Source organism: Triticum aestivum, chromosome 3A (assembly GCF_018294505.1).
Source record: "Triticum aestivum cultivar Chinese Spring chromosome 3A, IWGSC CS RefSeq v2.1, whole genome shotgun sequence".
In the NCBI taxonomy this organism is placed as follows: Eukaryota; Viridiplantae; Streptophyta; class Magnoliopsida; order Poales; family Poaceae; genus Triticum; species Triticum aestivum.
The window spans coordinates 714,382,294-714,453,516 of NC_057800.1; the positions used below are offsets into that span (position 1 = coordinate 714,382,294).

Genomic DNA, 71,223 nt, shown 5'->3' on the forward strand with positions numbered 1-71,223 from the left:
ACCCACACTCTGTCCGCGGGATTTTTTTATCGTGTATAGATCGGCCACAGGCTGTCGTGTGTGGAGCAATTCCGTTTAACGATTAGAATGCAATTGCCCACCGTCATTTTAACGATTTTGAATGCAAATGCCCACTTCAATATTAACTTTCCCAACCATTTCTTGTATATTAAGTATAGTGGCTCATTGATTTGTGTAGATGGCATATGATTCGCATTATCTGTAGATGGATCAGATGGTGGAGCTAATGTTGTTTGATGACTCGTTGTTTGATTCGAGCTTTGAGTCCAAGAGTGTGATGGATGTCGATAAAGAAAGGTAATCTCGATGGTTGTTGAACGGATATAGCAACAACCGGAAGAGAAACGAAGTGTCCGGGATCACAAGTTGGTTCGTGGATATTTCGCCGGAGCAGAATCAGAGGCCATGGCCAACTCATGCAAGATTATTTTGTGCCGGATTGCACCTTACATGTTTAGGTGTTCCGGCGACACTTGGCATGACCGAACGGCTGTCCATCAAATTGCAGACACGCAACCCCTTCGTTGGCGCTCCGAGGTGGAGGTGAACGAAGCATGGACGTCGGCTAACGCAAATATGGTGTGGCGTGCCCACCGTGCGAGGCAGCGGACACACGAGGCGGCGGCAACCCTCGTGGGGGTGGACGTTGGCGAGGTGGATCGGGTTCTCTAGCGCCCGTATGGTGCACCAATCCGGGCGCTGCAACTGCGTTGTGGTGGATGTCGCCGGCTCGTCCCAAGATGGATCCGTCATCGATCTGACATCCATCGGCACCGTCAGGGTTCTGGGCTCTGACGAGGAAGACTAGGGTATAGGGGATGTCGATGCCTTAAGTCCCGTGAGGCCATTTGTGTCACATGTTCTACTCTACCTCACAAGCGATCGGACCAATAGTCTGAGGGGCGTAGCCGACCGCCGGACATGGCACGGCGGAGCTGGACGAGCTCCACTTAAAGATTGGTCATGTAATAGTATAGATTTGAGGTTTTCAATTCAAGGTATCTAGTTATGGAATCGATTATTGTGGGCATTGTTCGACGTATTCTTATGATTACTATTTTCAGAAGATATAAGTATAAATATATTTTTTCTTTCTTCTTTTAATTGCAAGTTATGCACATCTATGTTTTATATTGAGTGTATACGTACACACACGCATTAGGCAATTCTCGATGCAATGGTACGTGCATGCATTTTGAGTTTGCTCACGTACTAACCAATGTATACTTGCACTTGATGCTCCGTGGCATAGACTTATACACACATGCAGGTTACAATCAGAAGGCTGAGTCCATATCTACGGCGCGCCCACAAGATTACATACAGTATGCGTATTTCTTTAAGTGCCGTATATACCGGCCGGCAAGCGCGCGTATACGTACTTGAATACTTGTGATTATTTCAACTAGCAAACACCGGAGATAAGCATGAAGGTGGCGATCGAAGGAACCAGGCCCACCGTCAGTCAGGTAGCTAAGTACGCATGAGACGGTTTTCATTTTCTGTGTGCAGGCGTACGCGTCAAGAAGAAGAAAGATAAACATCAGCGAGATGATAAGATTCGGGGAGATTGCATCCATATCTAGTCCAAGAAAATCGGGACGTTTGGCCCGTCTCCATCCGCCGGGCCGCCCATCTCCTGCCTATAAATACACACACCAAGCTACGCAGAGGGGACTCGCGTACACACCCATTCTGAAGGCAATCGCATAACACCTTCAGCACGCATCCATCGCACAACACCTCAAGCACCCGTTCATCCACCACGCAGCACTCCATTCATTCATCACGCAAGCCTGCAGAGGAACTCCCTCACGCACCGGCTCGCATCTACCCGGCAGGAGGAAGGACGCAGGCACCCGAGCCGGTGTACACGGAGAGAGGAGGCCGGCGTACAGGGAGCTCGGCGGCTGTGACATGGACGTGAAGCTCACCTTCCCGAGGGTAAAACTTTGATCTAACCCACTCCTTTCCTTGCTCCTTCTTTGCATATAGCATGCACGCGCACAGGTCGGGAGCGTTGCCAAAAGCAATGTTCGCATGATCGGACCCCCGTCGGAGATGGAGCCGACGGACCGGAAGATGAAGTCGACATTGCCCGAGATGGTTTTCACCAAGCCAGCGCCACAAAGAACGACGAGGAGGTCGTCATCACCACCTACGGTTCGTCTCGTCACGACGGTTCGGCCAGGACGACACGGAGCACGCCACGACGCCGCCCACCGTCAAGGTCGCCAGGTCGATGCCCCGGAGATTGACGCCACGGTGGCCACCCCACTCATCACCGCACGATGAGGACAACGCGTCGCCGGAGCTCATCTTCACCAAGCCCGCGCTATGGACGCTGACGCCACCGAGGTCGGTGTCATGCAGGTCGACGCCACGGTGGCCACCCCCACTCATCACCACTCGATGAGGACGACGCGTCGCCGGAGCTCATCTTCACCAAGCCCGCACTATGGACGTTGATGCCACCGAGGTCGGTGTCACGGAGGTCGACGCCACGGTGGCCACCCCCACTCATCATCGCTCGATGAGGACGATGAGTCGCCGGAGCTCATCTTCACCAAGCCCGCGCTATGGACGCTGACGCCACCAAGGTCGGTGTCACGGAGGTCGACGCCACGGTGGCCACCCCACTCATCACCGCTCGATGAGGACGATGAGTCGCCGGAGCTCATCTTCACCAAGCCCGCGCTATGGACGCTGACGCCACCAAGGTCGGTGTCACGGAGGTCGACGCCACGGTGGCCATCCCCACTCATCACCGCTCAATGAGGACGACGCGTCGCGGGAGCTCGTCTTCACCAAGCCCGCGCTATGGACGCTGACGCCATCGAGGTCGATGTCCCGGAGGTCAACGCCACGGTGGCTGCCCTCCACTCATCGCCGCTAGACCATGATGCCGTTTAGCCAACCATGGTGCTCCCCACCGGATTCTTCACCAAGCTAGCTCTATGGAGGCCAACGGCACACAAGTCACCATCACCACTCACGCCCACTTCGCCACGAGGCGCCGCGGAAGGACAACGGCACAGAGCATGCCACGATGCCGCCCACCGTTCGATGTCGCCAAGCCGGCGCCATGGAGGCCGATGCCACGGAGACCACCCCCACTCCTCGCGCCCACTTCGTCACACGGTGCCGCGGAACACAATGACACAGGGCACGCCACGGCGCCGCCCACCGTCAATATCGTCAAGATGGTGCCTTGGAGGTCGATGACACGTACGTCAACCTCACCGCTCTATGGAGCCCGTCGTCCGCTTCGTCGCGCTGGAGGGACGCCGCTGAAGACGGTGATCTGGAGTTCACCGTCGGGCCATTCGTTCACTTCATCAAGATGGTGCCGTAGAAGTCGACGACGCAGAACTCGCCATCACACTGCTCACCTCCATTTCATCACGCCGAGGACCACGACATGGTGCTCGCCACGATGCCTCCCGGCGTTCAAATCACCCGTCACACCCTTCGCCCACCTCGACGAGCCGGTACCATGAAGGACGAAGCCGCGGACCATGTCGACATCACCGACTCCTTCACGTGGCATGACGGTGCTGCTCGCGTCTCCTTCAAGGGAAACGAGATCCCATTTGGCATCGGGTTAGTGCCTATCCTTCATCTCGCCCGGACTCGATGGTGCCTTGGCGATGGTGTCACGTTAGTCCAGCCAAACATCATGAAGTGGTCTACACAAGAATAAGAAGGCATGCTCCTGATACGTACTCGTGTGCGTCTAAGGCGTGAAGATGGCCGTTTGGCTCACCACCGCATGAAGCAATGGACGTGGTACTCGGGATGTCGCCACACATGCCGTCCATTTCCAGCCGGAGGATTTCGTCTACATCAAATGCTATAGAAGAATGAAGCTGAACATTAAGTACGTCTGAATGTGTGGCAGTGCACTACATAAGTGGCCTTTGCACATGCATGGGCCATGCACGTAGCCAATGGCGAGGTGGCATGCTCACCGCTGGTCGTCGTTCGCTTCAGCGCGTCTTACATCATTCAAGAAGAAGAGGTGGAGCTCGTCACAGCGTCGTACATTCGTGGCGCCGCACGCTCAAGGAAGAGTCCCTGTAAGTGACGCCACATCATGAAGATGACACCTTACAACGGTGCCTGTATCCTGCTTGTGAAGATGGTGCCTTGCCACAGTGCCGCTGCTACACGCGTCACGCTCATTCATAGGCCGGAGCCAAGCAGGTTGGCACCGCCCGAGGACAAGGCGCGGCTGCAGGGCGACGCGACTTCAACAACAACACCGCTCCTCTACGATCTCGTGAGACGATGCCTTGACTACGCCGACTGCCGTGGACTCAGCGTCTGGCCGGGACGAGGTGTCGACCACTCAGGCCACGCTGGCGCGAGCAACACGACGGTCATCACCGATGATGGTCTCCACCGACAATTACTCCCGCAAGGCGTAGCCCCTTGCACACCCTAAGAAGCTACTGGTCGTCGAGAAGTCCGAGCCGAGCGCGATCCATGCTACCCCAACAACAACTCCTCCAACGCCGTCAAGACCGACGAGGCACGACGGCGAGGGCAAGCGCGGCCACCGCAAAGGCCATGCTACTTGCGGCGCGTGTACCGACGAGGACACGGGCTCTGCCGCCGCCCACACACACACATCGCCATCATCATGCATAGAGAACGCGGAGCGAAGACGACGAAAACGACCACACAGCTCAATCGGAGGTATCCCGCGGAGCAACCCGCGGGAGTAATTAACCGGGAGCCTTCCGAGGCCCCGGGAACCAGGAGATCACACAATCGCCACAGCCAGCTTGGCCGTGCTAGTAGGCCACGGAGCGCACCTTTTTTTTATGAGATATTGTAATTTTATTTCTCCAATGAGATTAATGAAATACATGTTCCCATATCTCTTTTTCTATGTGTACTACGGTACACTGGCACGCCCACATACTCAGTTTTCTTTTCCCGGCGTCTGAGAGAAACACACTCCCTTCTCCCTTCTCCCGGGAGTTTTAGATGTTTTTCTCGTGTCAAACAGGCATGACCGGTCACTATTAACAGACGCGTCCGCGGGTGTTTGTGGGGTCAGATTTGCCAAGTCCTGACTATAGATGCTCTAAACATTTAGACAAAAAAAGTCATATATTTCAAGACAGATGAAGTAGCTTTTAGTGTGTGCGGGCTTGCTCTACACGTACAACCCAAAGTCGGTTTGCACAAGTCTTATGCTCCCACAATTTGTAGGAGGACGGATGCTTATTTATGCCCATCACTGTTAATCCTTGCAAATTTTGAAAACATTGGGCGAGGGTCACTCGAATATAGCTTTGGCGGGCGCTTTTCACTCCCCACCATTGTTTGGCCAGGCACCAGTGGCGGCCAGTGTTTCGCCCACGAAGAAATTCAGAAGAGTGTAAGAGTGGCTGGTGCTTATTTGCGCCCTCCACTATGGTGTAAGAACCAGTGGCGGTCAAGTAACAATACCCGCCACTGATACTTTCCTAAACTAGTTGTGACGAGTGCTAGGCAGAGCCCACCACTCATTAGAGGTCATCTAGCTATAAGCTTTTTCGTAGTAGTGTGAAGCAACCTACAATTCAGGAGAAATGGTGTTCTCCCAGAGCAAGCATGCTAATAACCTTCTTCATCGCGCACATATGGAGAATTGAAAGGAGGTTTCTACTCCCATGTCAGCAACTAACAAGTTGGCAGCATATCTTGGTACTCCAATCCTGCGTTTTGGGTACCGAGCGAAATTCCAAGATCTCGCGCGGTTACCGTCCCCGCTCGAGAAACACGCATACCGAGCAAAAAATCTTGAATAATTTGAAAATTTTGAATTCAAACGCTCACAGTATAGTTAAATATAGGCCATCTCTTGTTCAGCCACAGCGCTGTTTGTGGCCTAGTGGTAAGGCCAACCTTTTGTCAGCAAGTAGACGCGGGTTCGAATCTTGGCTTACGATTTTTTATTCCTTTTTGAGGATGCAAAAGTTTACAAATGCTGCTAAATTATGGGGGCGAACTCTCGACGTTTGTGCAAGTGGTAGCTGCGGTTGAATAGCCACTAGGCCAGGGAAACGTCTGTGATATTGTAGACTGATAAACCGAGCTATATCTACTTCAAAAAAAAAAAATTGCATTCAAAATTTGATTTTAAATTTCGTCCGATTTTTTTCTGAAATTTCGTGGTTACCGTGGTAACCGCAAATTCTGGTGCCCCACGAGAAAAAAGGTCTGCTTGGGATCCAAAACCTTGCTCCAATCACTATTGGTGATGCCTTCAGCTATCAGAGTATGGTTAGAGGGTTGCAGTATCCCGCGCTCACTCATCTTGATATTTCGTTTCCTGTAAGCTAGTTGTGTCAATATTTGTCCAAACCTACTGATGTGCATTGGGAGGCTGTCATGCGCATACTAAGGTATATCAGGGGTACTGTGACGACTGGATTTAACATTCACCGATAAAGCTCCACACTTCTGAGTGTCTTCATGGATGCTGACTCGGTGGGATGTGCCAACGACATACGCTCCACGGGCAGTTTTCTGGTCTTCTTTGGGCCTAACTTGGTTTCATTAAGTGCACGAAAACAACCCACAGTTTCATGATCTAGTACCGATGCAGAATACAAGGCTCTTGCAAATGGTGCAGCTGAAGCTACGTAGGTGCAATCTTGGCTTAGGGAACTGGGAGTATCCCTACCACGTCCACCAGTTTTATGGTTTAATAATTTGGGCCCCATCCACTTAACTGCAAACCCAGTATTTCATGCAAGGATGAAGCATATTGAGGTGGACTTCCACTTCGGCAGAGAAAAGGTGGCACACGTAGCATTGGATGTTAGGCTAGTCATAGTGGGAGTAACTTAGCTAGTAACATAGCATACTCCAAGAAATTTTAGCTTACGTGGCATGTGGTTAATGAGAAGTGGTAACATAATATGTTACTGTAACATAGCGCTTTTCAAGACAAAATGAGTCTACAAACTAATAAATGAGGTCCTCTATGACACTACTATTATGTTACTTTGCACTATGAAGTAGTAACTTATACTAGTGTCATATGCATGACACTAGTATAAGTTACTCCCCACTACGACCAGCCTTAGTTTTGTGTCTTCTAGTGATCAAGTGGCATAACTAAACCTACTACAAAAGTCATGCTGGAGAAATTACGAGGCAGACGGTTGAGATTGTGTGGAACATTAACGTAAATATCTCCATAATTAGGAATATGATCATTAGCATATCATATCTGATTGATTCTTTGTCATCTCATCTTGTTGTATAGTACAACTTGTAATTCTGTCTATGAAGAGAAGGCAATGCCCAAGAGTGCCTTTTTTTTTTTACCTTTTCTGTCTGAACAGTACATTAAGTGTGCCTCAAATTCTTTCTGTGCACTTCTATATACACACACACCGCAGCAGTATCCCGTATTCTCAAAACAAATCCTCTCGATGCTGCAGAGAATCCACATGCAAAAACAGTGCCTCCGAACATCAGCAGTCAGCAACACATCACAGATTGGTCAAACTGAGCCATCCAAAGCACTCTCAATTAACATAGTTCTCACAGAACCAAGAAACCACCAAGATAATCGTCTAATGATAAACACGTAAGTTTCCTGATCAATGACTGCCTCCTTTGGAGAAAGGCCACATACCTTTCGCTCTGAGAGTTCAAGATCAACGTACCAGCAGAATGCAAGGCGAACATTTCTCATAGTGAATCCCGTAAAAAGTAAAAGTTCAATCAAATCAACCTTTTTTTGGCGGGCAAGTCTAATCAACCTTTTTGTTTGGCGGGCAAGTCAAATCAACCTTAGCAACACATAATAATTTGTTCAAACTTGAAACATCCAAATTACATTCCAATAAAAGAAAGAAAGTTCTGGCAGAAGTAAGAAAACACTAAGATTATGTCTAATGATATAGATAAGCAGAGAAGTTTCTTGTTGTACGTACGAGCCCGTCATTTGGATATAAGCCACACATAGTTTTCCACTCCCAGAGTTCAAGATCATTGCAGCAGCAGCATGCAAGACATGCTTAACATTTCTAGCGGCGTACGATGTAGACCATCATCCTCAGCTGCTCCTCATTATCCATCAGCTTGAAGAGACAGATATCTCCCTCCCGCAGGTGGTTGTCGCGGGCAAAAGACGGCCATCCATTGAGATAGGTCATCTTATTGCTCGTGCCTCGCGTGCGATACTTACATTGCAGCTTGGTAGGCCATGATCTGCTCTTACCCTCCCGCTGAAGCACCAAACTGATTGAACTATTCTCTCCATGATGAAGGCTAGCAGCAAACTTCTGAACTAGATATGTGGCCGCATACTGAGAGCCAAAGTGCTGTTTAGAACACAGGGCAAATGTTAGACTGACACAGGTGCAGAGATACTTGGGAGATTTGTTGCTATTTATCTTATCAGAGGACACCTATGCAATTGAGGAACTGACAGAAAGCAAGAGAAAATGTTTTCCCTGAACTTACTAGCTTCGCAGAACATCGGCTGCCACGCTGACACACACTGCTTTTGCTCATGATAGCAACATAAAAGGGCGGTTTGAACTTAATCTCCTCAACTTTCTCCAGACATTTCATGTTCTGTTCTGGTGATAGAGAAGCTCTGTCAGCCAGGATGAAGAGAGGCTCAGAAGCTCCCTCGGAATCCCCAGAGACTTCATGCTCTTCTTGTTCTGAAGAGTACTCTTCACCTATACAAAATTTCACATAGATCAGACAGATATAATGGGAACTGAAGTGTGGCACATGCATCCTAGCAGTGGTAACAGTTTAGTACCATCGGTGGGTGGTTCCTCCTTCACACCGCCCATCTTCTTGGCACTTGTACTTCCACGATTTGAGCCAACGTCGGCTCTTCCACAAGCAGAATGATCAAGGGTCGCATTGTGAAGTAGATGTACTGTCACTAGGAATCTTCTCTGCTTCACATTTGTCATTGGTTGAAAGAGGAAGATATCACCCTCCCTCACATCATTGTCACGGGCAAAGGGGCCCCAATTAAGGCTGCGCCGACCTGGATTAGACATGCCGGATGGCCTGATATGCAATCTGCATTTCCAAGCCTTGTTTTTCCTAGGCAACTGGAGAATGATATTTGTATCTTCACATGGAAAGTATTTGAGAGCATAATCCTTAGATATCCCCTAATTGAAAAAGGAACAGAATGTAATTATGATACTGTCAAGCTTGTTATATCTGAGAGCTAAAGCACCAAGGAGCAAGAAGTTAACACAGTAACAAAGGCTAAATTCTTCCATACACATTCCTTCAACTGATAACGTTGATTTAGTAATGCATATGCATCTTGTTGCAAACGTATCCTTCAGAAGTTTTGAGTTAAAACCAAAATACTAACTTCCGTAAACTGTATGATAAAAGAAAATGCACGTATCTACAGACAATGAGCAATTCATTTTTATGTTTATTTTGACGAAATGCTGACAACGCAGCTTTTTATTTCATTAGGTGTGAATGAATTACAAAGTGTAGAGAAATTAAAAGGTGGGGGATAGAGAATGCGGATGGTGAAACTAACGTACCAGAGTACCCCGCTGGTCTACATTGCTCTTCTTTATCAGTACAATGAACACTGGAATTTTAGGTTGAATTTCATTGACTAATTCATGTATTTTTGCCTTCTGTGATACTGCAAGATCACATTTCCCTGATAAGAAATAGTCCTTCGAGGGCATCTGAAGATCATTCAACTGCACAGACTCATCTGCAGATGGATTCTCTTCAAGAGTAAGAGAACAAAGGGTAAGTGGGCAAGTGATTTAATTTAAGAACAAATTTAAGCTGAAAATTCCTCATCAGTATAAGATACAGCAGGCGACTTTTGCTGATTTACAGTAACATGATTTAAACAGGCACGTACTGGCAACATCGCCATGTTGGTAGTGCCTGCGACACATGCTTCCATCGAACACCTTCACGGTGAGCATGGCGTGGCGGCGGTCGTCATAGCTTAAGACGAGGAAGTGCCCGAGCCGTAGATCATGAGCCCGGGCGAACTGCTCCCAGCCGCGCTTCAGGTACATGTGGCGGTCGGCGTCGAACACTACTTCGACGTCCCACGAGCGATGCCGGCAACTGGCCTCCCGTAGCTTCACTTCCCGGGGCTCACAGCCGTCGAGCACCGCCACGAACTTGTCAGGAAGCCTCTGCAAAGAGGATTAAACAGCTGTTGAAAAAAACAAAGTGTTGAACCAACCAAACAGACTAGTGACCGAATATCGAAATGTAGAAATGGAAAACGAAGATGAAACAGGAAGTGAGAGATTGTGCGATCTGTACCAGTTTTTTCAAGAAATTAGGAAGTATGATCACGAAGAACTCAAAACATCCAAGACCTGACAGTTCGTCCATCCTATCAAAACCGCTGCCTAGCACGAATGCAGAATGTCCTTCCAAAGCTTCTTTTATGAAGGGAGCTCCATCAGACTAAAAGGCAAACAAACAGGCCAAGACTAGTCATTTTTGAAGTGAGTAACTCTTACAGTCTTACCTACTTGGTGATGTTTTCCAATCATAACTTTTTGGACTTCACTATACAAATCGAATGTCAGACTTTTTTAGCATGGCAAATCGAACGTTTTTTATGGCAAATTATGTTGTCACGAGGGTGGCAATTTCCTTTAGCAAGCATGGCAAATCTTGGCTGCAAATCATGGCATCCTCATGACAATATAAAGAAGGTCCTTGCGTCATGTAGACCCCTCTTTTGCATTTTCAGTGACATTGGGAATATAAGATGGGTTTACTCCCTGGGCATTGTGAATACAAGAGCGGTCCATGTGAACCCCTCTAGACTTACTTTGTATATTATTCCAATGTCCTTGGGAATACCACGGAAATTCAGAGTGTGCACAGGGACCCCTCTGTATTCCTAATTAGTTTTAACAGTATGTACTAGACCTTACCGAAGAAAAAAATCTTTACAGGATGGGGATATAGATCACGCCTAGCTAAAGCTTAAAGGAAATATCTTGCCACTCTCCTACATACTGCAGTATACGGTGGACCAGGAACTTATCTGCACTTGGCATTCTATGTTAACTAACCTGGTCAGGGCAGACGTTGCAAGTAATAATCAGCTCAAGAATCCTCCTAAAAGAAATTCTAGAACCAGCCTCCAATAATCCGGAAACCAATATAGCATAACCTGCAGCAATAAAAGAAAACAATATTAAAACAGATATAGGACGACTCAAACTGAACATATTGAGAAGGTAATGAGGAGGAAAATATGCAGATAGGTTAAAGATGACGAGAAACCTAGTGGAGAAGCGTATGGCCGGTGAACATGGTATTGCGGGAGGAAGAAGGGGAAAGGAGATAGAGGGACGCCTTCTTGACTCTTCGCCTGAAAACCAAGCGACCACCACGCAGCATCACTGACTCTCCGCTTTCCAACATCGGACGACGAGGGCCCGCGTCGCCTGGCCCCCCAGTGCCCACTGTGTTTGCCTCGCGTCGCCTCCAGCCCCTTCCGTCTCCGGTACACGATCGAGGCTCACCTTTATTTTCTCTCTTGATTGATTTGATGAGAAGACTGACGTTTTGTTTAGGGGTGGGAAGACCGACGTGGATTAGGATGTGATGGAAGAGGGGTTGATCTAGCTGGGTGGGCCTTGTGCAGAACGATGACCCAAATTATCCACATTTCACTGATCTGCCCAGCAGAAAATGTGGTCCAACCGGCCCCCTCAAGCAGGCGATACACGTCCGGCTGTCAGTCACACCTCAAACCCAGCCCATATCTAGTGGTGAATATGGAAGACTTGGGGGCGCCCAGACGTGTCCACCACGCCAGGGCCGACAAACCGAACCCATCCCAAATCCATCCAAATTAACCTAGTTCCATTTCTTGCGTCCAAGCCTTCACCGTTCTTCACCATTGTTCCCCGACCGCACCGCTGCCCGCGTCTAGCTTCATATATGTCATCGCCAAGTACCCCGTCCTCTACCGCCAGCATGGATGATGCCTCGGCGCAGTCTGTGGTGGTCGGTTTCAAGGCAGAGAATGTCATTCGGAGGGAGCGGGGAGGGAAGTAGCACGAGCAGGAGGCTACAGATAAGGAGGTGGTCCACATCAACATGGACGCATCCAGTCCGATGCGGCCGATCGCACCGTCCGTACATGTCCGCCCTGCTGCCGAGAACACGACATCCGCCCCGCTTGCGACCGAGTTTGTTCGTCGTCCAAATGGCCGAGGATTCCGGATGACTCGACGCAACATGATATGCTTGACATTTTGTATGATTCCTCGTAACTCCACCGGACACGGATAACCCCGTGAATAGCCGGGTCTACCCACGTCCTATTCGACGAAATGGCAGAGCATGACACAATAGATCTTTTGCCCATTTTTATTGATTTGTATGTCCGTTCATACTCCATTGGATCAAATTAAGGATGCATATACCATTCAATCAACTTATTGCATATGCCATTGAATGTTTTTGTTGCATATGTTAATAGTTTATTTGTAATCATAGGAGGCTATCATGACAGAGATGATCAATGACGGTCAAAAGCCTATGCATTATGACTTGGGAATACCAAATCTTCTATGTATGATGTTGGGAAAACATCAGCCACTATTAACAGAAAAAAGAAGTTACCAAGGCAAGCGGTCTGACATTCACAAGCCATGAGGATGTTTTGTTGTGTCAAGCTTGGTTTGACACAAACATGGACCCTATATGTGGAACCAAGAAAAAGGGCAACAAGTATTGGAAAACGATCAACAAGCATTAACATGAACACAAGGAATGTGTGAAGTCGACCCTATCCATTCCACCTGTAGTGAGGCCTCCATCCAACATAGATGGTAAATCCTCCAAGAGAGCGTTAACAAGTTCTGTGGCCACTATTCTTTGGTGGTTGGCGGGAACCAATTTGGCATTGGAGTCAATAGTCTCGCCAGTTGATTTGCCTCGTTTTGTCATCATTAGCATTGCTAGCTTTGTTTGTTGCATTGCCATGAGTGATTCTTGTTTGCTAGATAGGGGTGACGGCCACTTTTTTACCAACAAACTGAGGGGAACCCGTTAACTATGTGTCATTATTGGTTGAAATTGAACGGGGAACCAAAGTGGTAACAACTCATCAATGACCTCAAGAACGAGAAGAAGAAGTTGAAGAAAAACGATGACATAAGCTCCGAATAATCCATTTGATTGGATGAAGAAGACTGGGAAGGTCGAGGGAAGGAGGGACAACCATTGTGCCAAAGAGAAACCGCCAAGTGGCTTGAGGATAAGAAGAAGGAGATCAACACGCACAAAGCAAGCGCCGAATGCTTCATTTTTGTATCGCCTATCTATGAAATGTCGTATTTTCTTTTGGCATGTGATGAATTATTGAATTGTGGTTTATCTTGCTTTGTTGAATTGGTAATGAATTTGTGATATATGATGGATCATGCATGGGTTTAAAGATTTGTATATACCAGGAGTGTGGTTGTCCCGAGGACAAATGAGGAGCCGTCCAACGATGTCTGGGGGTGCGTCCATGGATGTTTAGGTAGCGGATTTTGTCCGACTATAGATGCTCTAACTCTAGTAGATCCCCCAAAAGCACACAATATTTTAGAACTGCCATTTTAAAGTCTGCTTGCTAAACAAACCTCTCTAGCAGAACTCGGAAAAGGCACACAGCCTTCAAAACATTTGGAATGCCCTTTAGAAACAACCCTTCAGCCTTAACTTTAAAAAAGAATCTTCATCCCTTGTACATAGATATTAGATGCAATAATTTAAAATGTGTTGTATATTTATGTTAGTCTGACGGGATCACCCTGAATCGAGTTCTGTCATCGGGAAATCCACCTCCGACGCTCCGAATGGAGCTCCATCGTGGCATCGCCTGGAGAGGGATCTCGCGTCAAGAGAGGTGAGCTTGTCGATTGTGGTTGTGATAGCCTTGATGATTCACTCGACAACCTTGTTGGCTTCATCGTAGAGAAGGTGGTCCTGTAGGACATAGAGCTAGATAGATGGCAGTAGCAACGGATAGGCACAAATGCCGAAATGCGATAGTCACAAATGCCGAAATGCGATAGTCGCGGATAGGCAGAAATGTAGAGTTGGATGTGGCCAGCTTCCTTCCCACCAGACTCTTGTGAGATACCATAGATCCGCGGCGAGGGTACTATTGTCGTGGCGACCATAGTACCGATGAGCCTCTTAGCCTCCTCGTGCCCCTCGTCCTGCTCCTTGAGGCAGCCTTGCTTGCGTTCGACGGGTCACAATTCCAGTTGCAAGTCATGAGATATGCCCGGAGTAGCACGTCTGAACCAGCAAGGGCTCAATCCTCTTGGCGTCGGAATTCTCATGAGCCCTGTGAATGGGTCATGTTGCCTCGATGGTGGGCATGCTAGAAGCCACATGGGCTCTATTCTTCATCCTTGTCATGGGTGCTCGTTCCACCCCCGTGCTCTGCAAAATCGAATTGTGTGGTCTCGGCCATCGGCCGACTCTAGCACTCCGAGTGGTGGTGGTGGTGGTGGTGGTGTTTGTCCCCTTCGGTCTTCAGGCGGCTTATAGAGATGGCATGTAGTGATGCGCGCGCCCGCGCCGACTTGGAAGTCCACTCGCTTGGGTAGCCACAATGAGGTTGGGGACCTGGGCACCAACGTTTCTTTCCTTATCCCGAAGGAGAGGAGGAGGGGGTATTCTATAAACCCATGAACAAATTGGTCTTATAAGGTGAAAAAATATGAAGGATGTGTTATGCCAAAAAGGCTTCCGCCCTACTTTATATATAAAGCAACACAACCATACCTATACATGGTGATGAAAAAATCCTCTTACAAAGCAGATCAAAGAAAGCCGGGAATACAAGAGAAACCACAACCAAATACAAATCAACCTAGAATACTGACATGGACTAAGACTAGACACCAAGGGAAATCGCCGGATCTCGTTCCGGCATTCATACCAAGTTATATCCGAAGAGGGGCCCTGCCAACCCACTCTGAATCGTGGAGCCCGAGCCTGCCTACGGACAAAAAGGGCCGCGAGTGGAACCAACGAGGACCACGTAGAACATAAGGGGGCAAGTGCGACCACTCGTGCCATGGTTGAGGAAACTTCGTGCTATGATCCGAAAATGTCCGCAAACAATTGCGTGGTGCCCCCGAGGTAACCTGGGATACACGATGACGTCGTCAGGAGGAATACAAAACAACTTGCCACCACCGTCGAGACCGAGGGTACGGTCAAGGGTTTTCACCCGGACCATTGGCTTGATGAGAAGAACCATAGCGGCTCCCCCAAGATGGACGTGACACCCAAAGCATCGTTGCTTCTGGCACCGGAGCACAAGGCTTTCACACGGGGCCTCTCACCCATGCCAAACAGGGGAACCCTGAGTACCTATCCACCCCGGGGAAGACAATTCGCCACCAAATAAGACCTCTGGAGCATGATATGGGAACCTCCACTGCTAAGGCACCGCCTAGCACCATGCCCTGTGCCAAGGCAAGGCATCCCCACCAAGATGTCGCACCCGCACCACAGCCGACCGGACAAGGAGGAAGAGGACCGTCGCAGATGTTGACGCAGGCCGGGCTTCACCAGGCGGCGGACCTTGGCGGCGGCGAGTGACGGGGAAGAAGGAAAGGGGTAGGGGTGGCAGTGCCTATGGTTTCTCCTGGTCTCTCGTGGGAGAGAAGTGGTCTAAACAAAGTTGTAAACACCAAAGGATGTGTTCTATAGTGTGTCTTACTTGGCAACCTTGCACTTGAGGCTTTGAATTTTTTTTATACAGTTCACTCTAAAGTCTTTTTAAAAGCTCTGGTTCTAATGACTTTGATAGAGTTGCCCTTATCGTAGGTCGTCACTACCAATGCATTGGCTTTTACCATGCTATCCTAGGTGGTGGAAATTTCTGAAACGATCGCCCTAATAGATTATAAGTGTGGTATCAAGTGATGTTGCATGTCTTAAGTTCAGGGAGAGCCTGCTTGCAACTAAAAATTGTGCCGTGGTCCTGAAGAAAACGGGAAGAAGAGAAAAAACAGGGAGAGAGGCCACATAGTAAAGAATGTGTAAGGTAAAGAATCATATGCATTTTCGCTTAAAAATGATTAAATCGTAAACTAGCATATCTGCTCGACAAGTTTCATTGTTGTAATGACAACCGAAAAACTAGTACATGGTTGTGAACAGTAGTAAGTTCACATTGTTATCAACAATCAGGTAATCTCTAATCTGACATCCACCGGCCTCCCCTCGAATAACCACCTTGTTCAGGAGGTCCGCCACCTTGGGATCTCCTTCCCCGCACAAGCAAATGGCCGGATTTGCCCCGAAGCCGTCGCCACGATCCTCCATCCCCAACTTTGGCCGCCGTCGTTCATTGTCGATTGCGTCGCCATCCCTGTTTCCCCGACGTCCCCGACTCCGCCATCGAGATCTACGTGAGTCACCGGCTGTCCGGTTGCTGAAAAGAGGACCGCTAACCTGCTCGGTCCAGTCCGGTCCGGCTCGCCGGCTGCCAGTCAAAACGGCGGCTCGGTCAGGGATCAGGTTAACCCTGAACTATGATGCCCTCAGACTTCTCTCTAAGAAGATGGCAAACCATAACGCGGGGACGGAGACGGGACGACATGAGCAGCGGTGGTAAGGCCGGGAGCGAAGCGAAGACAAGGACGCCGTGGCCATTAGCCACATCACCGAACGAGGCCATTCAAAGGATTGGCTGTGCAGGTGCGGGGTGGTCGTCCGCGCCAGAAAGGGGTTGGTTCGAGGGTTGGCCGGCGGCGGGGATGGCCGCAACTTACTGAATGTCCATCTGAATCTGTATATTCTTGATACTTGATAGAAAGCTAAAAATCCCTCTTTTGGAAAGAAAAAGAAAAGGCAATGCGGATGAAAGAAACCACCGAGCATCAAATTCAAATCACGCTGTTCTAATGATTTTGATGAATACGGTAAAACAACAGCTGATTAGTTGAGCATCTGAAAAGACATTCATAATCCAATTTCCAACTGATTAGTTGAGCATGAGTAAGAAATCTCTGCTCGCATCGGAGAAAAATAGCACAAGACTGACCTACTCTCCCACCGTCGGCTGGACCTGGACAGACTGGTCAACGGCAGCCTCTGTAGCGGAGTGCCGGCCGGCTGCGGACGCGGTGGAGGCAGACTGTGCGGAGTCCCCGGACTCGAGCTCAGAGACGACCTGGGTGGCTGGCGCTGGCGGAGAAAACCCCAAAAATATCTAGGCTGCGGTGGCTTACTAGATAAGGCAAAGTAAATAAGGGTGAGTAACTGGTAGTAGCTTCTAGCGTGCGCGCTCGCTCTACACATGCAGCCCAAGGTCGCTTTGAGAGTCCTATATAATAAGTCACGTGCACCAGGAAACTCCTTGTAGAGCTCGGGCACCGTGTGGAGCCCCTTTTCAATAAAAACTCTAAGTTTTACTTTTGATGTTTCAACAAATTCTAAGAAAAAATCCATATGTACATCCAACAAAGTTTCATGATGATATACTTTATAAAAACAAAACAAATTCATGAATTTTTTAGCACATGATAGTGTTCCCTATTAAAATCCACGAATTTGTTTTCCTATATATGTAGCTCACGTATTAAATCAATTCACTTGTGTTAATTGGATCGCGTGCAAGCCTGCGTACCCCTTTGCCCCTTGCAGCGGAGTCCACACGCGATTAGGGTTCTTCTACCTTCCACCAACGCCTCCGCCGGTCTGCCCCGTCTCGTGTGGCCTTGGGGCCATGGTGTTCCCGTGGACCCCGGCTCTTGCCGGCGAGAGGGTTGTTGTTTTTTTAGGCGTATTTTTGAAGGCAAGTAGGGTTTTATAGTCGTCGCTAAATGGTCTACGAAAACGAATGTACTTTTTATTACTTCTAATGTTACTTGTACTGTCATGACATGTGATGAATAGATCGAAAATTTTCACACAAAAAAAGCCTAGAAAAATTTCTTAGGACGTTCTCGAAGCTTCGAGGTCCAAGACATTGGAGTAAGTAATTTTTTGTATTATGTGCTACATGGTAAATATGGTAAAGTTACAGAGTAAGTAATTTGTCATGTTATGTACTAAGTTTTTTTTGAAAGATTCAGCTTGGCTGGCTTTGATTGATTTAGGAGAGAGCAAATGGAAAACAGAGTTTGATCAAGGGAAGAAAGAAAAGATACAACAGGGGAGGGCCTTCGTCCTGCAGCTCCCAGCAAAAAGAACTACAAGAAAACTATGTCACACCTAAATCCCCAAAAGGGGGCTCAATAGATTTTGCTCCGGCTAGCCGCGAGTGCTCCATCATGCGTCGAATGGCGTCGATGACATCCTTCAGAACAACGTTCTTCGTTCTGAAGGTACAGTTGTTTCTTTCCATCCAAATTGTCCAGGTGGTAGCCATGATCATAGTCTTCACTCCCCTCCTGTTTTCCGCTCTTGTTGTATCCATAATGGCCTTAACTGCCGAGGGTGTGCATCGCCGATCCTGCAGAGGCGGGGCGAGCGACGAACATCCTTTCCAGTTCGCCGCCTTTGCCCAGACTGATCGCGTGAATGGGCAGTTCCAGAAGAGATGAACGGAGCACTCCAGGTTTTTGAGGCAAAACTGACAGAAGTATGGGTTTGGCCATTGTCGTCGTTGTAGACGGTCATTACACCACACTCTATCCCGATGAATCAGCCAGGAGAAGATTTTGATCTTGCCAAGGGCCCATACCTTCCAAATGGCTGATTTCATTCCATTTTTTGGTAGGTTTTCGAACTGGGCATTGTAGGCAGAGCTCGTGGAGTAGGATCCTTTTCCGTTTCCTGTCCAAATGATCCTATCTGCCCGTTGCTCATTGATCATTCCTCCATGCTCTCTGATCATGCGTGCCAACCTGACCACATTATGTACTATTTCTTCATACCGCCCATTGACAAGGCTGCAGATCCAGCTATCATTTTGTAGAGCCTCGGCCACAGTTTTAAGCTTGCTTCTAGATCGCTTGAACAACATTGGGAAAGTTTGGCAGAGTGGTTCGTCTCCCAACCAGTGACAGGTCCAAAATTTCGTCGTCTTGCCGTCTTCGATGGCAATCTTCGTGACTCGAGAGAAGAGGGCCCTGTCATTGCTGTCACATGGGATTGGGAAAGCTTTCCAAGGCCTGTCCGGCTGCATCCATTCGAGCCAAAGCCACCGGAGACGTAGTGCTCTGCCGAAAAGGTGAAGATCCTGAATGCCAAGCCCACCCTTTTGGGTGGGAGAGCATACATTTTTCCAGTTCACTTTGCACTTTCCACCTGACAATTGTTCGTCACACGCCCAGAGGAATCGCCGCCTGGCCTTGTCAATATCCTTCAGAAGCTTTTTTGGGAGCCGCAGCACCGTCATCGCAAATGTTGGAAGCGCTGACAGCACGCTACGGACGAGGATTCTACGACCAGCAAGATTCATAAGCCTACCCTTCCATCCCGTGAGGCGAGCCCTAATTCTATCAAGGAGGAAATGAAGGTGCACTAAACGAATTCTACTAGTGGAAACCGGGAGGCCTAGGTAAGTCATTGGGAATCCCACAATGGTGCCGCCGAAACTATGCAGCACGTCAGTGATGTCTATACTGTTGCACCTAATCAGGGCCACCGAGGATTTGCTTTGGTTTAGGCGAAGACCAGAGACGTCCCCGAAAAGATTGAGCAGATGCAGCAGCGAGTCTACCTCCTCTCTGATCGGGTTGGCAAAGATCACAGCGTCGTCGGCATAGAGGCTAATCCTCATGCTGGCACCTCTTCCTGGCAGGGGAGAGAAGATGCCAAGATTTACAGAAGCGTCGAGGAGGCGGTAGAGGGGGTCGATGGCGATGATGAACAGTAGAGGGGAGAGTGGATCGCCTTGCCTCAGGCCCTGCAAGTGGCAAATGGCCTGCCCCGCATCACCATTTAACAAACAGGAGGATGTCACCGTGGAGAGGAGAATGGAGATCCAGTTTCTCCATCTAGCGGGGAAGCCTAGACGTTGAAGCAGTTCTAGAAGATAATCCCAAGATATGGAGTCGAACGCTTTTTCTATGTCTAATTTGAAGAGCAGAGCAGGCTTGTTTCTTCCGTGAAGAGATTTTACGCATCCTTGCACGTATAGATAACTATCATGAATACATTTTCCTTTTTGGAAAGCCGATTGCGCAGGGGATATGATCTGAGGAATGATCGCGGCTAGCCTCATAGATAGGACTTTGGCAATCAGCTCCGCCATCGAGCCCATGAAACTGATAGGTCTGAAATGCTTCACTTCCCGTGGACCTTCTTTTTTAGGTAGCAGCGTGATGAAGGCCTTGTTCAGCTCAGAAAAGTTTGTGTTGATCGCCGGTAGAATTTTGAGAAGGCAGCCATGATGTCATCTTTGATGATGCTCCAGCATGAACGGAAGAACTGGCCGGTGTATCCGTCAGGGCCTGGAGCTTTTTCTGCCGGGGAGCTCATAATGGCTGCCCAAACCTCCCCCTCTGAGAACGGGTTATCTAAGCCCACATCTGTCACAATAGGTAACTGAAGCTGATCCCAATTGATTGTGAGAGGCCGGTTTTTCCTTGTGCCCAACTGGTTTGAAAAATGTCTGAAAATCTCTTGGGCCTTCCCCTGGTGCTGGGTTAAGACCTCCCCTCCTTTGGTTTGCAGAGAGTGTATATAATTTTTCCTCCTTCTGTTGTTGCACTTTGCGTGGAAGAATTTTGTGCTGGCATCTCCGGCCCTAATCCATAGCACCCGGGAGGCCTGTCTTCTTCTAGCTCTCTCAATTGCCGCAAGACCGAGCACTCTGGTTTTGAGCATTTTCCTTAGTGCAAATTCTTCCTGGGTGAACTGCCTATTCTCTTGGGCGATGTCTAATCTTAAAATGACTTCATTTGCTATATGGAACTACATCTTGGCCTTGCTGAATAGTGATTTGCTCCAGATCCTTAAATCCTTTGCAGTTCTCTGTAGTTTCACCTTCAGTCTGATGTAAGGACAGTCATGGGAGACTGGTTTGTTCCATGTATGCATCACCGTTTCTTGGAAGTGTGGAAACTTGGGCCAGTGGTTTTCAAACTTGAATCTTGCTGGTCTTGGTGGGCTAGCACAAGGGGAGAGGAGCAGCGGACAGTGATCCGAGAAGGATGTGGATGCTGCATTCAGCATGAAAACATTGTGCAAAGCCTCCCACTCTATATTACAAAAGAACTTATCGATGCTGCAGAAGCTTGGGTTCTCTCTTTCGTTGTGGCATTTGATTTCCTTTAAGCCCGCAAAATCTAAAGCTTTTCTAAACCTTCCCATAAGCCTCCTGTTCAGGTTAGAGTTGCTTTTGTCTCTAACTTCATAAATCATGTTGAAATCTCCTGTGATCAGCCCCGGCTCTCCTGCTGGTGGTGCAATGCTGGCCATCTCAAAAAAGAACTCCTCCCTAATGGCTTCTTTAGCCGGCCCGTATGCCGTTGACAGCCAGTACTGAACATTGCTGCTTAATTCAGTGACCTTGACCGTGATGGTGAATCTACCAATGAAGTGTGATTTGATGCGAACTACAACTTTGTTCCAGAAAATTGCAACGCCACCCCTTGTCCCCAGGGCCGGGAGAACCACACAACCCTGCAGGAGTTGTCCTCCTACCTCACGCGTGATTTTTGAAGACCAAACATCTATCTTTGTTTCTTGCAGCGTCAGGATGGCTGTTTTGTAAGTAGCAGCAATTTCACGAATGGCCTCCCGTTTGGCCGGCGCATTTAGCCCTCTAACATTCCAAGACATTATGATGCAATGATTCCTAATCATTTGGACACGATGATATGCTCCGTCGACTAACATTACTAAAACATGGGGTACAACACACCACCGATCGGTCCGAGGGACGACGGCGGCCACCAACAGGCCTAAAACCCCATCGTCGTCTGCCTCGCAACATGATCCTAGAACTACACATGGAAGAGAAACCTAGCTCGAACTGGCATAGGGCCAGCCGTCGAAGAAGCCTACAAACTACATAACACATGGAGAACTACTGGGCCACATTGGCCGCACCATCAGGACCGAGCATGCCGGCCGCGATCTTCAGAGCATCAACATTCAGGCTTGTCAGGCGCGCAATGGTGGCTATGTCTTCCACGGTCAGTGGCTCGTTGAACTTCTTGATCAAAGCAGCCGCAGCATCCGGGGTCATCTTGTCCTTTGGTCCCATCTTGCCGAGTTCTTGCACCAGCCTTAATGCTGCCCTCTGCGAGACCGGCACGGAGGAGGCAGCTGATGCCTGCCGAGCGCTGCGCCTTGAAGGAGCAGAAAAAGCTCTTGACTTGGGCGGGGCGGAGGTGCAGGCAAGCTTTGGGGTGGGGAGGACAGGAGCTTGGACCGTCTTGAAGAGCTGTTGCACGTCATCTTCAGAGGCTGGATGGGGTTGCGCTGAATCACCCTCTGGGCTTGCCTGGAGCTGCAGGTGGTTGACCTTGTGCGTGACAGCCTCAATCTGGAACTGAACTGCTACAGGAGTGGGTTGGTTGATGTAGGGCAGAACATCAGGCAGCAGGGCAAGCGGCAGGTGGTCTTCCTTCGTCATCTGCTCGGTCGGGTCATCGTTGTCGCTGAAGGAGAGCGGGTTGGCAAGCGCCTCCAACATTGCATTCTCGAACTCCAGTTGCATGCAGTCTGACCAGGGTGGTTGGGAGAGGGCGCGTCCCGAGTCGGATAAGGAGAAAAAAAGTGGTGATCGGGTCGGTCTCCGGCGGCGGCGGGGGGGGGGGGGGGGGGGGCGTGGCTGCAGCGGCAGGGGGGTCGCCCGCAGCACCGTCTTCGGGGATGATGGCAGGGCAGCACGCTCCATAGAGTGGCCGCGACACCCTTGGTGACATTGCGAGGCAGGGGTCCGGCTCCTTCGGCGCGGCGCCTCCGCGGCCGGGGCCTTGGCGCTGGACAGCCGGACACGGCCGAGGAACGCGTCCTTACAGGACCGGCCACGGTTGCCCTGGTCGTCACCGTCGTGGTCGCGGCGCTCTCCGAGGGAGGGGAAGCTGCTGCAGACGGAGGAGGGCACTCGAGGCACAGAGCGCCTGGCCCTGCTCTGCCCGTCCTCCACACCGGACACCCAGGTGCCCGGCTCCGAGCGGGGGAGGGGGCGGGTGTCTTCGTCTTCCGAGGAGGGGAGCCCGCTCTGCCCCGAGTGCGAGGAGTGGGGCGAGAGCGGATTCCAATCCTCCACGTGGTCCCCGTGGATCAGCAGGTCATAGCGATGGACGCCCGGCGGGGGAGGAACATTGCGATCCGGCAGGGAGAAGCCGATGATCTCGTCGACGTGGCCAGCACCACGCTTGAGCACCCACAGAGCCCTCTTGGTCGGGATGTGCGCCACGTCCCAGGCCCACAGCCAGCACGCGAACATCTCGGTGTGGCCACGCTCGTATGTGCAGCTGTCAAGCCTGTCGATGCAGCTGAAGTCGCCGAACGCGTTGTCCGCCCCTCCAAACTCTAGAGCTGCATGGGCAGGTTCTCGACGACGATGCGGACGTGGAGGGACATCTTCAGGAGGGCCGCATGGTCGTCCGGGCTCCAGGCGCGACGAAATACTTGCAGCCGTCCACCTTGATGACGCCGCGGCGGACCGCGTTGTCACGGTGCGCCGGCAGGTCAAAGTGCACCAGGAAGGCCTCGGGGTGGTGGGCGGTGACGCGAAGCTGGTGCGGTGGGGTGCGGAGCTGCTCGTCGATGGCCTTCCCCACCGCCATGGGGCTTGTGGCATGAACTCGATCCGCAGCCGTGAGGGTGACCGCGTGCTGCCGGAGGATGTACTCCGCGTGCTCTAGGGCCGGCGTGGCAACCACCATCTTGTGGCTCTCGCGAGGCCGCCATGCCGGATCCACGTGGGAGAAGCCAGCCATGGGCGGAGCTTGGTGGAGAGGGGCCGACGGAGGCGGCGGGGAGAAGGGGGGTCGAAGCAGAGGCGATCCCGCACCGGCACCTGTGCTGTCGCCGGCTTGGATCTAGCGGGGGCGGCCCCTCCTAGGTCGCAGGAGCGGCTGGGACACTCTTTGGCGAAGTGGCCTTGGCGTTCACAAGAGATGCATCGCAGCAGGTCGCGGCAATATTTGCGCCAGTGGTGCTTGCTCAGGCATCGAAAGCACCTCCCGCGGAAGCGCCTTAAGAAGGCCTCGCGGCCGGGCGAAGGCATGGAGGCGCGCCCGCAGTTCGAGCAAGGAGACCCTGAGCGCCTACTATTGCCCGCCGGCCCCTTGCTGGCTCGCCGGTTTTTGCGCGACAGGACCTGAACCCAACCCCCCGCCTCCTCCAGAGGGCGGGAAATGACAAGGTTTGATGGCGCAACGATGATGGATTTAAGGCGTTGGATCCCGGAGGAGGGCAGAGGCAACAGATCTACCGGTCCGGAGGGAGGGGCAGCGTTTGAGGACTCACCCCGGAGCAGAAGACGCGGCAAAAGGCCCGGATCTGACAGCCGGCCAGCCGGGAGAGCACGCTTGCAACCGAGGCATGCGACGGACCACCGGGAGAGGGGATGCAGGAGCCGGGCGCAGGGGGGGAGCCGGGCTGGTGCTCCTACTACAGCTTGGCCTACGGGCCCGAGCCATGAAGGCTGGTGGGTGGCTGCCGCGGCCGGAGTGGCATGCGGCGCGGGGAAGGGGCGGAGCGGCTTTCGTCGCGATGAGTTCGACCTACCTGTTATGTACTAAGTGATAAATATAGTAAAGAGGTAATTAAGATTGACGAAATGACATTTTATCCATCGAAAAAAGAAAAAAAAAGGCATTTTATTAGTGCTGGGCACACTCTAGCTCCCGTCACTGATACTTGGGCAATCTGGCATGGTCAAAATGGCGCATACTGATTGACCGAGGTGACCATCCTACAGACTTCCCGTCCATCCATTTTTCTGTTTCTCTCATCCATCTGCCTACCGAACCCCTCTCCCTCTGCCGAGCACCTCAATATCTCCCAAGCTCCCTCTCAGTGCCTCGGGCTACACGGGTGCTCTACGTAGGTGAGTGCACGGCAGGCGCCGGTCCGTGCGGGGAAGTCTTGGCTTAATGCACATGGAGTTTTCATGAATGCTCCGATGCTCCGATGCGGCGGCGAAGAAGTGACCAATTCGGTCAATTTGGAGGCGAGCAGTCGTGGAACCGGAGGCGGGGGCGGAGGAGCAGCTGAATCCAGCAGCGGGGCGGCAGACACGACGACGACCGGCGGGGTGGGGCAAAACCAGGGCGGCGGCATTGCGGCGACGGGGGAATTGGGGACGATGGTCGCGCCAGCGAAGGCCCCGGTGGGGTGGGCGGCTGCGGCGCAGGAGGCAGCGGGGTCGGCGGGTGGCGTGCAGGAGACTAATGGGCAGACAGAAAAAATGAAACGGTTGGGCAGTTGACGCACGACTGCCGTTTTTACATCTCCTGTGGATGGAGGTGTATATTTGCATCAGGAAGTGTTGTAGTTTACATCTTCGGAAGGCAAAGATGTAAATATTTTTGCATCTACATCATCATCTGCTGGAGAAGTGTTTGTAGGCTCTAAAGATGCAAAAATTAGGTATTTTTATATCTGCGTCTTCTCTTGAAAATGCTCTAAGTCTTTTTTTTTCTTTGCGGGAAGAAAAAAATGCTCTAAGTCTCCACACACAATCCAAAAGTAAAAGCATACATCCGAGCACCAAAGCGCCGGGACCAAAAAAATTAAGGCACCCCCGTGAAGCATGGCCGGCGCACCGGCCACGGAAAGTGACGATACTCATCGACACGGGAACAATTCATGAGAGGTGCCCGGCATAACCTGTCACAACGGATCCGGAAAAGAAAGGATACTCCGTCGACCGGGCAACGCTTAACGAGGAGCGCCCGGCATAGCCCAACTGCATGGCCATCCAAACCCGACGCCGGAAACACGCATACAAGCGCAACGGAGAAACACCCGTGGCAACAAAGAAACTGGGAATGCGAACGTGAAGACGAAAAAAATTACCCGATCGAAGTAGGGTGAACCATCTATATTCGACAAGAACAGCAAAGCAACGAGAAATACTTACATCATGGTGAAGGATAAATAGCGAAGATCATCCAACTAACAGATTTTGCGGTGACCAATACACAAGAACAAACGACAATTCAGGGCGGCCGACGATACCTTTATGCCGACAACACCGAATCCTCCATCCGCCACCCCTGTCTTCCTGCTGCCTCGCCAATCCTGAACACGTGAGGATGGCTGAGCCGCCAAAAATGAACGCTATGATGCGAGCGTGCGCCGCGTCCAGCCGACGGCATAAAAAAAAACTTGCACGAAAACGCAACCGCCTTAAGGAAAAGACCAAAAAGTCCACAGAACACCCCGACCGGGAATACCCGGACTCGCGTCGTAACAGCCGGGTCCGCTTGGCAGCGTGTATGCCCCCATGCCGGGCTTTGAGCCGGTTTGCCATACGGCTTGGGCTAATAGCACGCGCGGCGTCAATACACACTCTTGTGGGGCCAACGGAATAACACATGCCAAAATCACTAATAGTAATTGAAAAGTACTTCTCCCAAAGATCACTCCCATCTTCCGAGATTGCAACAGGTGGCGCTCTGCATGTGCATCGCTTGTCGCAACCTAAGAGTTTTCTCATTTTTCGTAGATTCGTTTACTCAAAAAAAAATTATCTCTTAAACCGTGTGTCCAAATCTTATACCGTTTTTATCGTTGAATTCCTCGCGTCGAGATCTTTAAAACTACATCCCCTATTGATAGCTTTTGAAGAACTTTTTTTCACAAAACAATAGGACGAATAAATTGAATCGGAAGCACTATTTTTTCCTTTCCAAAGAAGGCACGGCAGCAAATCCGTGCCTAATTAAACCCGTGCCTCTCACGAAAGGAAAAAAAACACATTTTTTACGTTTCCGACAAGCGCGGTCATGCCTCTCGCGAAAACAAATCCGTGCCTCCCGCGGAAGAAAAAATAATCAATTTTTTTCTGTTTCCAAGAGGCACAGTCATGCCTCTCTCGAAAGCAAATCCGTGCCTCTCAAGGAAGCAAAACCATGCCTCTCGCGAAGGAAAAAAACAAGTTTTTTTGGTTTCCGAGAGGAACGGCTCCTCTTGCCGAAGCAAATCTGTGCCTCTTGCGAAAGCAAAATCATGCCTCTTGCAAAAGGAGAAAAAATGAAACATATTTTTTTTCGTTTCCAAGACGAACGGGCGTGGCTCCATCGGAAGCAAATCCTTGCCTCTTGTGGACAAAAAAGTGCGTTTTTCACGAATTTTTTTAATGTTATTTTGGTCCAAAAGCTAAGAAAGACCGGTGAAAAAGCAAAAGGCCGAAAAAGAGAAAAAAATCATCTTAAAAGCCAAAAACGCGTGCGAAAAAAAACTGCAGGGAGCGCCAAGTTGCGCGCCCTCACCCACCTCAACTGATCATTGGGGAGGCTCACGAAGGAGAGCTCCTTCATTAGTTGCTCCCACAGGCTGGCCCCATGGGCAAGCTGGCACCGCGAGCGCAGGGCATGACCCTGCTGGACTGAGCTAACTGGCCTGGCTTGAGGCCAACAGTCCTGTCTGGTTGGCCTCACATGCGAGCTTGCACTGCGAACGCGACGTGGGATAGGGCGGCATGAGCGAACCAACCCGGCACGGGTCCGGCTTTGCTGACAAGATGGTCCCACGCGCGAGGTGGTGTTGTGGATGCGGTGCAGGGCTCGGCTAGCCCTAGCAAACAAGGCCGACATAAGACTCCTCTGCGCGAGCCAGCATAAGACGGCGTGATGCACACCCTGCCTCTCATGATAGAACTAGCTCGGCGTGGGAGCTAGATGCCGCGAGCCGGTCTACGCGGCGCGGCACACGACTTACCTATCGCGACCAAACCAACCTGACATGGGGCGAACACACCGACAGATGGGTCAGCCTGGCCCACCGCGCAGAAGACAGTGCACGGGATCTCGCATGCGAGTGTGCCGAAAAAAACCACACGATCGTGGCCCCGGGCGCGCCCGTGGTCCATCCATCATGAACCCCCCACACGAGCAACCCTAGTGCGCGTTGTTCATCCAGATTGAATGGTGCGAAGAGCCCGAGGTTCCGGTGGCACACTTGCGCGAAGCAGATGTCGTGAAGGCTCTCGGGAGGCAGGTATTTCAACATCCTTTATGGGAGTAATAACTAGCAAGCTAGTGGGACTGGCAATATCAGTAGTCCTCAAGAAGTTTTGCATCGGTGTGTAGGTGTTGATTATTGCTTGTGTTACTAAGCTCCTGTTGGTTCGATAAACCTTGAGGTCACCTGAGAAATATAGCTTCTTGCTACAAACCTAGCACTTGGGGTTAGGGGGTGGGGCAACACCTTTCTAGTTCAATGTAAGCAGCTGTCTCCATGGAGGGAGCCAGATCTGGGCACAGACTGAGCATGGTAGCCCACCCTGACCGCTATGTCGTCCGTGCCACCATACCGCGTTGCTCGCCAGTACCTTTGTCCCGCACTACCATCCCCCAACTGTGGCCACAGGTACCGCCGCCACAAGGAGCCAAAACTGGCGCTAGAGCTCCCCAAACAGTGCGGCATGAGTCCTAGACGCCAGATGAGTGCCACGCCAGGACGAGAGTTGGTGGAACTTCCCCCGGCGCCACATCGGCTTCTATAGGCGAAGACCTCCAGCGGCGGTGGAAGGAGGATGAGGAGAGGTGGGAGAGGTGTCGGTAACGGCTAGGGTTTCTCCCGGGCTGCCCACGGAGGGGCACCGAAGTCTCCTTGACGTGCCTTTCTTCACTTGCACATCCAACAAATTACCATTTTTAGAACCAATATGCAAACAATCGTCCGGTTTAAATTGATAAAGCCACAAGAATACCATCAATGTAATATATTTTTTATTAGTTTTTGCTCAAGGTCGTGTGATGCGAATAGCCAAACCGTGAATTCATTGGGCGATGGCATAGTGAGATTGATCATATCAATGTATTATATTTATATTACTAAAACAGAAGACAAATAAGTCACCACATTCGACAACATAGACTAAGTTATTTGATCCATTAACCATGTCGTGCGTCTAGAGTATAATGTCTTGGATTGCATCTCAACTATATGGAGTAAACACAAGATAAACAAGCCACCACATATGACCACATAGACTAAGTTATCTGATCTGTTAATCGTGCCGTGGGTCCTGATTATAACGGCTCTGATTGCATCTCAATTATATTAATTAAACAAAAGACAAACAAACCACCACGTTTCAACAACATAGACTACAGACTAAATTATCATATTCTGGACAGGAGATAGATAGGAAGAACCTTCTTCTTTCTATAGGAAGCCGTCACGGCCACGTCTTCTTGACCAAGACACAAACCCTAATCAAACTCAACAAAACACATTAAATTGAAGTAGGAACCTTCTGCTGGCAAGGTTGGGATCCACCAAGCCTCCAAAGTCCTATGGCCACCAGAGACAAGGTAGATCTGTGGGAGGCAGATGAAACCTAGTCGCTTGTTCACTTGATTGCGAGACAAAGAGGTGATTGGGTGACGATGATTCGAGGATGAATTATGGGACCGAGATCAATGGAGTACACAACACAGATACCAGTCCTTTTGTGTGTCTATGCCTATACAAATCGGTACTACCATGTTCCGTTAAAACAAAATCAGTACTAGCATGTAGTCCAAACCATACATATTTATATGCCTTTTTTTATTAATCTAAGTTGTTGATTTCAGTGGTTAAACGAAAATTAATGGATTAAATAATTCTGTTTGTGTAGAATAATGCGTTGGTTTGATTGCCTTTTGATTTAATATAATAGAACCCTCTAATATTAACAAGTAGTTTGCAATGATTATAATTGTTATAAAAGGGGTTTGCAATGCATTTGTATTTCCTTTTTTATACAAAAATGCATTTGTACGTTCTCAATTCATGAAAGAGTGGAACTTCATTTATCGTTGCACCCGAACACCCATAAACATGCAAAAAACATACATTAACAAGTCCTTCTAAATTGACCATCCAGCAACATATAACAAAGCACTGACAGAGTGACTGAGATGACCTCTGACGATAGAAAATAAACAAGTTCATTCTTCTCCGACTCATTTGGAAATAAATCACTTAGTTGTTCACTTAACAGATTCTAGATAATCAGAGTAGCAAGAGCGCAACGATGCCTCAAGCTAAGCACTTCTTACGGCGAATGATGTGGACCATCATCTTCAGCGTCTCTTCATTCCGCATCAGCTTGAAGAGGCAGAGGTCATCCACCTGTAGATGGTTGTCACGGGAGAAAGACGTCCATCCTTTAGCGATCGTTGCGCGATGACTTCCTAGTCGCAGCTCTGTGTGCCACCTCCTGTTCTTCCCCTCCCGCTGAAGCACCAAAGTCATCATATTCTTCTTTCCGTGATGCCCGGTGAAGTACTGTTTTTCAAGATACCTTGACACGTATTTCTTGCCCAAGGTCTGTTCAGGAAGGATGTTAGTGACGCAGATGCAGATATATACCAGAGTAATTTTTAGGCCAAGAGGCAGATGAAGTGGAGAAACTGACAGGCCACTACACAAAAACATACTATTGCCCTCATTTTGAACTTACGAGGTAGGGTGACTTGCAGAGACGAACACTGGTTTTGTTCATAACCGTGACGTAGATGGGCAGTTCCGATTTAATAGCATGGATTTTCTTCCATACTTTCTTCTCCTGCACATCTGTTAGACGAGGTCTGTCTGGTGGCACAAAAAGAGGCTCCCAAGCTTCCTCTGAATTGTAAGAATATCCATGGTCTTCATCACCAGAAGATGAGATATCTCGAACTGACCAGGATAACAAAATAATCAGATAGAAAGAATGTGAATTGAAATTTGCCACATGAATTTTTGCTATGCCGCCATACCATCACTAGCTGGCTCCTCTTTAACATTGGCTGTCAAGACCATCTTTACACTTGGCCTTCCGCGGTTTGAGCCAGCGTCAGTTCTTTCCAGAGGGGAACGGTCAATGCTCGCTTTGATCACGACAATGACTGTTATTATTAATCTTCCATTCTTATCATTTGCCGTCGGTTGGAAGAGACAGATATCACCCTTCTTAACATGATTGTCACTGGCAAAGGAACCCCAATAAAGGCTGCACCGACCTGGATTACGCACGCCAGATGGCCTGATATGCAATCTGCACTTCCAAGCCTTGTTCTTACTAGGCAGCTGGAGCATCATACTTGTACTTTCACATGGAAAGTATTTGAGTGCATAATCCTTGGGTATTGCCTAATTGAAAAAGAGACAGAATGTAATTATGATAGCTGAAGCACTAAGGAGATAAGAAGTTAACACTGTCACAAAGGCTAAATTGTTCTGATACATATGGCTTCAACTAATAATGTTGATTTAAGCATTTTGTTGCAAACATATGCTTCACACGTTCGAGTTAGAAACAAAACACTGACTTCCCTAAACAAATATCAAGACAATAAAATGTACATTGCTGCAGACAATGAGCAATTCAGTTATTATTGTTTAACAAAACACTGAGACTGCAGCTTTTCATTTTATTAACACAAATCAGCAGATTGCTCCTAACTGTCCCAACCTGACGAAACATGGAGACCGGGTCTGATGCAGATCGCTCCAGGCCACAACGATGAAGAGGCCAGTTGGTCCGGCTCAATCATCAACCCCAACTCCACCAGTGACATCGACGGACAGGCAGACTCCGATGAAGAGTAGAACATGGGCCACGTGCCCATATCCGACGAATAGTAGAAAAAGTAGGGTCCGACCATTTTGCTATGTAAAATTATTTGAATAATTATTGAAAATTTAGTGTCCATTTTTTATATGGTGACCCTAGTTAGATGTCCTCCACCCCTATTCCTGTCCGGGGATACGTCCGGACGTGTCCGCCAAAATTTAGTGATGTCCGTATTGGTGAACCGCCTTTGAGTTGTTCTTGGGGGGAGTGCGGATGAAGGAAATGCAAAGAGGAAGAAAATTACAAGGTGCAGGAAACATAATACGGATGGTGAAACGAATCGTACCAGAGTACCACGACCCGATTCTAGGTTGCTCTTTTTCATCTGAGCAACGAGCACCGGGATTCCAGGTCGAATTTTCCCTACAAGTGCTTGTATCTTTTTCTCCTGTGCTAGTGTAAGATCAGATTTTCCTGCTAAGACATAATCCTTTGATGGCATCCGAGGAACATGTAACTTCACAGACTCATAAGCAGATGGATTCTCTTCTGCAGTAAAAACAATTCTAGAGTAAGAGCACAAAGGGTAAGTGGGTAACTGATTTGACTTCAGAACAAACTTGACCTGAAAAATCCTTGGAAGTATAAGATACTGCAGGCGTATTGGCTGCTTTACAATAATGAGATGAGCCTTCCTTTGGGCACCTATCTGAATCTGATCCTTCCCCTGCTTGCGACTGAGTTGTGCCATCAATGCATGCTTTGTTCAGGAAATGAACTCTTACTACGAATTTTCTCTGCTCAACATTTGTCATTGGTTGGAAGAGGCAGATATCACCCTCCCTAACATGATTGTCACAGGTAAAGTTGTGCAAATAGAGGCTGCGCCGACCTGCATCAGACGCGCCGGATGGCCTTATGCGGAATGTGCATTTCCAATCCTTGTTCTTCCCAGGCAGTTGGAGCATGACAGTTGTATCTTCACATGGAAAGTGCTCGATTGCATAATCCTTCTGTATTATCTAATTGAGAAAAGGAACAGAATATGATGATACTGTTAAGCTTGTTATATCTCTGATAACTCAAGTAGTAAAGAGTTAAATATCTAAAACTGTCACAAAGGCAACAATAGTGTTGATTTAGTTACGCATGTGTTTTTCGTTGCAAACATATCGTTCTGAGTTTTGAGTTAAAACCAAAATACTGACAGACTTAAATAGTATCACAACAAGATAATGTGTTGATACAGACAGCGAGCCATTTTCATACAAAATGTAGATGATAAAAGTTACTTACCAGGGTATGCCGTTCTATGTTTGACTTCTTCATCTGCACAACTAGCACTGTGAATCTAGGTTCAATTTTCTCTATAAGAGCATCTATTTTCACCTTCTGTGCTTTTGAAAGATAGCATTGCATTGATACGACATAGTTATTCGAAAGCGCTCGTTGATTAGCTGACTCCACAGAATTGTCTGCAGATAGACTGTCTTCTGCTGTAAAATTGTTTCAACAGTAAGAAAACATGTGCTGCAGGGTGACTGACTAATCTGAGTAGATACTTAACCTGGTAATTCCTCAGACGAATAAGATCTTTCCTTCTGGCTTCCATCTGAATCGCATGGATTACTCATCTTGGAATAAAGCCACCTGGGTGTTTGCATAACTAATTTGACACCCTGAAATTAGTCAAGATCAGTACGATGCCCTCTTCCAAATGCAAAAGCAGAGCTCAAGCCGTTCGCAATCTGTTTGATGCCATAAGACCTTTTGGTGGGATTTGGTCATGCGCCCCAGTTTCGTTCGGAAGTCTTAACCAATCTTCCAATAGACTTTGTCAAAATTAAGGAACTTTGACTTACAAAAAACCTAGAACTTCAATTAACATGAAACGGAAAGAGTAATTGAACAATATGCAGCATACTCTAATCAAGTGACAGTTATGCAACTGGCAATTATATATGTGCTCCCTGGATATATGAAAAGTTGATGCAGCATCTACATATGCACTGCTATATGATTCCTAATAAATTCATTAGCTGTTTGTAAATTTATTTACTGTATAATTCAGGCATCTAATATCTGTTGTATGCATCAGAGCTTAATTTTGACTGCATATATACACTTTAACACTTCATCCTTGATTTGGGCAGCAGAATAAATCGGAAAGTGCAAACTTCCTAGAGGTGAAGAATTTAGAGAACTCGGATACCTGCTCCACGCGATGTTCCTCTGGCCCTGTTTGTGATGGTGCTTCCCCTTCCCGTTCTGCTCCCTGCTGTGCCAGAGGTCGAACCATGTACATGATGAGAAAACATGCAAATTTGGCATAGAAATAGTCTTTTCATCTGGGAAACTAGGCAACTGAAAATGACATATAATCAAGAATGCAACGAAAAGGAGGCAAGAAGATCCATGAATATTGTAGAATTTAGAGAACTCGGTTACCTGCTCCACGTTGTGTTCCTCTGCCCATTCCCCCTCTGCTCCCTGCTGTGCCAGAGATGGAACCATGTACATGATGAGAAAACATGCAAATTCGCCATAGTAATAAAGTCTTTTCATGTGGGAAACTGGGTAAATGATTTGAAAATCATTTAACTAATTGAAAATAACATATAATCAAGAATGCAAGGAAAAGGAGGCAAGAAGATCCATGTCTCAAACTAAAGTGGGGTACATGGTCAAAGGGGGAAACAGAACTGTCATGAATATTGCGGGAAAGAGAGCAATTAAACACTACAGAATTGAAGAAGAGAATACGCATGACTAAAATTCAAGCAAAGAGTGAACTATGGCACAAAAAGCTTACCAAGGTATTGCCACTGTCGCCGCTGGTCCCGTACAAGGTGTTGCCACTGTCGCTGCTGCTGTTGCCTGACGAAACGCAATGAAGTCTTCCTTCACTTATTCTTACACAAGCTACAATTACGTACTGAGAGCAAGACAAAGAAGGGCGTACTAGCATCGTCGTCGTGCTGGTAGTCCCTGCGGCACATGCTCCCGTCGAACACCTTCACGGTGAGCACGTCGTGGCCGTCGTGGCTTAAGACTAGGAAGTGCCCGAGCCGAAGATCATGAGCCTGGGCGAACTGCTTCCACCCGTGACCCAGGTAGATGTGGCCCTCCGCGTCGAGCACTACACCCACGTCCCACAAGAGGCGCCGGCGCCCAGCCTCCCGGAGCTTCATTTTTCGTGGCTCACGGCCGTAGAGCATCTTGGCGAATTTCTGTGGCAGCCTCTGCGAGAAGGATTAAGGGCGAAGTGTTGAACCAACCAAACGGATTCATGACAAAAAATCAAAGCTTAGAAACAGAAAAGAAAGACGAAACAGTAGGGAGAGATTGTGCAACTAGGATGTTTTGTACCAGCTTCTTTAGCGAATTTGAGAGCATGATCGTAAAGAACTCGAAATCCATGATGCCTTAGAAGTAGCAGAATGTGTGAAGGAAATGGAAGCCCGGTTTTAAGCTGTTTAGTAAAGGAGCAGGAGCGTCAAGGGACTGGAGGTTTAAACACGGGCCAAAAGTATATGTAGTTATTTACCAAGGAAGCGGCACCCTAAGCGTCAATTGCATGCTGACTTCTCATCTTCCCTTGGCATTACTCTGAGAAGTCTCTTCTTATTCCCGAGGTATTAATAAGCAGAAAGTAGTGGCTAACTGCTCGCTGCCGCATGGTGGACGGAACGCGACAGAGGTAACCATGGTGAACGGAGGCAAACAATGGATGAGTTCCAGTACACTATCCGTCACCACGTACGTTCAGGAATGGCAGGAACACTTGGTGCCAAAGGAGAAGGAAAAAGTCCCAACACAAGGCCAGTGGAAGCCATCGCCACAGGATGTTGCAAAAATTAACGTGGACGGTGCATTTGATGCCAGGTCAAAACATGGGGGTTGGGGTATATATGCGTATGATATGTAGAAACTGGGACTGTGAAATTCAGCTGGCTGCGACGGGATCGGCGGCAGTTCTTCATGCGGAAGTTCTTCATGTCTCAAGGGTGTGTAACAAGCCGGCACATGTGTTGGCGGCACCTTTGATCATGATGTTCATCGTGTTCGGTTCTCTGACTACCCTGTTGATGTAACCCGTGTTGTAACCGGTGATACTGTCGTGTCTTAAATGGAAAACATGTGTTCCATGTTAGAAAAAAAACTGAAAACGGCCCGCGTCGCTCCCTCCCTAGGCGACACGGGCGGTGACTACACATCTCGCCGGCGCCTCCCTCCCCCCCCCCCCCCCCCCCCCCCCTTGTCGCTGCCGGTGGTCTCCAGCGGGCAAAGCCCGTGCGGATCCGACGGCGACAGGGCTTGTTTCTTGTCGCTGGCCAGTGCTGCTAGCGAGCAGCGGAACTTGTGGCGTCGGTCTCGGTGGTGGTCGACCAACTAGTGGTCGGAGCTCCGGTGTGGGGCTGCGTCCTTGCGGTGCTTGAGTGCCTACGCCCTGCAGGCACGACAGTGGTGGCAGAGCTGGATCTAGGCCCGGATGCAGCGAGTATTGCAGTGTTGTTGGCGGCGGCTACTCGGCGAGGTTCCTCGGGCTACAACGCCTTGGGGCAGCGGCTAGGAGGTGTGGGAGTTTGGAAGAAGACCATGTCACGTCTTTATGCCGGGACCAGCGATGGCGGCTGTTGTGACCGTAGTTGACCCTTTTGGAGGCATCGCTGCTTTGCTGCCAGACCCCTCCCACGCGGATCCAGTCATCTCGGTCTATATGGGGAAACCCTTGATCTTGTATGATCGGACGATGGCGGCGCCATGGCGTCGAATTCCCTCTTGAGTGCTTTGTCTTTAGAGCTCGGCATCGGCGAGCGGGGCCAGTGGATGACAGCGGTTTTGGCGCCCAGACTTCTATGGCAACGATGATGGTGTGAGCAAAGTCGGCGACGCGGCAATGGTTGAGGTAGTCAGCTCTTCTCCGGCGTGTCCACTGGATTGCCTCGAATTGTTTGTTACTATGAAGTCGAAGCTGCGGCGGCGGGGTCCCTGTGGTGTACAATGACTAGTTGCAGGTGGCCTGTTCGGTAATCTTCCGTGGCACCAGTTGTGCTTGGTTTTGTTCTACATAGTTTTTCATCAGGGTCGGAGCTACGTTGTCTGGTCGCAGGTCTTCATACAACTACACATAGCCTCTTAAGTGTTGGTTGAGTCGACGATCGCCGACTGCGAAGTCGGAGTCGTTTGCTCAGGGTTTAGGAATGGCGATGACGCCTCTAGGGGAGGAGTGATGAGATGACCCCTGCGTGCTGTCTCGACAAGTAACTCTTTTGAGTGGTGTATGTGGGTTATCTTGTGTGTGTCCCTCAGCGGTTGTTATGGTTTTCGCCCGGCTATCCATAATCAACTGGGATCTGGTTGCGACGCCCCAAGACTGATGCTCCAGATGCCTTCCATTTATTTTAGTTGTTGACATGTGTTTATTGTGTTTGTTGCATTATCATAATTGTTTTGCATATTTCATTCATATATGTTTGTTGTCATGTTCATGTTGAGTGCTTTGTCATATCTTTGCTTCTTGCACCATGCTCATCTCACTTGTTATATTGCATTTGTGCCTCTTATCATTATGCATTCTCCATGCTCATCATATGCCTTGTGGTATTCATCTTGTTGTGCTTGCACCATGTTAGATATTGTTGCTTGCCTATGCATTTATACCATGCATCATCACCTTCTCCTTTGCTTCTACTTCCTTTATTTTTGCAAGTGACATTTTACCCTCCTCCAATAATGTTCAAGTTCTCCCTATAAACCTGGCACCATGTCCCTAGCCTCTCTGTCAAATTTCATCTCAATTGGAGTTGATTTGGTTAGGTTCAAAAATGCCTCAAGTTTGAATTTTATTCAAACTTGTTTTATTTTTCTAGCTCTAAAAATTGCCAAGACAATTTTGTTAAATATTACACAAAACCAGGGTTCCAGATATACTTTTATTTATTCATAGCCTTCCCCAAGCTCTCTGTGTTTTTCATGTTGTTTCTGCTTGAGGAAATAAAAGAAAAGAGCCAGAGGGAGAGAGAAAGTGTAGCAGCAGGGGCATCAGCCCAGCAGCCCACCAACAGCAGACCCGCACCGCAGCCGCGTGGGCCTCCTCCCTCCAGGCCAGCCCAGCTTTCCCGCGCCCGCAGCCTAGCTCCACTCCGCGGCCTCCTCCTCTTTCTTTTTCTCACCCACGCGACTGTGTACCCCCGCTAGCCCTCTGCCGCATGTCAACTCCGGCCCCGCCTGCCAGCGACGGGCTACAGGCCACCCGCGCGCCACCTTTTCGTCAAGCTCCAGCGGCGCCATGGGGACCGCGAGCCCGAGCGCGTCGTCGTGCGTCCACCTGCTCGCCCTAGCCCCTTATAGGCCTCATCTTCATGTCGAACAAACCCCTAGGGTTTCCCTCCTTTTCTCTCGCCGCCGCCGCCCGGTGAGATGGCCACCAGATCCACCGCCCGAGCTCTTCCCGAGCTCACCTGAGAGCGCGACCTCATCGTCGGCATGCTCACCGTCGACCTCCGCCTCGCCAGCCTTGTCCCTCTTCTTCCACGACGTCGACTCTGTCCATGACGTCCTCTGCAACATCGGGGGACGCCAAGATGAGCCCCTTCTTCCTCGTCTTCGACTCCGGCCACCGTACCTGTTCGATTGCCCTCGCCGTCGACTCCGTCCCCCTCTCGCCGATCTGAGCATGCTTGCCTGCTCGCGGTGAGCTCCTGATCCTCCCCGTGCCTTTCCCCCCTCGTTTGCATGCTCTGACGCCGTTTGCCATGATCGCCCGAGCTCATCACCGTCAGACCTCGCTGCCGGCGAGTGCTCCGACCACCATAGGCCATCCGCGCGTGTTCGTCATGTTCGTCGTACCGTGTGGTGTCGATTAGTGCTTGAAGCTTCTCGCCTAGGCCCTTCGCACATCGCGTTCGTCTCCGTCGTCGCCGTCTCTATCACCTCGTAGTCGGCTTCGCTCCCGTCACTGTCCGGCGTCGTTCTTGTCATGTGTGTGTGCGGGATCCCCTGGCGATCCCGTTGCGCACCGTCGCCATGTCTTTTGGTCACTGGAGCAAACTCCGGCAGCCTCCTCCGCCGTGTCGTGATAGCCGTTGGCGAGTCCCCTGTTTCTCCTTTGTTTTGCCCAGCCACTTCCACTCCCATGTAGGACCCTCACGGGACCCACTGGTCAGTGAGCCAGGGGACCAGGACCCACCTGTCATCCCCTCTCCCCTCTGTTTTTTTCTTTTTTCTAATTTCAGCTTATTCCGTTTCTATAAAGGGCATCTTTCCTGGAACATTTCATTCCTGGAACATTGCCAATTATGTCAGCTTCCATATTAGACAGTATTTAACTTATTGCATTTGTGGATATCTTTCGACAGTAACCCCTACATATTATATATGTTTTTGGGGAATAACAATCCCACCAATCCATCTGTGGCATCCATTTCATCATTTCAGCAAGTTTATGAACATGTCATAGCATATGCCATTTTAACATTTTTACATGATTTTGTGTGATTTTCATATGAGCTATATCATGACTTGAATTGGAGCACAGACATGCCATCTTACTGCTAGATTTTATTTCATGCCATGTAATGCATTGTAGTGAGTGAAGGAAATATGCCCTAGAGGCAATAATAAAGTTATTATTTATTTCCTTATTTTATGATAAATGTTTATTATTCATGCTAGAACTGTATTAACAAGAAACTTAGTACATGTGTGAATACATAGACAAAACATAAGTGTCCCTAGTATGCCTCTACTAGACTAGCTTGTTTATCAAAGATGGTTATGTTTCCTAACCATAGACATGTGTTGTCATTTGATGAACGGGGTCACATCATTAGGAGAATGATGTGATGGACAAGAACCACCCGTTAGCTTAGCATTATGATCGTTAAGTTTTATTGCTATTGCTTTCTTCATGACTTATACATGTTCCTCTGACTATGAGATTATTCAACTCCCGAATACCGGAGTATCACCTTGTATGCTATCAAACGTCACAACGTAACTGGATGCTCTCCAGGTGTCTTTGAAGGTGTTTGTTGGTTTGGCATAGATTGAGATTAGGATTTGTCACTCTGTGTATCGAAGAGGTATCTCTGGGTCCTCTCGGTAATGCACATCACTATAAGCCTTGCAAGCAATGTGACTAATGAGTTAGTTGCGGGATGATGCATTATGGAACGAGTAAAGAGACTTGCTGGTAACGAGATTAAACTAGGTATGAGGATACCGACGATCGAATCTCGGGCAAGTAACATATCGATGACAAAGGGAACAACGTATGTTGTTATGCGGTTTGACCGATAAAGATCTTCGTAGAATATGTAGGAACCAATATGAGCATCCAGGTTCCGCTATTGGTTATTGATCGGAGATGAGTCTCGGTCATGTCTTCATAGTTCACGAACCGGTAGGGTCCGCACGCTTAACGTTTCGGTGACGATCGGTATTATGAGTTTATGTGTTTTGATGTACCGAAGGTAGTTCGGAGCCTCGGAAATGATCACGGATATGACGAGGAGTCTTGAAATGGTCGAGACATAAAGATCGATATATTGAATGACTATGTTTGGACATCAGAATGGTTTTGGGTGATTTCGGGCATTTATCGGAGTACCGGGGGGGTTACCGGAACCCCCGGGGAGTCTATGGGCCTTATTGGGCCTTAGTGGGAGAGAGGAGGAGGCGGCCAGGTGGAGGGCGCGCCCCCCCAAGCCCAATCCGAATTAGGTGGGGGCTGGCCCCCCTTTCCTTCTCCCTCTCTCCTCCTTCCTTCCTCTCCTACTCCAACTAGGGAATGGGGGGAATCCTACTCCCGGTGGGAGTAGGACTCCCCCCAGGGTGCGCCATAGAGAGGGTCGGCCCTCCCCTCCTACACTCCTTTATATACGGGGGAGGGGGCACCCCATAGACACATAAGTTGATTGTTTAGCCGTGTGCGGTGCCCCCTCCACCATATTCCACCTCGGTCATATCGTCATAGTGCTTAGGCGAAGCCCTGCGCCGGTAACTTCATCATCACCGTCAGCTGGATCTAGAGTTCGTGGGACGTCACCCAGCTGAACATGTGCAGATCGCGGAGGTGTCGTACCTTCGGTGCTAGGATCGGTCGGATCGTGAAGACGTATGACTACATCAACCGCGTTGTCATAACGCTTCCGCTTACGGTCTACGAGGGTACGTGGACAACACTCTCCCCTCTCGTTGCTATGCATCACCTAGATAGATCTTACGTGTGCGTATGAGATTTTTTGAAATTACCGCGTTCCCCATTAGTGGTATCCGGGCCAGGTCTATGTGTAGATGTTATATGCATGAGTAGAACACAAAGAGTTGTGGGCGATAATAGTCATACTGCTTACCAGCATGTCATACTTTGATTCGGCTGTATAGTTGGATGAAGCGGCCCAGACCAACATTACATGACCGCGTTCATGAGACTGGTTCTACCGGCGTGCTTTGCACATAGGTGGCCAGTGGGTGTCTGTTTCTCCAGCTTTAGTTGAATAGAGTGTGACTATGCCCGGTCCTTGTTGAAGGTTAAAACAACACACTTGACGAAAAATTGTTGTGGTTTTGATGCGTAGGTAAGAACGGTTCTTGCTAAGCCCGTAGCAGGCACGTAAAACTTGCAACGACAAAGTAGAGGACGTCTAACTTGTTTTTGCAGAGCTTGTTGTGATGTGACATGGTCAAGACGTGATGATATATAATTTGTTGTATGAGATGATCATATTTTGTAGAAGTTATCGGCAACTGGCAGGAGCCTTATGGTTGTCGCTTTATTGTATGAAATGCAATCGCCATGTAATTGCTTTACTTTATCACTAAGTGGTAGCGTTAGTCGTAGAAGCAATAGTTAGTGAGACGACAATGATGCTTCGATGAAGATCAAGGTGTCAAGCCGGTGACGATGGTGATCATGACGGTGCTTCGGAGATGGAGATCAAAGGCGCAAGATGATGATGGCCATATCATATCAGTTAGATTGATGGCATGTGATGTTTATCCTTTATGCATCTTATTTTTCTTAATACAAGCGGTAACATTATAAGATGATCCCTTACTAAATTTCAAGGTACAAGTGTTCTCCCTGAGTATGCACTGTTGCGACAGTTTGTCGTGCCGAGACACCACGTGATGATCGGGTGTGATAAGCTCTACGTTCACATACAACGGGTGCAAGCCAGTTTTGCACATGCAGAACACTCGGGTTAAACTTGACGAGCCTAGCATATGCAGATATGGCCTCGGAACACTGAGACCGAAAGGTCGAGCGCGAATCATATAGTAGATATGATCAACATAGTGATGTTCACCATTGAAAACTACTCCATCTCACGTGATGATCGAACATGGTTTAGTTGATTTGGATCACGTGATCATTTAGATGACCAGAGGGATGTCTATCTAAGTGGGAGTTCTTAAGTAATATGATTAATTGAACTTTAATATATCATGAACTTAGTCCTGGTAGTATTAGCATAGCTATGTTGTAGATCAATAGCTCGCGATGTAGCTCTCCGTTTATTTTTGATATGTTCCTAGAGAAAAATAAGTTGAAAGTTGATAGTAGCAATGATGCAGACTTGGTTCGTGATCTGATGATTTTCCTCATTACTGCATAGAAGAATTATGTTCTTGATGCACCGCTTGGTGACAGACCTATTGCAGGAGTAGATGCAGACGTTACGAACGTTTGACAATGCTCGGTATGATGACTACTTGATAGTTTAGTGCACCATGCTTTACGGCTTAGAATCGGGACTTCAAAAACGTTTTGAATGCCACGGAGCATATAAGATGTTCCAAGAGTTGAAACTGGTATTTCATAATCATACCTGTGTAAAGAGGTATGAGACCTCTGACAGTACTTTGCCTACAAGATGGAGGAGAATTGCTCAACCAGTGAGCATGTGCTCAGATTGTCTGGGTACTACAATTGCTTGAATCAAGTGGGAGTTAATCTTCCAAATAAGATAGTAATTGACAAAGTTCTCTAGCCACTATCACCAAGTTACTAGAACTTCGTGATGAACTATAATATGCAAGGGATGACGAAAACAATTCCCAAGCTCTTCGCGATGCTAAAATCGGCGAAGGTAGAAATCAAGAAAAGCATCAAGTGTTGATGGTTGACAAGACCACTAGTTTCAAGAAAAGGGGAAAAAGGGAAGAAGGGAAACTTGAAGAAGAACGGCAAGCAAGTTGCTGCTCAAGTGAAGAAGCCCAAGTCTGGACCTAAGCCTGAGACTAAGTGCTTCTACTGCAAAGGGACTGGTCACTAGAAGCAGAACTACCCCAAGTATTTGGCGGATAAGAAGGATGGCAAAGTGAACAAAGGTATATTTGATATACATGTTATTGGTGTGTACTTTACTATTGTTTATAGCAACCCCTCAGTATTTGATATTAGTTCAGTTGCTAAGAGTGGTAACTCGAAACAGGAGTTGCAAGATAAACAGAGACTAGTTAAGGACGAGGTGACGATGTGTATTGGAAATGATTCCAAGGTTGATAAGATCACCATCGCACACTCCTTTTACCTTCCGGATTAGTGTTGAACCTAAAATAAATGTTATTTGATGTTTGCGTTGAGCATGAATATGATTGGATCATGTTTATTGCAATATGATTATTCATTTAAGACAAAGAATAATTGTTGTCTTGTTTACGTGAATAAAACCTTCTATGGTCATACACTTAATATAAATGGTTTATTGAATCTCGATCGTAGTGATACACATATTCATAATATTGAAGCCAAAAGATGCAAGGTTAATAATGATAGTGCAACTTATTTGTGGCACTGCCATTTAGGTCATATTGGTGTAAAGCGCATGAAGAAGATCCATGCTGATGTGATTTTGGAATCACTTGATTATGAATTGATGACCCACAAGTGTAGGGGATCTATCGTAGTCCTTTCGATAAGTAAGAGTGTCGAACCCAACGAGGAGCAGAAGGAAATGACAAGCGGTTTTCAGTAAGGTATTCTCTGCAAGCACTGAAATTATCGGTAATAGATAGTTTTGTGATAAGGTAATTGGTAACGAGCAACAAGTAACAAAAATAAATAAGGTGCAGCAAGGTGGCCCAATCCTTTTCGTAGCAAAGGACAAGCATGGACAAATTCTTATATGAAGGAAAACACTCCCGAGGACACATGGGAAATATCGTCAAGCTAGTTTTCATCACGCTCATATGATCCGCGTTCGTTACTTTGATAATTTGATATGTGGGTGGACCGGTGCTTGGGTGCTGCCCTTCCTTGGACAAGCATCTCACTTATGATTAACCCCTATTGCAAGCATCCGCAACTACAAAAGAAGTATTAAGGTAAACCTAACCATAGCATGAAACATATGGATCCAAATCAGCCCCTTATGAAGCAACGCATAAACTAGGGATTAAGCTTCTGTCACTCTAGCAACACATCATCTACTTATTACTTCCCGATGCCTTCCTCTAGGCCCAAACAATGGTGAAGTGTCATGTAGTCGACGTTCACATAACACCACTAGAGGAGAGACAACATACATTTCATCAAAATATCGAACGAATACCAAATTCACATGACTACTAATAGCAAGACTTCTCCCATGTCCTCAGGAACAAACATAACTACTCACAAATCATATTCATGTTCATAATCAGAGGGGTATTAATATGCATTAAAGATCTGAACTTATAATCTTCCACCGGATAAACCAACTAGCATCAACTACAAAGCGTAATCAACACTATTAGGAACCCACAGGTACCAATCTGAGGCTTTGGGACAAAGATTGGATACAAGATATGAACTAGGGTTTGAGAGGAGATGGTGCTGATGAAGATGTTGATGGAGATTGACACCTCCCAACGAGAGGGTCATTGGTGATGAAGATGTCGATGATTTCCCCCTCCCGGAGGGATGTTTCCCCGGCAGAACAGCTCCGCCGGAGCCCTAGATTGGTTCTGCCAAGGTTTCGCCTCGTGGCGGCGGAGCTTCTTTTCCGAAAGCTTGCTTATGATTTTTTCCAGGGTGAAAGACACCATGTAGCCAAAGATGGGCACCGGAGGCCTGACAGGGGGCACACGAGGCAGGGGGGCGCGCCCAGGGGGTAGGGCGCGCCCCCACCCTCGTGGTTGGTGGGTGGCCCCCCTCCGGTGCTTTCTTCGCTCAGTATTTTTTATAAATTATAAAACTGACTTCCGTGGAGTTTCAGGACTTTTGAAGTTGTGCAGAATAGGTATCTAATATTTGCTCCTTTTGCAGCCCAGAATTCCAGCTGCCAGCATTCTCCCTCTTCGTGTAAACCTTGTAAAATAAGAGAGAAAAGACATAAGTATTATGACATAATGTGTAATAACATCTCATAATGCGATAAATATCAATATCAAAGCATGATGCAAAATGGACGTATCAACTCCCCCAAGCTTAGACCTCGCTTGTCCTCAAGCGGAAGCCGAAATCGAAAAATATGTCCACATGTTTAGAAATAGGGGTTTCGATAAAATAAAATATGGAGATGAGGGCATCATGATCATTCTTGAAACAACAACATACATTTATATTGTCATATGATTTCTTATGCTCAAGTAACAATCTATTCACAATGTCAAGTATGAATCAGAAATTTCATTGAAAACTAACAAACTATAATCTTGGTCACTGAAGCTATTGCAATTTATCATAACATAGGAAAGAGTCAACATAAGAGCTTTTCAACAAGTCCACATACTCAACTATCATTTAGTCTTTCACAATTGCTAACACTCACGCAATACTTATGGTTATGAAGTTTTAATCGGACACAAAGAAAGATAGGGGCTTATAATGTTGCCTCCCAACCTTTTACCTCAAGGGTAATGTCAAGAATAGTAGTTCATGCTAACTTACATCCAATTGGATATATATTCAGTAGAATAGAAGTACAGAGACATAGTAAAGCCAAGATGGCACTGAACCTGGTAGTCCCATCCGATCACTGCAGAGGGCTTGACGCCCTTTGACGTCTCCAGGAGTAGTGGCAAGAAGTTCCGCCCGCCCGCCACCATATACAAGGTTCATCCAACACACACACACACACACAACGCCACCGCAACAAGGTCCAACACAAACTCACGAACAACACATACACCACAGAGTCTGCTGTGGACACAGCACAACAAGCCCAAACACCACAAGGGTGGCACAAACAACACATATACTCCAGTGGCACACACCAAACAAAAAAAAGCAATAGAAACCCCAATTCCTGGAGAGGGAGAAAGAATGGGAATGGGAGTGCAGGCGCGGACCTCGTTGTGGCCAGCGAGGGAGATCTTCTCCTTGTTGAAGATGGCGATGTAGAAGTCGAGTATGCAGCCCTCCGGCATGCAGCCGCCACGGCACCATCAGCATACAAAATAATCTGCATCACCGGTCATAGTCTCGTCAGGATTCTAGCATCGATGTTGCATTTTTCCAAGCAATTTATGACCTGCAAAAAATCATGTTGTTCATATTATATAGAACGAAAAATAAGATTCTAGCATCGATGTTATGCATTTCAGTACTGATTAACAGTCTCTTTTTTCATAACAATCCTAGCTAAAAAAATGTTTTTAGTATGTCTTAGGCTATTGGCTAATTCTGGGCATAATAGTCTCAAAGTGCATATGTGGTTCTTTGAGTATAGAAGCAGAACACAATGCTAGTAAATAAAAAGACTAAAAACATAAAGAGTTGTGGAACGCCATCGCAGCTGATTACATTCGCTAAAATAAGGTAGAAGAGATAGTAATGGAAATGTACAGTCCAAAATGTAGAAGTTGAATGAAAAGTTTAGTAAGATGAGATTGGCAGTGTAGCTTACCTACAACTGGGGCTTCTCTAAAAGCAGCAATTAGAACTGTTGTACATACATGAACTTGCTTAGTAGCTTTCTTCAGCACTTAGAAAAGAAATCTCACGATGATGATTTGTTGCTCACCTTGCTGCATGCTGCAAACCGACTAAGAGAACATTATGTGAAGACAAACCATGAGATTCAGGTAGAACTTGTCCTGCAATGAAGGTTGCAGTTTTATTGCTGCAAACATTACCTGTGGATTCAGTCGTCAGTCTAAAGTAACAAACCAATTGTCTGCAACTGATGGGAGATATCCACTGATATTTTTTCTCGCATCATGCCAGTTGCCAAACTTCAAATCACACACAAAACATACCGGCGCACAGAGAGAAACGACGCTGGCAGATTTCGCATCCCCTGACTGGAAGAACCGGCGGCCATGGGACATGCGTCCTCGGCGCTCCACAACAATAGCAACAGAATGAGAGCAATGTCTGCCATGGAGTTCAGAGCTATAGTGTTTGCATCCTCTTCGCGGACCAACATCGCCGCGGCACCGGAGCTTGCGTTATGGGCGCAACAGCAATGGCAGAGTGAAGACATGTGTATATCTTATTTAGGAAATAGCACCAAAAGGCATTGTCTGTCTCCCACAACAGAGGCAGATCCATCTCTACCTACAAATGGGTTAAAAATTGTACTGAATCCGACATGGTTAATTGTATTGGCAAGTAACCACGGGAGGGGCACATACCTCGTAGTCAAGCTGCAAGAAGTCGGAAAATCAAAGCACAATCCTCTCAAATCAGTTCAATCGATCCACCACCCAGTTGCTACGAAAAGTACCAATTCACTGTGTAACATTGTTGTGTCATAGCGCATCATCAAGGAGAATCCACTAATTCCATGATCGTTGTAGCCTTTCACGGCCAAGTAATTAGGCCTATGATACATAAGATACACTGAGATCAAACCTGAACATGCTAGCTTGTACAGTACTTATACATAAAGCAAAACATTTGGAGTTGGTCTTGTATGGAATATAAAGGGGGCAAAAGAGCAAGTACCTGATTCATGGGTGGCGTCAGGCTGCTGAGGCTGCGCGACATCCAGATCGTGGCGAGCGTCCACGCGAGTAGTACGCCAGCATGTGGAAGGAGATGGCGTTAAGGCTGGCGCGTCCACAACTGGATGGATCGACGGTGGTCGCGTTCACGCAGCTGACGCCGTGAGACTGGGGCGTGGTGGAGTCGTGCAGGCAGTTTACACACAGTCGAGTACTTGAGTTACCTCGAGGGATGTGGTAGTGGCGTGCCCAGATCGAGTGGATCCGGCCGGTGAGGCGCCTCGCGGCACGAGGGGGAGGCGGCGGACGTGGTGAAGGGTGGCGGCGAGCGCTGCTTCTTCCTCTGCAGCGACAGGTGCGCGCTCTCCCGGTTGAGCACCAGCTACACCCGCCGCTCGTCCTCCTCTGAGACTCGTCGTTCTTCAGGCCGCCGTCCCCTTCAGCGCCGGAGGATAGGACCCCCCCGGGATCCATTATAGGAGTTAGCCTGGGCATATAGGGCGCGGGGCACGCGTGACGGTGGGAGCGCGGAGCTCGCATCGCGGCGGCGTCTGACAGGCGTGGGCGCGGTACGGGAATGCGGCGGCGCTGAGCTCGCGTGGGGGCGGCATTGTAGTGTGATGGCGCTGAGCTTACGCGGGGGAGGCAGGGCAACGCTTATGGGAAGATGGAAAGGACTGGATCTGGAGTGGAGGAATTCTCGGGCATAACCAGCTCATCAACGTCGGGTGGAATAGATCCGCAAATTTGGGCTTCTGCTGGTGGGATTCGCGAGATCAAGGGACGCCGAGCTGGTATCGGCAGACCACGGCGTGCGTGTGCTCGGCAGAACATTTGATCTGATCCGTTGATCCAAGTGACAGGTCATTGGCGTAATACGGACTGTAGGATATGTTTAAGTGGATTTGATCGTAGGGTCCTGATTATCTTGTGTACAGTTTTTTATGTAACTCTAGGTGAATTCATGTTTGCTCTTTTAATAATAGTATAGTATAGAAGTATAGATATAGATAAGGCAAAGAAACTTACTTGTCAGTAGTTAAGGAAGCTAGCAGTAGTACTAACTACTCCAGTGTGTGTGGGCTTGCTGTACACGTGCAGCCCGACTTTCTTGTAAAAAGAACTTGTGCTCTCACTATTCGTTTTGGAGCTCGGCCACCATAGAGCCCCCTTTTTAAAAATAATCCAGAAAATCATAATTTGAAGTTTCAACAAATTGGACAAGAAATCCACAAGCTACTGAAAAAAGGAACGATAAAAACTACTCCCGGGAGATTGAAACAGAAGACAAGGGAGGAACCCTAGCCACCCCCAACCTCCCCCCCTCCTCTGGCGCCCCCGTGGGCGGCAGGGGAGGAACCCTAGCTGCCGGCGCCTCTCCTCTCCCCTTCCCCTCTCCCCCTCCCGCCGCCGCCAGAGGGCGCGCCCGGGTGAAGCCCGGCCAGCGCCGGCGGCGGCGGGGACTCTCACCCCCTTGTGCGGCTAGGGCTGGCGCGGTCGGACCAGGGCGCTGCGGAGCGCGGGACGCGGCGGCGCGGCGGCGGCTCTGCGGGTGGTGCGGGGCTCTCCGGCCGGCGTGGTGGGCTGCGACGAGGCGGGCCGTGCCCGGGGTCTGGATGCGGCGCCTCGGCCGGATCTGGCCCTGCGGCGGCGAGGGCCGCGGGCGGCGCTGTGGGCGGGTGGCCACCTCTGCCGGGTCCTCCCTGCCTGGTGGAGGTGGGGGTGGTGGTGCATGCTAGTGGTCGGGGACGGCGGCTGCGACTTTGGCGGCGGCTCGGCCAGATCTGACTTCTCAGCGGTGCGGGCCTCGGAAGGCTTGGGCTGCGGGCAGCCGCCTCGACCGGGGCCATGTCGGCTGGTTGGGATGGCGGCGCAGTAGCGGTGGTTCGGCCCCGCTCTCCTGATGCTTGGGGTTCTTGGAGCTGTGGTCGGAGGTGTGGCCGGAGGGTGGAGCACGATCGCTCGACGCTCCTCGTCTTTGGCTGGCCACGGTGGCTGGGGCGCTCCGGGGGTTGGCAGGGTGCCTCCGGGTTTTTGCTGTTGCCAGGGGTGGCGACGGCGGCCCGGCCCCGGTTCGAGAAATGGCGAGGTGGCTGCGGCGTGCCCGGCAGCCGCCGGTGGCTTTCCCCTGCCCTATCTCAGCCGGCTGGGTCCCATTCTCGCCCAAAGGGCTTGCCTTTCTGACAGCCGCGTCCGGTGGTCCGTGTGGAAGGAGGTGGGGTGGTCTTGGATGCCAGGGCGGCGGCTCTGGTGGTGGAAGCACGGTGCTCGCGGGCGGAGGCCGTGGCTCAGGTGCTGCCCGGTGGCCATGGCCGTGTGGGCGGCGTGGTGGCCGGGGGGGGGGGGTGACAATCGGTGGTGGTGGTGCGGCTTCCGTACCTTTGCCAGGGGCAGTGAGCATGGACCGGGGTGAAAACCTGCTCTGTCTTTGGGCAGTCCGGCGGCGATGAGTTCGTCCCCTTCTTGAAGGCGCCGTCGCGGTCCTCATTGTTGTGGTTCTAAGTCTGACAGTAGTGTAGGGGGGTCAGTATGGAGAGGCAAGATCTTAGCTGTGGGGAGGTTGTAAGCACGCAGTGTTTACGAGTTCAGGCCCTTCTCGGAGGAAGTAATAGCCCTACGTCTTGGAGCCCGGAGGCGATCGACTGGATTATATCAATATGGGTTACAGAGGTGCGAACCTTGTCTCGGAGGAGGGGGGTGGCTTATATAGAGTGCGCCAGGACCCCGACCAGCCCACGTTACAAATGGTTCAATGTACATTAAGGCAGAGCGTTACTGGTAACGCTAGTAATAAAGTGCTATGATGACCATAAAAGCTATTTAATGGCCGACCGTTAGCGTGCGGAGTGACTTCAGGTCTCCTGGCCGTCGAGTGGTTGGATCTTGGTCGAGTGATTGTTTCTTGGTCGAGCGTCTTCAAGTCTGTCGAGTGGAACACCTCCAAGTCGATTGAAAGGTGGTTTCTTCTAGAGATGTCCTTGGGTAGAGCAGTTAGGACAGGCCCATGACCCTACCCTAGGTACATAGCTTCATCATTAGCCCCCGAATGGATCGAGGTTTGAGTGGGGAAGGAGTTGAGAACCCCTCCGACTCGTTTTTCATGCCGTGAGCATATCTTGTTCCGGATCAATGGACCTGAGTGATGACAGCAACTTCCTTTTCAGTCGCCTTGATCCATTCTTAATTCTTCATCGAGTGAGTTTCTTCGCTTGTAGGGCTCCGAGTGACGGTGCGGAGGAGATCTTTGGTCTGACCAGTCTGCGCGCAGATTTCGCGGGATCCGAATTTTGGGAAGTGCGCGGGACGGGGGAGGCCGCAGTAATCAGATGGTATAGAGCGGAGCCGCCTCGATCCCCGCGCCACCTTTTTCGCCACGTATCGCGCGTGCGGTCGTTACGGGATTTGACAGGGCCGCCTGGGCCTACCCGTTAGCCACTCGGAAGCGGCCTGATATAAAGCGCCGGACCGGAGTCTCCCGAACAGTGCACCTCATTTCCTCTTCTCTTCCTCACGCCCCTCCGCTGCGCTCGCTCTCGCCCCAGCGCCACCGCACCATACGCGTCTCGCCGGCGACAACAGGGAAGGAGAAGACGGCGGCTCTGGAGCGGGCAAAGAAGGCGATAACGAGGTCGAAGGGGAAGGTGACCAGCCGGGGCGGATCTTCCTCGCGGTCCGGCCTGCCGAGGGGCTAGATCCAGGGCGACTGGATCCACTCGAGGATCTCCCAAGAAGACCTCGACGACTTGGCCGAAGGGGGGCTGATCCCCTATGACTCGGCGCAGCTTCCAGGGAAGGAATCTGAGCCGCAACCTTGGGAGGGTGAACGTGTCCTTCTTGCCACCCACGTCGACCGTGGATTTTCCTTGCCCCCTCACCCCTTCTTCCGAGGGTTTCTGAACTTCTTTGGGGCACAACTCCATCATTTTACCCCCAACTCAATCATTTATCTTGCCGCTTTCATTTCTTTGTGTGAGAACTTCCTGGGTTGTCGGCCTCACTGGGGTCTCTTCAAGCATATTTTCACTTGTCGCTCCCAGACAGTGAAAAAGGCTAATCCGAGTGACGAGAGGACCCAAGTGATCCAGATGTGTGGGGGTCTTGGCATCCAGACGAGAGGGAAAAGCTCCTTCCCGGCCATGATTCTTCCCGACTCAGTTCGTGGATGGCAGTCGACCTGGTTTTATTGTAAAGACCAGTCGACGCCGGGGCAATCGACTAGCCTCCCTCCCTTTACCATGGACCGAGTGGAAAAACCCTCCCCTTTGAAGGTGCTCCCGGAGGAGAAGGCGCACGTGAAGGTGCTGGTCGACCGAGTGGTCCAGCTTATTCGCGACTGGGTCACTGGTATGGATCTCTTGGAAGTCTTCCTTCAGCGGCGCATCCAGCCTCTCCAAGCCCGAGACCATCCGATGTGGATGTATTCGGGTCTTGAAGACTCCACTCGGATCCACCCGGAGGAGGTCGACGACGACACACTGGAGAAGTGGCTGTCTGGCATTACTGGGAATAAGGACAATCCCAGGGGAGCCAGGAGAGTCCTTCCATTCGACCAGTCCCATGCACCCGAGCAGGTCTGATTCTGAGTTTTTGCTTGTAATCTGAATTCACTCGCGTAGCTGCCTATATTGCATCGACTGACTTTGATCTACCTGCTTTCTTTCAGGCCATTATTGAAATGTATTCAATGCCCAACGGGGAGTGGGAGCAAGCTCTGGAAGGCGAGGCGAGTGGCGGCGAAAGTGGCGAGTGGACTTCCGATGGTGAAGGGGATGGAGGGAGCGACGGCTGAAGCGGTGGAGAAGAAGTCGAGTCGCCTCCTCGCAGGGAGAGGTGATCCAAGCTTGACCAAGAACATCCGAGTGCCCGTGACAAGGCAACTGCTCCAGCTGGTCAATCTTTGAAGCGCCCTCGGATCTCTTCGCCAACCTTGACTGAGAAGGCGCCAAAGCACCCCAGAGTTGTAGAGCCGAAGACTCGGAAGGCGTTGCCGAAAATCAAGATTGATATCCCTGTCGCTTCCGCGTGAGTGCCTCTCTTTGCATTCACTCGACGCTTCGTGCTGTTTGTTTTTCTTGTTTTAACTGGACGAACTTTGGAACTGTCAGCGCTGCTACCTCCGGGACCTCAGCTTATAGGGACGAAGATGAGGTGATGGAGGATGTGGTCACTTCTAATCCGGGTATGATCCCTGCCATACTGTCTTTATTTTGGTTGATTCAACTGCAACGCGTACCATTGGGTGATGTGACTTTAACGATTGAACTGCATAGCTCCCAACGTTATTGACCTCCCTGATGATGATGAAGAGCATGAGAGGCCTTCGACGAGGAAAAATAGGCGAGCTCCTGCAAGCGGGGCGCTACAGACGACGCCGAGGGCGGAACCAGTTGTTCAGGACACTGGCGACATCAATCGGGGTTCTGTTACCTTCGTTGAGCCACTGTCGAGTGCCCTGCCTTCTTCGTCGACTGCTCAGGCCCCTGTCGACCCGCCTTCAGTTTTTGCGACCCATCATGTCCTAGAGGACGAGGTGAATGCTGCTAAGGAAGCCATACACCAGGCGGGCATTATGATGGAGAAGATGAAGACGGTGCAGGACGCCAGCCAAGCCGCCTATGATGCCAGCTCAGCTCTCCAGAGCAACGTTCAGGTTAGTTGGTCGCTGCTTGTTCTGTTAGGATATGCTACCTGAAGATTCTTTCCGAAAACCGTTGCATCTGTACACCCACTGGGTGTGTCGATTGAATTTTTGGTCTAGTGGGGGCATGCTGAGTGCACCCACTGGGTGTAGTCCCCGAGGCTATGGTGGACTGCTGGCAGTCGACTGTAGTCTTTGTATTTTGCCGAATGTGTAAATCGAACTGGTAGGTTATCTCTTCCACTCGATCTGGTCGAGTGGGATCAGAACCGGTGGGGGCACACCAAGTGCACCCACTGTGTGTAGTACCCTCACTCGACTCCGGTGGACCGGTCAAGTGGGATCAGAATTGGTGGGGGCACGCTAAGTGCACCCACTGGGTGTAGTCCCCGAGACTATATTGGACTGCGGGCAGTCGACCGTAGTCTTAGTATTTATTGTCTTTGTTGTTTTTTTGCTGTAAAAATAACTTCTCCCCTTTGATTTCAGAAATCTTGTGATCTTGGAGCTCGCTTTGCTGACTTGGAGAAGCAGCAGATTCAACTGAACCTTGACTTGGAGCTGGCCAGGACAGAGCTGCAAAAGGTTAGAGACGGCGCCGCAGGTAAGACGAGTTTGTCGACTGGTCAGTTTTAGGCTTGAGTACCCTTCCGCCATTTCTGAATTAATCATCATTTCTTTGCAGAAAAACTGAGAGAAGCTCTGGTGAAGAAGGATCAGGATTTGTTCGCTGCTCGTAAGGAGGCTGACGACAAGACCACTCTGGCCGAACAGAAGCTGGCTTCGGTCGGCCAGTTGGAAGAAGAGAATACCAGGCTGAAGACCGCTCTGAATGACTCCAACAAGGAGTGCTCGCGCTGGAAGAAGGAGAATCTCATCCAGGGCGAGAAAATGAAAGGCATTGCTCGCAGGAGGGATGATCTGGAGAGTTATCTGAGAAGTCTTGTCAAGAAGCTGTTCATCAAGCTTGAAGGTGCACATTCTGTTCTGACTGACTTTTTTTTGAGTCGACTCAGTGTACGAAAATTGACTTATCCTTGGATCGTGAATGCAGAGTTTTGCCAGAACTTCGAAGAGGAGACTGGGCGGATCGAGCCTGGTTTGGATCCAATCAACTCTCCCGTGAAAGATGAAACTGCCATGAATCTGCTCCGTCTGGAATCTCGCATCGATAGTGTCGTGGACTACTTGGCTCGACTGAAGGTCGCCATGTCGCATATTGACCCGGCACTTTGGCCAGAGGCTGAGCTCCAAAATGACATTGAGTCCTTGATGACTCGACTAAATGAAATCCCCGACCGAGTGCAGGAGTGGACGAAGTCTGCTGCTCGGTGTGGCGCTGATGTGGCTCTGTCTTTGGTTCGTGTCCACTGCAAGGAGGTGCGACAGGACAAACTGGCAGTAATCAAGGTCGCCAACACCCAGAAGCATGACTTCTGAACCTTTATGGAGACTTTCATCGCTGCAGCCACTCGGATAGCCGACGGCGTCGACCTGGATGAGTTCGTCGAGCCTGCCAGCCCTCCTCCCGCGGAGTGAACAAACTCTTATGTTCCACCTTAAATTTGCCTCGGAATGCCGAGTGGTTTTTGTAACCGTTAAACTTTTTCGGGCTGCATGTCCGAGTACTTCGATCTGTGATTTGGAACCTTTAGAATTTACCCGAACTTCGTTTACCGTTGAATATCTTTATGAATCTCCTGCCGAGTGAACCCATTCTTCATTCGAGACAACTTTTGCATTCGCAGCGCAGCTCCGAAGGAGAGGGAAGTGATGGGGTTATGTACCTAGGGTAGGGTCATGGACCCGTTCCAAGTAACTTACCCTAGAAGAGGTCGCCTTCCAGTCGACCAACGAGGATTCACTCGACTGGTCTGAAGGACTCGACCACGAAGACTCACTCGACCACCAGGAGGTCAAGAGGCACTCTGCACTGCAACGGCCCGTAATTAAGTAGACTTTATGATAGTAAAGGCACTTTATGTGGGGCGTTACCAGTAACGCCCCAGACTTAACTCACCTTAAACCCTCTCCTACGTGGGCTGGCTGGGGTCCTGGCGCACTCTATATAAGCCACCCCCCTCCACAGGCAGAAGGGTTCGGCACCTTGTAATCCATACATTCATAATCCACTCGACCGCCTCCGGGCTCCGAGACGTAGGGCTGTTACTTCTTCCGAGAAGGGCCTGAACTCGTACATCCTTTGTGCTTACAACTTCTCCATAGCTAGGACCTTGCCTCTCCATACCTACCCCCCACTCTACTGTCAGGCTTAGAACCACGACAGTTGGCGCCCACCGTGGGGCCGGTGTTTTAGCGATTTTGTGGAGAAGTTGCAATTCTTCCGAGTATTTTCATCATGGTGTCTGCTGGAGTTTTGATTGAGGGTCGAGAGATCCGTCTCGGCACTCTCACCTTCATCGCCGACGACTCCGCATGGCTCCAGGAGGCTCCACTCGACGTAGATGCGCTCCCCGTCCGCGGTGCGACGCATTTTCGTGCATGTATCCGCGGCGTTCTGCTGCAGCAACCATCGACCCAGTATCGGTCGGCTCCTCCGTCTTCCACCCTCCCGGTCTCCCGCCAGCGCAAGCGCTCAGGCCGGTCGAGGCTTCAGCGATGGGTGAGTCACGCGGTGGCTCGCCAGTCGACCACTACACAAGTTGCGGCAATCGAGCCCAACGAATCTCTCTACGGCTTGTTCGATCAGTCGACTGGCTCCGGAGAGACTGCATCCGAGTGCGGAAGCAGTGATCCAGCGGCGGAAATCTTGATGGTCGACGGGCCCCACAGCCCTCCTGGCTTCGCCCGCGGTGATGGAGCAGGCGACGGCGGCGACCCTGCTCGAGGCTACGAAGAGTACCAGCCCGAGCCACTCGACTCTCTGCAAAGAGAAGAGCTTCGCCGCAGGAACGAGGATCCCCTGCGTATTCCCATCGCAGGAGAAACCCCCGAGGCTCGTGCCTTGGAGGAGGCGCGTCTGGCCAATTTGGCCGAGCGCACTCGACTGGAGAACCTTCAGCGAGCACTCGACGAGCGCGCGCGGCAACGAGTTCCCGACACCAGTCGACGTCAACTCTTCCCGCCGACTCAGGTATATCGAACCCCAATTCAGAATTTAGCAGCTGCGACCCGTATAGCAGAGTCCATTCAGCCTTCGCAGTCAGAGGCTGGCAGAGGTTTGCTGCAGATCAGGGATCTGCTCCGGGCAGCAGGAGATTAGAATTCAGCCATGTCTCAGTCGCGCAACAGAATTCACAGTCGATCTGTCACTGTGAATACGGTTCAGTCGGCTCACAGCCCCAGATCGCCTCCGCGGCGCGAAGGGCGTGAGAATCGGCGAGATCAATATGGCGACAGACTCGACCAAGATGATAGGCGTCGAGTGCCCTATTCCCCTCCGAGGGGTGGGTCTTACGCTCCTCGGCAGCCAGATGATAGGCGTCAGTACAGTACAGGGCGTAGGGTTCCAGTTGACCCTAGAGAGCCAGGCTTTGACGCGCGATCCATTATCGTGCAAGGGTTGGTCGACCGGAACAGAGCCCATCGAGGCGCACTCGACAGAGATGTGCCCACGAGCAGTCGAGTTCATGTTTCTGGTCCTGAATGTTTCAGCAGAGCTATCAGAGCCGCAGTTATCCCCCCCAATTTCAGGCTGGCAACAGGAGTCAGCAAGTTCACTGGTGAGTCTAAGCCTGAAACTTGGCTTGAAGACTACCGAGTGGCAGTTCAGATCGGTGGTGGGAACGACGAGGTGGCCATGAAGCATTTGCCCCTCATGTTGGAAGGTTCTGCCAGGGCATGGTTGACTCAATTGCCTCCTAGCAGCATTTACACTTGGGAAGATCTGTCCCGAGTGTTCGTCAGAACGTTCGAAGGGACTTGCAAGCGACCAGCGGGATTGACAGAGTTGCAAGTCTGCGTGCAGAAAACCAATGAGACTCTCAGAGAGTATATTCAGAGGTGGATCACTTTGCACCACACTGTGGAAAATGTCTCTGACCATCAGGCAGTATGCGCCTTCAAAGATGGTGTCAAGAACAGAGAACTGAGTTTGAAATTTGGTCGAACTGGTGACATGACCTTGAGTCGGATGATGGAGATTGCTACCAAGTACGCCAACGGCGTAGAAGAAGACCGACTCCGAAGCGGCAAGCACAAGCCGAGTCAGTCGGAAAAAGGAAACACCAGTCGGAAACAGAAGCATACTCAAGTCGAGCTGAGCTTGAAGCTGGTTCAAGAGAAGCTGACAAAGGCAAAGGAGGAGACCGAAGGTATGTTTGGTGAGACCCTGACGACTGCTTTTCCCCTTGCTTGTTTCAACATCTGATCTTGCTGTGGCTTGCAGGTAAGGTAAGGGAGGCCCAGCAGAAGAAAGACCTTGAGCTAGCTGAGAAGATCAAGCTTGCTGACGAGAAGTTAGCTTCAGTCACCAAGCTCGAACAAGACAATACCAATCTGAAAACTGCTCTTGGGATTGCCAACAAGGAGGTCAGTCGACTGAGAACTGACAAAGCTGCCTTGACCGACCAAGTCAGCAAATTGACTGAGAAGAAAACTGAACTGGAGGCCTTCCTGAGTAGCCTTGCCAAGAAGCTGTTTCTTATGCTTGAAGGTAAACCTCCATGTTTGGCAAATATTTCCAATTGTGGCTTTTTCCATTCGACTATCCCCTTGACTTAGTGATCACTCTTGCAGAATTTTGTCAAAACTTCGAAGAGGAAACCAGCCGACTGGAGCCAAACCTTGACCCCGTCAATTCTCCGGTGAACGACGAAGTTGCCATGGATGTTTTCCGACTGGAGTCTCGTGTTGCAGCTGTCGTGGACTATCTCGCAAGGCTGAAGGTCGCCACATCTCGCATCGACTCGACGCTCTGGCCTGAGGAGACACTTCAGAATGACCTTGAGTCGCTGATGGCCCGCTTGAACACGATCCCTGGTCGAGTGCAGGAGTGGAAGAAGTCCTCGGCTCGGTGTGGTGCAGATGTCGCTCTGTGTCTGGCCCGAGTCCACTGCAAAGATGCACGAGAGGAGAAGCTGGCGGCCCTTCGGGTGGCCAATACCAAGAAGCACGACTTCAGGTCCTTTATGGAGACTTTCCTTGCAGCTGCCACTCGGATTGCCGACGGAATTGACCTTGATGAATTTGTTGCACCTTCCAGCCCTCCACAGGAGGGGTAAAAAACTTCTTCTGGCTCGACTCTTTAAATTTTCCTCGGTATGCCGAGTGGAATTGTAACTGACAAACTTTAACAGGCTTGACGCCTGAGCACTTTCGGTTCCTTTAGATATCGATTCGAACTTGAATTTGGCGCTTGAATATGATTACCTTCGGCTCAAAATGTCTTTTGCAGGTTCAAAGCAAGGTGCCTGTGCTTAGGGTCGCTCTTCACTCGGTAGGATTTTCGTAACTTAGGCGAGCGCAGGGCTGCAGCTAAGCTCCCGAGTGAGAGGGTTGCTCTCCACTCGGTAAGATTTTTATAACTTAGGCGAGCACGAGGCTGCAACTAAGCCCCCGAGTGGAAGGCTGACTTACCACTCGGTAGGATTTTCACAACTTAGGCGAGTGCTTGGACTGCAGCTAAGCCCCCGAGTGGGAGGGTTGCTCTTCACTCGGTAGGATTTTTATAACTTAGGCGAGCGAGAGGTCGCAGCTAAGCCTCCGAGTGGAAGGCTGGCTTACCACTCGGTAGGATTTTGATACACTTAGGCGAGTCCTTGGACTGCAGCTAAGCCTCCGAGTGCGAGGATCGCTCTTCACTCGGTAGGATTTTCACAACTTAGGCGAGTGCTTGGACTGCAGCTAAGCCCCCGAGTGGAAGGCTGGCTTACCACTCGGTAGGATTTTGATAAACTTAGGCGAGCGCGAGGTCGCAGCTAAGCCTCCGAGTGGAAGGCTGGCTTACCACTCGGTAGGATTTTCACAACTTAGGCGAGTGCTTGGACTGCAGCTAAGCCCCCGAGTGGAAGGCTGGCCTACCACTCGGTAGGATTTTGATAAACTTAGGCGAGTCCTTGGACTGCAGCTAAGCCTCCGAGTGAGAGGATCGCTCTTCACTTGGTAGGATTTTCACAACTTAGGCGAGTGCTTGGACTGCAGCTAAGCCTCCGAGTGAAAGGCTGGCTTACCACTCGGTAGGATTTTGATAAACTTAGGCGAGTCCTTGGACTGCAGCTAAGCCTCCGAGTGGAAGGCTGGCTTACCACTCGGTAGGATTTTGATAAACTTAGGCGAAACGGATTCGCAGCTAAGCCTCCGAGTGAGAGGCTGGCTTACCACTCGGTAGGATTTTGATAAACTTAGGCGAGTCCTTGGACTGCAGCTAAGCCTCCGAGTGAGAGGATCGCTCTTCACTCGGTAGGATTTTCACAACTTAGGCGAGTGCTTGGACTGCAGCTAAGCCGCCGAGTGGAAGGCTGGCTTACCACTCGGTAGGATTTTGATAAACTTAGCGTTCCAGCTCTGAGTAGCGAGCCACAAGATCACAAGAGTTCTGCGAAGAACCAATCGACTAAATGTCAAAAATAATTCACTTCCGAGTGAAAAGGGAAAAGCACACGTTTCTAAGACTACAGCCGAATACAAACATTCGACCGTAGTCTCGGGGACTACACCCAGTGGGTGCACTCAGCGTGCCCCCACTAATCCTGTTGAAGACAAAGTCGACCAGTCGACCTCAAAAAAAAAAAGAGCGTGCGAGATGCATTCTCTAAGACTGTGATCAACTGCAAGCAGTCGACCACAGTCTCGGGGACTACACCCAGTGGGTGCACTCAGCGTGCCCCCACCGGTTTGTGAAATCCAGTCGACCAGTCGACTGACAGAAAGATTTACATTATAAAGCCTAAGGCCGACTGCCAGCAGTCGACCTTAGCCTTGGGGTCTACACCCAGCGGGTGCACTCAGCGTGCCCCCGCTAACACGGAGTTTATTCGACACACCCAGTGGGTGACTAATATAAATTCCGGAAAAGAAAAGTTTTTGATAGCATATCCAACAGAACAAACAGCGGTCGACTGACCTGGACATTGCTCTGGAGGGCAGAACTGGCGTCATAAGCTGCCTGGCTCGCGTCCCGGATGGTCTTCAGCTGCTCCATCATGAGTCCCGCCTGGCGTATCGCCTCCTTCACTGTGCCAGCTTGGTCCTCCGGGACGTGGTGCGTCATGAAGAGGGAAGGCTGCTGAGCACTCGTCAGTGGATTCGCGAAGGTCACCGTGTGTCGAGTGGTGTTCTCTTCCTCCACAGTCAGAATTTCAGGTGCCGGCACATCCTGAGGCACCTTACTGGCGGACGCTTTCCGACTCCTCCTATGCTTCAGCGGCTCTTCATCCTCATCATCATCAGGAAGATCGATAACAGTGTTGGGTGGAGCTGCGGAGAAGGATCAGGATCAGAGATCGCGAGTCAGTCGACTAAGAATGGTATTAAGAACACAGTACCTGGATTCGAAGTTGCTGCATCCTCCATCTCGTGGTCATCGGCCCGGGCCGAGGTCTCAGAAGTAGCAGCACTGCAACTCCAAAGGATCAGTCGACTAACCTCAGCGTCGACCAGAGATAAAGTTCGCACAGAATAAGAAAATATGAGCAACACAATTACCCTGATATGGTGGGGATAGACACCTTCATCTTCGGCAGGAGCTTGGTCGGCTTCGATGAGGCCGCCCTGAGCTGCTTCGGCGCCTTTTCAGTCGGCGCCGGAGAGGTGGTCCGAGGGCGCTTGGTCGACTGAGTGCCGGTCGCAACCCCCTTACCACGTTCGGTCGAAGGGTCGTGGACAAGCTTCGACCGCCTTTCTGAGCGCGGTGGAACGACCTCCTCCTCCTCTTCTTCCTCGTCCTCGATGTCATCTTCATCGCCTTCATCATCATCATCGTCGTCATCATCCCCTGCAGCATCCGAGTCCCATTCCTCCTCTTCCTGGCTCTCGCCCCCACTCGCCTCACCCCCGCTCGCCTCGCCTTCCTCAGTCGAAGCTTGTGCCCCATTGGGCATCGAGTACAACTCGGTGAAGGCCTAGCAGATGCCCAAACAAGGATCAGTCGACCAGTCGACAGGGTTAGCAGAAATGAATACGACAAGGACACAATGGAAAGCAGAGCAAGTGTACCTTGTTTGGGTCGCTGTTGTGGTCGAGTGGAGGAATCCTTCTGGCTCCGCGCGGGTTGTCCCTGTTTCCGGTAACGGCTACCATCCATCTTTCCAGAGTGGCATCGTCGACTTCTTCTGGATGGACCCTAGTCTCGTCTTCGGGCCCACAGTACAACCACATGCAGTGGCTCCGGAATTGAAGGGGTTGGATGCGACGCCTGAGGAAGACCTCCAAAAGATCCATGCCCGTCACCCCCTCCCGAACCAACTGCACCACGCGCTCCATCAACATCTTCACGTCGGCTTTCTCCTCCGGAATCAGCTTCAGAGGGGAGGGCTTGTTCACTCGGTCCATGGTAAACGGAGGGAGTCCACTCGACTGCCCTGGCGTCGACTGGACCTGACAGTAGAACCAAGTCGACTGCCAGCCTCTGACGGACTCGGGAAAGGACATGGGCGGGAAGGTGCTATTATTCCTCACCTGAATCCCCAGACCCCCACACATTTGGACGACTCGGGTCTTCTCATCACCTGGGCTCGCCTTCTTCACGGTCTGAGAGCGACACGTGAAGATACGTTTGAACAGACCCCAGTGCGGTCGACAGCCCAAGAAACCCTCACACATGGACACGAACGCAGCAAGATAGGCAATGGAGTTTGGGGTAAAGTGGTGGAGCTGTGCTCCAAAGAAATTCAAGAAGCCACGGAAGAAAATGCTTGGCGGCAAGGAAAACCCACGATCGACATGAGTGGCCAGAAGCACACACTCACCCTCTTCTGGCTGTGGCTGCCACTCCTTCCCCGGCAACCTCGCAGCTCCGTGAGGGATCAAACCCTCGTTGGCCATATCGAGGAGGTCCGTCTCCGTGATGGTCGACTGGATCCAGTCTCCTTGGACCCAGCCTTTCGGCAGGCGGGATCTGGACGAGGACCCTCTGCGGCTGGTGGATCTCCCCTTCGCCTTCTCCGATGCCGACGCCTTCTTGGCACGCTCCAGCGCCGCCGTCTTCTCCTTGGCCATGGTCGCCGGTGAGATGCACGAAGGGAAGTGGTGTGGGGGCGAGAGCGAGCACGCTGAGCAGGGAGGAAGGAAGCAGAGGGAGAGAGGGAGAATGCTGAGGCGCAGCACAGAAATCCTCGCCGGGCACGTTTATAAGGTCCCTTCCGAGTGGCTGACATGTGGGCCCGGTCGATCTAATCATATCTGGGAGCAGTTATGAGGACTGGATACGTGGCGAAAAAGGCGGCGCGGAGATCGAGGCGTCTATGCCCCGTCCCATCCGAACGCCGCGGTCTGCCCCGCTTCGCGCGCGCCCCCAAATTTCGCACCCCGCGGAATCCGCGAGCAACAAATCAGTGTGTCAGACGCGGTGTTTCCAGCGATCCGTCGCTCGGAGGTCGTCGAAGCTCGAAAGATCACTCGACGCAAAATAGAATGGATCGAGTCGACCGAAGACAAATTGCTCCCTGTCAACGAAGAGATTCTTTGATCCAGAACAGCGCACAACTAGAGCGCAAAGGTTAATCGGAAACGACATCAACTCCTTCTTCACTCGAAGCCTCAATCCATTCGGGGGCTACTGATGGGGTTATGTACCTAGGGTAGGGTCATGGACCCGTTCCAAGTAACTTACCCTAGAAGAGGTCGCCTTCCAGTCGACCAACGAGGATTCACTCGACTGGTCTGAAGGACTCGACCACGAAGACTCACTCGACCACCAGGAGGTCAAGAGGCACTCTGCACCGCAACGGCCCGTAATTAAGTAGACTTTATGATAGTAAAGGCACTTTATGTGGGGCGTTACCAGTAACGCCCCAGACTTAACTCACCTTAAACCCTCTCCTACGTGGGCTGGCTGGGGTCCTGGCGCACTCTATATAAGCCACCCCCCTCCACAGGCAGAAGGGTTCGGCACCTTGTAATCCATACATTCATAATCCACTCGACCGCCTCCGGGCTCCGAGACGTAGGGCTGTTACTTCTTCCGAGAAGGGCCTGAACTCGTACATCCTTTGTGCTTACAACTTCTCCATAGCTAGGACCTTGCCTCTCCATACCTACCCCCCACTCTACTGTCAGGCTTAGAACCACGACAGGAAGCAGTCGACCTATGTCTTGTATTTGTGGCGAAGCTCCCCAGGAGAAGGTGGCGGTCGACCCTCACCCTGTTACCGCAGAGTGGGACGGAGCGCACATTGTATTTGTGGCGAAGCTCCCCAGGAGAAGGTGGCAGTCGACCTGACCCTCGTCGTCCTTGAGGAATGAGATGTGTTTCGTACTTAGGCGAGTATTGGACCGCAGCTAAGCCTCCGAGTGGGAGGATTGCTCTCCACTCGGTAGGATTTTTTCAAACTTAGGCGAGTGCCGAACTGCAGATAAGTCTCTAAGTGAGAGAACTTAGGCGAGTATTGGACTGCAGCTAAGCCCCCGAGTGGGAGGATTGCTCTCCACTCGGTAGGATTTTTTCAAACTTAGGCGAGTGCCGGACTGCAGCTAAGTCTCTAAGTGAGAGAACTTAGGCGAGTACTGGACTGCAGCTAAGCCCCCGAGTGGGAGGATTGCTCTCTACTCGGTAGGATTTTTTCAAACTTAGGCGAGTGCCGGACTGCAGCTAAGTCTCTAAGTGAGAGAACTTAGGCGAGTGCTGGACTGCAGCTAAGCCCCCGAGTGGGAGGATTGCTCTCCACTCGGTAGGATTTTTTCAAACTTAGGCGAGTGTCGGAGTGCAGCTAAGTCTCTAAGTGAGAGAACTTAGGCGAGTGCTGGACTGCAGCTAAGCTCCCGAGTGGGAGGATTGCTCTCCACTCAGTAGGATTTTTTCAAACTTAGGCGAGTGCCGGACTGCAGCTAAGTCTCTAAGTGAGAGAACTTAGGCGAGTGCTGGACTGCAGCTAAGCCCCCGAGTGTGAGGATTGCTCTCCACTCGGTAGGATTTTTTCAAACTTAGGCGAGTGCCGGACTGCAGCTAAGCCTCTAAGTGAGAGAACTTTAGGCGAGTGCTGGACTGCAGCTAAGTCCCCGAGTGTGAGGATTGCTCTCCACTCGGTAGGATTTTTTCAAACTTAGGCGAGTGCCGGACTGCAGCTAAGTCTCTAAGTGAGATAACTTAGGCGAGTGCTGGACTGCAGCTAAGCCCCCGAGTGTGAGGATTGCTCTCCACTCGGTAGGATTTTTTCAAACTTAGGCGAGTGCCGGACTGCAGCTAAGTCTCTAAGTGAGAGAACTTAGGCGAGTGCTGGACTGCAGCTAAGCCTCTGAGTGGGAGGATTGCTCTCCACTCGGTAGGATTTTTTCAAACTTAGGCAAGTACTGGACTCGCAGCTAAGCCCCCGAGTGGGAGGCTGGCTCGCCACTCGGTAGGATTTTTTCAAACTTAGGCGAGTACTGGACTCGCAGCTAAGCCCCCGAGTGGGAGGCTGGCTCGCCACTCGGTAGGAAACTGTTTTTACAAACTTAGGCGAAGCGGATTCGTAGCTAAGCCACCCACTGGGGGATTTCTTACGCAAACAAAAAACAATAATAATCACTGGGAAAATTATAACGCTCTTGTCTTTGATAAATAAACTACAGGAGTTTTTCTTATTACATCTCATCCGAGTGAGAATTTAAGTATAAAAGGGGTGGAGTAGCTCCGCATTCCAGGCTCGTGGCTCATCAATCTGGCGATCGACATTGTAGAGGTGGTATGCTCCATTGTGGAGGACTCTGGTGACTATGAAGGGGCCTTCCCAAGTAGGAGCGAGCTTGTGTGGTTTCTGCTGATCCACTTGGAGGACTAAGTCTCCTTCTTGGAAGGCTCGGCTCTTCACGTTTCTGGCATGGAATCGAAGCAAGTCTTGCTGATAGATGGTCGATCGAATCAAGGCCATTTCTCTTTCTTCTTCTCACTACTAGGAAAAGGCCTACTAATGGTGCACCTAATTTGGCCATTAATGGCGCATTAGTGGTGCGCCATTAGTAGCACGCCATTAGTATATTTTACTAATGGCGCACCACGGGTGCGCCATTAGTATCTGGTATACTAATGGCGCACCTCAGATGCGCCATTAGTATATACAACAGTGCGCCATTAGTATGCCTCCCAGGGGGCCATGTATACCCAGGTGCTTTGGCATACTAATGGCGCACGACAACGGGATGCGCCATTAGTAAGTTCGGCATACTAATGGCGCACTGTCTAATGATGCGCCTTTAGTATCCTTTGGTATACTAATGGCGCACTATGGTGTGATGCGCCATTAGTATGAATATTAGGTTTTTTTATTTTTTAATTTTCTGTTTTTTGCACAGGTTACAAAATGTATAATTGGACAAAATATAAACAGCACACATCAACAACAGATTCATCGAATACAATAGAAGATTAGTCTCTGAATACAATTCATCATTTTAGTCTCCGAATACAATTCATCATATTAGTCTCCGAATTGAAAAGACCGAACAAAGATAGAACATTATATTACAAGTCTCGAGACCGCGAGTTTGTCTTCACATTACAAGTCGATATCGATCATCTAAACTACCATCACATAGAAGAGAGCTGCGGTCATCACGATGAGCATCATCACGATGAAACTCGTCTTCATCCGGTTCCTCCAACGCTCCCTCCCCTCTCCCGCTAGATAGCGGGTGTATCTAGATTCGGCCTCGGCCCTAGTGGCGTACCCTTTGTAACTGTTACCGCTGAATCGGTGAACCTGTCTCCGACACTCCTCCCAGTCGTCGTAGACTCCGGGAACCTTACCCTTGTACACGACATACCACGGCATCGCTATGCAGTAGCCAAACGAAACGTTAGTACCAATTCACAGACAATACATAAGCAATATATAAGTATGCAACAGAACGATCGGAAGAGAAAAGCAAGACATTAATAGCATCGATTACATCTTAAGTTGAACGACTCTCGAAACCAAAGAGACATACTACAAGTTCATTAAAGTTTAATTACAACATGAGCCAATCGATGTTTCAGAACTAGACACAGCATCACTGCTTTCGACTCGACTCAAGGGACCGGAGCGTGGATGAAGCCGCCGTCTATCGTGGGAGTCATGAAAGAACGGGCGTTGTCAGCCTGCATTTGTAGGATTGTGTCGATGTCACTGTTGGACGGTTGATTTCTGAGGTAGAACTGCCCCGAGGTACGAAGGACATCTTGATGGATGATTTCCGCAAACTCCGACTGGATGCGAAAGAATTCTTGTCTGATGTCCGCGTCCTGGATTGCCGACACGCTCGCGGCCCAATCTTTGAGTCTACTCGGTAGCAGAAGGTGATGATGGTCCCGTACGATCGCCCGCATGTGATGGATGGCGTAGTAGGCACCCTTCTGACCGCCAGGCGGCTGCTTGACGCAGCAGAACGTCGTATTGTGGGAGAACACGTGCTTGCCGTACTTACGAATAGGCCTGGTGAAGGTGCCTCCAGATTTGACGTAGCCGGGGAGAACATCATCAAGAACCTTCTTGACATTTGTGTAGTCTACGTTCGACTGACGGTCCGGGTCGAAATACGTGGCCATGGAATATTTGGGGCTTAGGAGGATGAGCGTGCAACGTGTGTCACTGCAGAAAACACGGAATGTTAAAAGAAAAACGATCGAAATCTAAGAATTCATATGTTACGGGGCGGTTGAGGGGAGGACTTACTCGGGAAAGTAAGGCACGAGGAAGTTATCCTTATCTTGGTTTGCCAGAATGACGCCTTCGAGGTAAGAACTCGCGACTTGCCGGTCCCCAGCGCTGCCCAAGATCTTGGCACGCATGTAGAAGGGGTCGACTATCACGATGTCCGGGGTCTTGTCGCGAATGATCCGCATCTCCATACTCAGCGAAAATAGCCGAACGAAGGTGTAGTGCAGCGGATGAAGGTTCAACATAGCGTGGATGTCATCAAACCGCAGGACGATCGTACCCCCGATGGAGTTATCCACAAAGCCCTTGCCCTCTGGCACCTTGGCCGCGAAAACCGGGTATGCCACATCCTTCTCTCCGAGACGCCGCTTCTCCAAAGAAAGAACACTGTCATGCAGACTCCGCATAGCACCGGTTGCAGCATCGAGCATATTTCTCGGTAGCATCGGCCTACCCGCCACATGCACCCTCCTCGAGATATCCTCAGGTGAAGGTGGCCCGTCCTGAGCACGGATCGTACTCGGTGCCGGCTGGCCCGCACCCTTGTTAGTCTTTCTTTTGCGTGCCTTCTTCTTCTCCTGTAATGGGACCGAGTTCTGCTCACAGACCGCCTTCTTGAGTGTGTTGGGGCTGATCATATTTCGCACCTCGCCTATCTGAGGCTCGGTGAAGTCGGCAGCTGGAGGCGTCTCCTGAGAGCTGAACTGCAGACGACGCCTGTTGCAACTTGGCTTCTCCGCGGTACCAGCTAGATCGCGCACGTCTTTTGTTGGGTTGGGTTCTTGAGAAGGAGGCCCCATGAAGTCGCCACCGTACCCATGATCGGCAAAGTACTGATCGACGTTGGCAAATGTATCATCGTCGTCGTCGTTCTGATCCTGTGCCATATGCATGTTTGGATCCAGTGGCATAGGGATGTCCGGCACCGTTGCGGCGGTCTTGCCATGGGGCCGACTTGGCGCCGGCACGACTGGCGGTGTTGTCTTTGGGGTGGTGTCCCCCGCCCCCAAACGAATCTGGCTCTTCGGCCAAAGCAGGGGCCAGCTCAGGCAGGCGCTGAGGGTCATCACGTCATCATCGTCGGCCCCGACGGGTCGAATCGGAGGTAACAACTCGTCGCAGCCTGGCAGCACCCGAACCAGTTGAACCCTAAACAAGTTGGGTGGCATCTGGGTACCGTGGAACAAGGGGTTGCCCGGTTGAACGATTTTGCCCTTGGCGACATCGACCAACTCGTTGTTCACGAAGTGCAGGAGAGTGCACGGAACGTCGGCGGCGCCCTGCGAAAACATGTAGGGCGTCAGGGATGCCCAGTCAAAGGCAAGGAGATGAAGTCCTCGGCCGAGAGAGGCTTAATTAGTTACCGTGATGATGGCGTCGAGCTCGGCTAATGTCGAGGCACCGCCAACGGCGGGCGTGCAGTTGACGGAGGGGCCGCTTGCTGCAGAGGTGCCGGCCGACGTACACCCGGGTGCATTAAGCTCCCGTGCCGGCGTCGGAGACACCAATGCCGCCTCCGCCGGAGACACCAATGGCCCCGCCATCGCGTTCTGCGAGTTGCTGGCCGTGAAGCTAGGAATCGGGGGCGGCCCCTGTTGGCCGCCCGCAATCCACGCACTAATCCCCTGGATCAAGGTAGGCACAATGGCGGTGATCGTCGCTCCGAGTTGTTGTTGCACTTGCTCTTGGACAATCTCCGGAATCCGCGCCACCTGTGCCCTGAGTTCTTGAACCTCGCGCGCCTGGCTTTCCGAGCTGGTCTTTTTCTCCTTTCGCCCACCAGTGTTATAGTATGACGACCATTTTGTCGACAAGCCTTTGCCGGCCACACGACCAGCTGACGTCGGCTTACTGAGCTTATCCTTGTTCTTCATTACATTCAACGCCCTATTTAGAGTGGTGTCCCAAGGGTTGCTCTTAGTCGACCCCGCGCTACTGCTTTCAGTCGCCTGCGGAAGGAATGTGAACCATTTAGAAATTTGGCTTCATTAATTAGAATGCAACCATATGGAGCTAATTACGCGGGGGTGTATTCCTTACCAGAACAAGCTCAAGCGCCCTGGTCTTCGGATCCGTGGTAAGCTCCTTTGTTTTCGGGTCCTTCTTGTACCGGGCCCTGACAAAGTTCCTGGTCTGCTTGTCACCGTATTTATCGAAGAGGGGCGGTAGGCCTTGCTCGGCACGGTCCGCCTCCTCCTTGTCCCATATAGGCTCCGCCACTCTGTAACCGCCGGGACCGAGTGTGTGTTCCCCTAAGTTCAGCTCCCGCATTTCTTTCCCCCACCTACTTGATTCGGAGCTTGCGGTGCTCGAGCAATTGATCTTGAAGTCGTTGTAGTCATCTTCGGTGATCGAAGGATTTTTCTCCTTGATCTTCTCATAACTCTCACCTTTCTCGATCATTCTCTTCACATTGCTTTTCCAAGTAGACAGGGCCGTGCTCATCTTCGTGAGGGCAGCATTGTTCACTTTATTCCCTTTGAGGCTTGTGTTTTCAAATTCAGCGGGGAACTTGTATCGTTCGTGCAGCTTCGTGAAGAGGAGGTTGCGCAAATTCCCTCGGTCAGGATGCCTGAGGTTCTCGGTGTTGATCGAGACGGTGCTCCGGAGAATGCACCCGAGCTGAAGCGAGTACCCCTTGACTATTCGTTCGGGCGCCGTTGGATTCCCGTTGGAGTCCACTTCAGTAACTTCCTCCTTGAGGGTGCGGAGCACGGTCGGGCGCCGGTCCTTCCGTTGCCTCTTCGGTTGGCTGCCATCTGTGCGTGCGCCGCCATCATCAGTGGTGGCATCCTCGGCGGCACCATCAGTGGTGGCATCAGTGGGGTCATCCTCGGCGGTACCATCAGTGGTCTCAGGATCGGTGGGGAAGGCGGCGTCCTCATACAAGTGAGGTTGTTCCTCCATCTCCTGGGACAGCTCCCAGAATTTCTTGCCGCCCGAACCCCCGGCCTCATCGTTGTTGGCCATGTTTCTCTATAAATAGGAACAAAGTTTGGTCAAAAAGTTGGTTATTGTCAAGGAACAAGATCTCTAAGTTGACCAAATAACCTAATTCTCGAGGAATGTCGCCAAAAAGTTGGTTATTGTCAAGGAACAATTGAGAGATGTTTGTGATATTGCCTAGGTGTTTTGGGATAGAACCTGTTAGTGTGTTGTTGCTAAGGTCCAAGTCCACGTTCTCAGGGTAACCTAGTTCTTGAGGGGTGTGTCTAGAAAGTTGGTTGCTGCAAAGATACAAGGTTGTGAGTTTGGTCAAATTGCCTATGATGTTTGTGATATTGCCTTGGATCTTGAAGGCACTGTTGCATGATGCAGGGGTGTGTCTAGAAAGTTGGTTGCTGCAAAGATACAAGGTTGTAACACTGGGATTTGTGCACAAGCTAAGCTAGCTAAGACAGTAGCTTCCTTGCAACCCACAAAAGACAAAGGAAAAGGGGTGAAAAGGGGGAGATGGTTAGCTTTGATGAGCAGGCAACATCTTCCTAACCCCCTTCTTCTTGTCTCCTCTCACTATCTCTCTCACACACATGGCAAGCAAGGGTGTCTGAGTGTGTGAAAAAAATACTAAACTAATCCAACCACTAAAGCAAATTAATTTTTATTTCGGTTGAGAATCGGGCACCTTCTAGGTCAAGAAAATTGGGCATGACCTTTGCTAATTTTCTTGACCTAGGAGTGCCCCATTTCTCAACCGAAACGGAAATTAATCAACGTTTCAGGAGAAAGGGGTTATTTTAGAAGATCACAAGTAGCAGCAGCATCACTTGACAAAATCACAACTAGCAGCAGCAACTCGCAGATAGCAGCAGCAGCATCACTTGACAAGTTTCAGACCACATAAATAGCACAAGTGACATGAAAATTCACTTGTAGTGTACTGATAGCACAAGTGACATGAAAATTCCTTTTACTGTCAAAAAACTACTAATAGCACAAGTGACATGAAAATTCAGGAGTAGGAGATCACAAAGGCCATGTCATGCTTGGCAATATTTGTTTACTGAAACTAAATGAACATTTTACTGTCAATAAAAATGTTTTACATATCCTGCAGACAAGTGCAACCACCGGTAGAGGAGTTTCAGCTGTTTCTTTGAACATTTTACTGTCATCACTTACTGAACCTTTTACATATGCACAGGTTTTAGCTAATTTGAACATTTCACAAGGAATGCCATCACTTACTGAGTGATTTGAGTGAAATGCACTTGCAACCAAAAGGCCGAAAGGCAGGCCGGTTTGCTCTTCTATGAAAATGGCACACCTTTTCATGGCATATT

At 50.1% G+C, this 71,223-nt stretch overlaps 2 protein-coding genes and 1 long non-coding RNA gene across 3 annotated transcripts; all 3 read right to left on the reverse strand.

Annotated features, from left to right (window-relative positions):
• Window positions 1–7,902: 7,902 nt before the first annotated feature.
• On the reverse strand, window positions 7,903–20,257 carry LOC123057232 (uncharacterized). Its single transcript, XM_044480316.1, has 8 exons — window positions 19,309–20,257; window positions 11,097–11,197; window positions 10,330–10,476; window positions 9,911–10,196; window positions 9,573–9,769; window positions 8,810–9,176; window positions 8,500–8,723; window positions 7,903–8,357 (listed from the first exon to the last, which is right to left on the reverse strand). Exons 1-8 carry the CDS (start codon window positions 20,255–20,257, stop codon window positions 8,061–8,063), a joined length of 2,568 nt encoding a protein of 855 aa, XP_044336251.1. The 3' UTR covers window positions 7,903–8,060.
• Window positions 20,258–30,168: 9,911 nt separating this feature from the next.
• On the reverse strand, window positions 30,169–35,107 carry LOC123059364 (B3 domain-containing protein Os03g0619600). Its single transcript, XM_044481948.1, has 10 exons — window positions 35,057–35,107; window positions 34,647–34,929; window positions 34,500–34,531; window positions 33,900–34,001; window positions 33,255–33,366; window positions 32,984–33,183; window positions 32,445–32,709; window positions 30,890–31,001; window positions 30,593–30,785; window positions 30,169–30,459 (listed from the first exon to the last, which is right to left on the reverse strand). The coding sequence occupies exons 1-10, from the start codon at window positions 35,105–35,107 to the stop codon at window positions 30,169–30,171; spliced, it is 1,641 nt and encodes a 546-aa protein (XP_044337883.1).
• Window positions 35,108–45,375: 10,268 nt separating this feature from the next.
• On the reverse strand, window positions 45,376–48,244 carry LOC123059365 (uncharacterized). The gene is made up of 6 exons (XR_006427430.1): window positions 47,571–48,244; window positions 47,258–47,446; window positions 46,880–47,180; window positions 46,645–46,756; window positions 46,528–46,563; window positions 45,376–46,152 (listed from the first exon to the last, which is right to left on the reverse strand). It is a non-coding gene; the product is annotated as an uncharacterized lncRNA (long non-coding RNA).
• Window positions 48,245–71,223: the final 22,979 nt, after the last annotated feature.

What these genes read in the sequence shown, in the direction of transcription:
- LOC123057232 (XM_044480316.1), bottom strand. Translation starts at nt 20,257, where the DNA reads ATGGCGGAGCTGATTGCCAAAGTCCTATCTATGAGGCTAGCCGCGATC. An exon ending in CTAATTTCTTGAAAAAACTG is followed by an intron (nt 10,197 to 10,329) that starts GTACAGATCGCA and finishes TCCTCTTTGCAG; the next exon opens with AGGCTTCCTGACAAGTTCGT. An exon ending in GCCGATGTTCTGCGAAGCTA is followed by an intron (nt 8,358 to 8,499) that starts GTAAGTTCAGGG and finishes TGTTCTAAACAG; the next exon opens with CACTTTGGCTCTCAGTATGC.
- LOC123059364 (XM_044481948.1), bottom strand. Translation starts at nt 35,107, where the DNA reads ATGGATTTCGAGTTCTTTACGATCATGCTCTCAAATTCGCTAAAGAAG. An exon ending in CAAATTCGCTAAAGAAGCTG is followed by an intron (nt 34,930 to 35,056) that starts GTACAAAACATC and finishes TCCTTCTCGCAG; the next exon opens with AGGCTGCCACAGAAATTCGC. An exon ending in TTCGTCTGAGGAATTACCAG is followed by an intron (nt 33,184 to 33,254) that starts GTTAAGTATCTA and finishes ACAATTTTACAG; the next exon opens with CAGAAGACAGTCTATCTGCA.